General features: G+C 35.7%; 1 protein-coding gene and 1 non-coding gene across 2 annotated transcripts; both read left to right on the top strand.

Annotated features, from left to right (window-relative positions):
- Nucleotides 1-35,061: 35,061 nt before the first annotated feature.
- On the top strand, nt 35,062-60,983 carry dpp (decapentaplegic morphogen). Its single transcript, XM_017610693.1, has 3 exons — nt 35,062-35,150; nt 52,255-53,892; nt 58,869-60,983. Exons 2-3 carry the CDS (start codon nt 52,269-52,271, stop codon nt 59,744-59,746), a joined length of 2,502 nt encoding a protein of 833 aa, XP_017466182.1. The 5' UTR covers nt 35,062-35,150; nt 52,255-52,268; the 3' UTR covers nt 59,747-60,983.
- A 10,449-nt stretch (nt 60,984-71,432) lies between these two features.
- Nucleotides 71,433-71,559, top strand: TRNAY-GUA (transfer RNA tyrosine (anticodon GUA)). Its single transcript has 2 exons — nt 71,433-71,469; nt 71,524-71,559. It is a non-coding gene; the product is annotated as a tRNA-Tyr (tRNA).
- The last annotated feature ends 530 nt before the right edge of the window (nt 71,560-72,089 follow it).

Here is a 72,089-nt window from a genome sequence, read left to right as displayed (position 1 = left end):
TGATTGCCAGCAAAATGAACAAAACGAAAGACGTGAATGGATTTGTGTGCGCCCGTGACTGCCTCTTCGTTCTTCACATCATCTACCTACATATATATGTACATACGTATGTATGTTTGGGGCATTTTCTTAGTTTCTTTTTGGCTCTTTGGGCGCCGCCTTTTATGCTCTGCCTTGAATTTTTTTCAGTCGTTTCAAAGAATATTATTTTCTTTTTTGAAAGCCACTTACTAGGGTGATCGATTATTTGGCTATATTTTAGTTCTTATGGCGAATATTAGGCACATTTAATTCTCTATTCATTCCCTCGGTAGGCAATGGCAAACCTCCGAGTGTATTTCTGCCATAAAAATCAGCTTCTCGGCGTAAAACTGTAGGTGCCTCCTCTTTATGTGACAACATCAAGGCGCACGCTACAAATCGGAGGAGAAGCTCGGCCAAATACTAACATACATATGTGTAAGCGCCAATCTATTATTATTATTAAAGTCTCTATTTCGACCCATATAAGCTTGAGCCATAAGCTTGAGGTCAAAGCTGATATCGTTAGACTCATACACCGCATAATCAATGATAGAGTTGTCACTGCGGATTGGCGTGTTGCCACCGCCCAGCGCAGGATTAACAGGGGGACGCCCCAAGTTGGTGCCCGTTCGCCTCTTCTCTAGATCGTGGTCGTAAACGCCCTGCTAGAGGTGTTGGCCTATGTGGATGATGTGGCATTTTTGGCGAGGGGAAACTTTTTGGATACCCTCCATGGCTTAACTCAAGGATATATATTGGTTGAGGTATGCACTGCGTGAGTATTCAAGGATACTTAGACCTGCCCACAAGATGGTATGCAACTTGCTGTAAATGATAGTAAAACGGACCTCGTTTTGTTTGCTAGGATGTGCAAGGCGACCCACGTAATTCCTCTCTCGTTCGGGGGCATTCGGTTATCGCTTTATTGGGCTTGGCTCTCGATAGGAAGCCGTCGTAGAAGCCTAATATCGTGAAGATAGTGAATAAGGCTTCAGTGGCTCTTTATAGCTACAGAGAGGCTAGAGATGGGACCTTGCAAGGGCTACGTTAGTCAGTTTGCTCTGTACGGCTCTTAGAACCACTTCCACGTTATGCTTAAAATAGCACCTGTCGATATCGCAGGTAAAGCAGCTAAAACAAGGGTGACAGTCAGACAGAGGCAATGGTTGCCTGACTGAATCGGGGTATGGACACTCTAGTATTCTCGGGGCTTTGATTTCATCACAGATAACACGGATCGCTGCATGCCAAGCCTGACACTAGCTACATAGCTCGTTCAGAAAAAAATTAGCTAATTATATTTTTCTCAACACATTATTTGGTAACTATAACTAAATAATGTAATTATAACCAATTCATATTTTGAGAGAAACATACTTAGTTGACGTAACTAAACTCTTTTCTCAGTGTACCAAATTTGTTTGATTTGGATAAGCGGTTTATTTCTTATTAGGAAAGGACTTTTGTTTCGACCTTAAAAAATATTTGGCCAAGTTTAACGGTTAATGCTGGGCTAAAAAAAAATAAAGTCCTCACTTTTCATTTGTTATTGGTTTTTTTTCCGAAAAAGATGAAAGAATGCAGAATTCCTCTTTGACCTCGAATAACTTTTGGCCGAGTTGACTTATCGAAAATAACTTAGATCTTTTTGGTGGAGTTTTCAATTCTGTTCATAAATACTGCAAATACCTTTACAGTGCCACGTATCGTGAATCACCCTAAAGTACATACTAAAATAAATTCTTTGATATTTGCCACCTATATATTTCACCTTTTAATTTTTGTAAAATATTTTTTCTGAATCACCCTAATGTACATATTTAAATAAATTCTTTGATATTTGCCACCTATGTATTTCACCTTTTTATTTTTATAAAATCTTTTTTTTTCTGAATCACCCTAATGTACATATTAAAATATATTCTTTGCTATTTGCCGCCTATGTATTTCACCTTTTTCTTTTTTTAAAATATTTTTTTTTCTGAATCACACTAATGTACATATTTAAATAAATTCATTGATAATTGTCACCTATGTATTTCACCTTTTTATTTTTAACCGACTTCCAAAATAGGAGGAGGTTTTCAGTTCGTCGAAATATTTTTTTATTTATTTTTTAATTTTTTTATATTTTTTTTTATGTATGTTACCGCATAACTTTGGACCACGTTAACCGATAATTCTTTTTGCATCGGAAAGGTAGGGTATCAGAGGTGGTCCCCTACTAATCTGGTTAATATCCGATCAGTGGATCATGAGATATATATATATATATATATTTTTTTTTATATGAGAGTTGAAGTCGGTTTTTTTTTGCTTAAAATTACTTGTTATAAAATATTTTGTTTCGGAATCATCCTAAAGTACATACTAAAATCATATATGTAATACTTCTATATTGGCAGTATCTACAAGTGCAGGCAGCAAACATTACAGTACAGATATATAAAAAAAGAAACAGAAAACCGAGTAATCGCATTTAAGAAATGACACTTGAATTCAAAATAAATCGCAGAGGCGGAACGTTAAAAAAAATTACAGAAAATTTTGTGTTTTCATTAAATTTTAAGAATTTTTCAATAAGTTAAACTGCAAAAATGTCGCACAGCTGCTTTTTATGTGAAAAAAGAAGAGATAAATTAAATAATATAGCTTTACATGGGTGCGTTGCAAAAGTTTCTATCAAAAACATCTTTAACAGCTTTGTTTTATACAGATTTCCAAAAGACGTAACCGTTTGCAAACAATGGATACAGGCATGCGGCCTGATGCCCTTTAATTTTTGCACAAAGTTTGAAATAATGACCTCACTTTTATAAAAAAACATAAGCGAAAAAATTTTAAATGAAAAACAATGGGAATATTATATAAAGATTTACACAATTTTAAGTGTGAGTCACTATACTTATTTATTCCTTTTTACCTAAATAGTCAGTAAATTTGTACTCAGTGAGAGAATGGAAGTATGCATATGTTTGAATTATACATTCTAAAATAATAAATTGCTAATCATTAAAAAAAATTTCAAATCCTTTTTTTATTTCCAGGTAGCTTTAAAATAAAATCTTAATACTTCATCATAAAGTTTCAGTTTGCATAAGTAAACATCGTCAACAAAGGGGCATAACCACCCCACAGTAAAACGATCCCCTTCAAGTTTATTTTCTAACGCTACTGATGATACGTCAAATTTGCTTGAATGTATTTGTCACATATATTCACAGATACTAATACATGGAAAACTTGCGCATGCGCAAAACGTACATTTGTCTCAAATCTATCTCCCTTTGATTGCTGAATCCAAACACATTGCGCAGATAGGTTACTGCCAATATAGAAGTATTAAATATATGACTAAAATAAATTCTTTGATATTTTCCACCTTTTTATTTCAAAATTTTTTTTTTCTGAATCACCCTAATGTACATATTTAAATAAATTCTTTGATATCTGTCACCTATGTATTTCACCTTTTCACATCAGCTGCTGCTTGTCTGTCCGTGAACTCAACATATGCACAAATGACGCACGTTCTTCCGAGTTAAGCCAAACACTATCCGCTTAAGGCGGGATCTCAATTGCACGCCATAGGGCGCACTGTTGTGCCATTGTTACAACGATAGGACTCCTGCGAGTACCATTTGCTGTCCTCCTGCTGTGAACTCAAGTATCGACCCGTTGTGTTGGACATGGGACAATGGAAGAAATCGACTTCGAAAACTATTTGATAACAATTTACGAAATATTAAGTGTTTTTCGGGTGTTTCTTGTTGTTGCTTTCCGTTTTTTTTTTTTATACTCAATTTGCTGTACGTGTGTGCATTTATGGATTGGTTTTAATGTGATTTGGGTTGTGTGTGTGTTTGCAGCTTTATTGCAAGGGTCAAACGGAATTTTTCCATTTTAAGTGACTAGAAGAAAAATAAAATAAAATAAATAAATAAATTCACTTAGGCCTGACAGTGCGATTTTTTACTGCTTTCATTTGATAAATCATTACACACAGGTGATACTAATGTATGTTTTGCTACATTCTTGGATTTCGTCTTATTTTTTAGTTCACTTTTCCATTAGGAAATTGCGTTGAAAATGAAAATTGTACACAGCTGATAAGTGCGCAGAGATAAGCAAAGGAACGGAAAGCAAAGTAAGACGCTGTGTGTTCTCCAATCGGCGATATCAAATGGACGTCCGGTCCTCAACGAAATGGATTTAGAGTTGCGAAACGTATAAAATTAAGAAAAAAAAATTGAATACAAAAAATACCTGGTCGATTATTTTCTAGGAAACTTCAAAAATGGCTGCTTTTTTTTGTGTGGAATTTTTGCGTGTGTGTGGCGTGTTTTTTTTTTGTTTAGCGGCTTGCCCTTTGTGGCCAATGGTGTGGTCTTTCCGGTGCATTTCATCAATTTTAACAATTTAATTGCCGATCGATGGAGTCTTTTGCGTAGTGACGTAAAGGAATTCAAGCCGTGGAGTTGAAAAAAAAAAAAAATTAAAAAAAAGAAGCAAACGAAAAATGATAAAGTGAAGCAGGAGGAAAAAAATGGCAGAAGGTGAAAGTCATTAGGCGCTGCAGATAAAAATGAAGGAATTCCAAAGAATTCTGTGTTGTCAAGTTGGGCGGCCAGTACGACGAATGGCATTTTTTGGTTTCTGGACAGCGTTGGCGAGATAAATGGTCGACTAAATGGCAAAATATTTAGTTATACAAGCATACATAAATGTACAAGAAAACCAGTTTCACGGCTGCTACATATATACCTATGTCTTTCGAAAACTTGTAAATGTATTCGCTTGCATTTTGGGTGTCCTAATGTAAAATTCGGTATTCGTATATTAGTTAGACTCTGTTAAATAAAACGGCTATTTTTTTTCTTTCGGTTGCATATCAAAATTTCGTTGTCGATCGCACAAAAAAAAATATTTTCATTAAAAAACTTATTTTTGCCAACGCTTACTGAAAATTGGAGATAGAGGTCTGAAATTTAACGGAAATTATTTTCTTGTGCCCGACACCAAAATTTGCATATGTGACCTAAAGAAAGAAAACTTTCTTTGAATCAAAAAGTGAGGTCACACTCACTTCACACAAAAATCGCCTTGTACTTGCTAAAGCTGAGCGCAGTAGCAGAGAAAGTTTTCAATGATTGCAATTGCCGCCATAAAAGTATTTTAAAACTATTGAAAATTAGTAGATTAGATGACCAAAGGAACTTCAATAAATTAGAATTTAATTGTGGGTTTGTTTCATAAATCTTTTGTTTTTTTTTTTTGAAAATATGGGTTTTTGATGAAATAGCTGTATTCATTGTAAACTAAAAACACAAAATAGACTCTATAATAAATTTAAATATTTGTGCCACCCTGTGTCGGTGTTTTTAAGACTCCCACGATTTTAATGTTTAGTTATGGGCATTTCCAGGTGCAAGGCAAAAAATGTCTGGGGCCTTGCGACCTCTACTACAGCTGCCATGTAAAGGGACGCAAATTTGATTTTACCAGTTTCCATTTTTCGACTTAAATCGCCCAAATTACGCGCTGCGCGCCAGATGGAATGCATGCTAAGTATATTGGACGCATATATTCCGTTATCGTTATTGATTTGATTCTGAAACCTTTGTTCTGAGGACACCCCATCTTACTTTAGATTCGTAACTAGCGCACCCAAAAACGAAGTCCCATTAAAGTCGATCAATGGGTTTATATTTTCGCTACTTTTGATGAGCTGCTGGCCCATAGTGCAGTGACTTCATAGGCGTAACGACGTTGCTGTCTTCTTGCTATTAGTTACCATACCCTTATTTAAAACCCGTTACAGGGACGGCGCTTATATGATTTCTCCAGGCGCTCATGGAATTATTCTTCGGTTTCATAGTCCTTTTCGAGTAGAAAAACTGGGCTATTGCTGTTTAATATTGATGCGGCTCGGGACGCATCATTCGTGGGCACGAATCTGGTGACGAAATACCAGAGTTTGCGTCCAACCACAAATGCCGCAACAAACGTTATGAATTTATGAGATGTCGTGCGCTCAAAACCATCGTATTTGCTACACTACGGTGAGGTCAAATTTTTATTTTTTTTTTGTTCTCCAGTAGTACGATTGAGACACCTTCCGAGAGGGTCCTATCACATATCCATGTGTCGTTTGTGAGCGTCGTCAACTTCAAGGGTAAATAATTTTACTGACATATAAATAAACGATGTGGAGATGACTCTAATTGAGTATTTTTGACATAGCAGACTTAGAACTATTAATTGCCCTGCTCATGTTTGAATAAGACTGCTTAGTTAAAGAGAAGCGTCGGCACTCAGTAAAGCTTAAATTGTATAAGTACTAGGAAGTGGCAGTACATATGTACACATATGTATACCACAATTATATCACCACGCGAAAGCAATTCGCTTATCAAGTATTGTCTCGAAGAATCGCTATAGTCAGAATGTCTGGTCTGGCCGAAACGCGCGCATGTCTGTAAATAGACACTGAGGCAAAGGTAAGTGATACTCGTGCACACAAACATAAAGTAATGAAAGTACGGACATACATACATATGTACGTATTACTATGAATATCAAACCAAATGTCGATTGCTGGATGACAAAAGCCGTCAACGTTACAATTCGAGCATACATATTTGCTAAATGAATTTCATGAATATATGTATGTATGTACGAAGTGCGGGAAGAATACGAAACGATTTTTTTTATACATTTTAATGCATGGGAATATTTGTCTCTGGCACAAACTGCATAAATACATACATACATGGCACTCATATACATATGTATCTAGGTACAGTGGCGGTCAAAAATGTATGAATGCTGTATCGTTGTTAATATTTACAATGTTTTTCAAGCTAAAACTTTTTTGATATTTTTTTTTTTGTATAAAATTATGGTTCATGCTGTAACAGAAACCATATAAACTTCAAACTTTTTACAGAATTTAGTAAAATTCCACAAGTTTTTAGCTAAATTTTGAGTTTTTTAATCAGAATTTTCTTAAATTTATAAAAAAAATTTCAGCAAAATAAGCGCAAGTTTTGAGCGGCTAAAAAGTTGCATTGATTTTTAATATTTTTCTTTTTTGCTGACGGCCTTTTCGACTTTTTCATATAAAAAGCGAAATTTTGGAAAACTGGCGTTGACTTTCTTTATTTTTTTCGCTAAAGGTCTTGCGCATATGCTTCAACAAGAAACTCATGTTTATATGGAAAAAAGTTCAAAACGCCGTCAACAAAAAAAAAAAAAAACATATTAAAAATCAATGCGCTTTTTTAGCCGCTCAAAACTTGCACTAATTTTAATGAAATTTTATAGTTTTGTTAATTGCATACCCAAAGAATTAAAAAAAGTCTGGTTAAAAAGCTCGAAATTTAGATTAAAATTTGTGAATTTTTTCTATAAAGTTTGAAAGTGTGATTTATATGGTTTTTGTAAAAGCATGAGCCATATTTTTATAAAAAAAATATCAAAAAAATTATAGCTTGAAAAACACTGTAAATATTAAATACGAAACATCATTCATCCACTTTTGAACGCCACTGTATATCCCTCAAGCGATTCCGTCCTCAAGACGTAGCTACAGTAAGAAACATTTGTTCGAGTAAAACGATCCGTAAAGTGTGTTCACATAAACCAGCTGCAGCGCAATGCAAACTGAAAATATATACCCAAGTACATACCTACAAATACAAATAATAAAAAAAGCGAACAACCATAAAAAAATAAATACTGACTTACTTAAGAGGACTGAGCAGAAATAAGAAAAAGGCAAATACAACATTAAAATCACAACGAAATACAAAAATAAAAAAATACAAAAAAAAGAAGCGAACATATTGTCTGGTCAGTGGCTAAATAAATAAACGGCAGCATACAAACCAGAACAGGCAACCAAGAAATGGACAGCAATAACGACAGAAATCGAAGTAACAATAATAATAATCATAATAAAGTGAACATAAGAAAACAAACATGAAATGATGGACACGATTAAACATGCGAAGCGCTCGACTCCCCTCCCCCCATGGACCCGGAGGTGCGGACCATAGCGCAGTGATGTACGTCCAGCGATCTCACACAGAATTATTTGCTCCACACACATGCACTCACTCAGTCAACAACCATTCGGCTGGCTGAGTATGTGAAAGTTCTCCAAACATCTACACATACATATACATACACATACAAATTCACTAGTGCATAAATTGCACTCAAAAAAAAAAAGTAAAAAAAATTAAACGGCCATTTCGACGACTCCAAAGCCACTCGACTTGGCAACGCCAGCTTGGCTACAGCCACAGAGCCACTACGTCGACGCACATGGCAGACAAGATGCGCTGGTCAGACTTTTGGTCGTTCTTTGATCGCGCTTAATGTGAGCGCGTCCGCCATTTATTTATCGTTTATGTATACATATGTATGTATGTATGCATGTATGTACATAAGTATATATATATAGTATTGACTTGCATCAAATGCGCAGTCGTTCATTAAGACAGCCAGTCACACGAACGGTCAGCCGCGCATCTGGCGATTGTACCGTCCCGTCTCGTCCACGATAAATAGCCAACCAACCGACCAATCGTTCGACTAGACTAGTCCGCAGAACAAGTCATAATGGCTGCTGAAGTAATGATGTGGCAACATTCTCTATAGCGTTCATTAAAATTGAATATTTTTTGTTGCTTTTCTTGTTGTTGTTTTACTATTCTTTTACCTGTTAGCAATCGAAAAGACCAGACACCGCTGCTGCTGCTGCTGCTGCTGTTGCTGAATGATCGCAAATAACGAAATTCGTCAATACACAATGAGCATCAACTTCAAACTCCAGTTCAGCTCCACCTCCTGTTGCATTCTTGCCACATTACCACTACAACTACAAAAAAAAAAATGTACGTACATATCTACTTAGCGTTTATATATAAAAAGATGGGCCAAGAAAAAAATGTTTGTGCACAGTATAACGAGAAGGATAAAAATTAAGGTAATTTTTTCAAAAATACAGTGGCGGAGAAAATACCTTGAATACCTGAAATTTTTTATATCTTTAAAGGTCTTTGGAGGAAGTGGAATTGAACCGATACATTCCAGCTAGTCTATAAATTTCGATAATTTGATACATATGGATAATTCGATGATTTTCAAAAACACTAAAATCCTACAACTCAAAAAAATTCTAAAACTGTGACTAATTTCTATAATTTTCAAAAAACTTAGATAGCTGTGGATGTCGAGGGCTCGATCAATTTCGATAAGACAAAATGTTTAAAACTCGACATAAATCGATAACTCGATAAACTTTAGATACCTCTATAAATTTTGATAACTCAGTTGATTTTGTTACCTCCATATTTTTCGAAAGCTATGGAAAAATTTCGATAGCTCGTTACACTCTGGTAACACGATAAAATTCGGTAGGCAGTGATAACTGGATAAACTTACATAACCTTGAAATTTCGATAACTCGTTATATTTTGAAAATTCCAAGATAAATCGACAAATTTTTAATAAATCAATAATACGATAAATTGAAAGAACCCGATGCATTTCGCTAACTCTGTAAATAATGATCATTGAATAAATATCGATAACTTGAAAATTTTCATAAACTTGAAAAATTTCGATAATTCCATACGTTTTTATAATTCGATAACCATAAGTAAATTTCGTCAACTAAGTTTCTATGTCTATAAATTTCGACAACTCAATAAACATTGATCAATTTGAAGAATTCTATACTTTTCGATAACTCGATAAATTTCGATAACTATAAACTAACACTACTCGATAAATTCCGAAATTTAATAACTGCTGCGCGGTACCCTTCGTCATACCAGAGGTTTCTGTTCGGTGTCAGAGACTTTTGGTCTGCAGCGGTAAGAAGTGATTGGGATATGAAATCTTACTGCTCAATGTAAGTCCAGGCGGAGTAGGAGATAGCGAAACTAAGCTTTACGAGGGCCGCGTTGCCTGGCGCATGCGGATCGTAGCTGCAACAAGATATGGATTCGGGTCGATGTTTGGTCCTCGGACGGAGCACATGTCAAGAATGCTGCCAGCTTATCTGCCGTCTACCACAACTTAATCAATTTCGTTCTTCGTCCTTTTATCTGTCCCACGAGTGGCTTTGTGGATGTTCCGAATCTGGTGACTGGGACTACTACATATCTACCATGTTTCGTGCCGCGTCGTTTCCAAGCGCTTTTGTGGTTGCTACTCAGAGCGCGGAAGTTGTGAGCTGCTTCATCCGAATGAGAAAGAATCGTTTCTGGTGATTCAAATAGAATTAGGTTGAATCGGCTGCCTTCATCCAACGTGTTAGTGAGGACCACTTAGACCCAGCTGGCCCGTTTTGATACCAATTGGGTCTCAAATTCGAACCCGTCCGTTCACCCAGAAGTAGAACCAGTTGGTTAGGTTTAAAAAATATAATTTGTGAATGCCAGTTTCACTTAGGTCCGCTAGACAGACAAAGAAGTGGTGGTGAAATGAGCGTGTTCTCGCGCTCAACTTCGGCAGAAGTCATTGCTCGTCAAGCGCACGTCTTCCCATTGAGCAGTGGCCCGTAATAATATCGGTCAGCAGCCTTAGTAGAGGGCGTTAAAACCCAATGAGTGCGTCGGGTGCATTTCCTGTCGAGGTTGTGCCAGATTTGTCGAATAGTTCCACACGTGGGTTCATCCGACCATCTTTTATTTGCCTTCTCCACGAAGTATGTCTTAAGCAATGTGCTGCAAGTAGATAGCGGTATGTCCACCGCATGATGAGAGTTGACGTCAGACAGGGTGGTTCCCTTCCTCTCAAGCCTTTCCGGCGCACAATTACCTCGAATGTATCTTTGGCCTGGCACACCTACACAATGTGGGTAGTAGACTTTGAAGCTAAATCAGGCCACTTCTTGGTCAATGACAATCAGAAACTTTTCCCACAATACAACCCACTGTGCTTATCCCTTTGACGCCATCCATGTCGTCAATACGTCTTGCAGCAGCGCATGCGCAATACTTCTCGCCGATATTGCAGCTACACAAACGCTATGATGTCGATGATGTTGGGGATGGCGCTGGCGTGGCGCGACGATGAAACGAACAACAATACATTGTTGTTGAGAGCTAAGTAAGAATTCAGCAGAGCCACAACGACGACATTCGCGGCGCCACAAAATCGTGAGCCACCAAAAACTTCTTGCATGTATGCAAACATATTTACTTATGAATGTTGAACAAACACAAACACAATGACGAACAAAGCGCACACACAAGACTCGTAAGCGCTGCAAAGTATGTAAGTCACGACAGGTGCTTAAGCACTCAGCCAACAAAGCAGAAGAACCTTTCAAAAAGTGCGCTTGTATGTGTACGAATAGTTGGCTAAGTGACGGCAACGACGCAGACGCAGTGAAGGCCTGCTCTTGGGCTGCGTCACGCCTGCGCCGCTACAATGTCTCGCCCAAAGAACAAAGAATACAAAAAATGGAGAGAAAACAAAAAATGGAAGAAAATACATATATACATATGTATGCGCCTTACCTTCGCCCGGCTCATTCACTTTTTGGTGTTGCGCGGGCGCGGCAGGCAGCTCTGGTGTGCGAGGGTGTGCGCGCGCGCCCAAAAGCACTGCTGCGCACGCACACCAGCGCGTTGCCACTTTTCTTTGTGTGTGTGTGTGTGTCTGTGTGTGTGTGTAAGTACATAGCTGCGAATGGGAGCGAATGAATCAGCATGTCTGCTGCTTTCCCACTTCAGCTGCCCCAATTGTCTGCCGCACAGAGTGACTTCCTTTTAGCTGCGCCACAACGGCTGGCGGTTTTTAACCAATAAAAATTATCCTAATTCATGCTTTTGCCTTAAGCCCTCATTCTACTCATCGTCAATGTCTCGAGCGCGCTGATAGACACAATGCACCTCCCCACCTGAACGACGCGCGATGTTCACTAAAGAGAGTTGGCTTCTAAAAAAAAGGGGGATTAAATGAGTGTTTGTTGCTGTAGGTGCGCCTAAGTTAGTGTGTGTGTGTGTGTGTGTGTGTGTGTGTGTGTGTGTGTGTGCGCGTGTGTGTGTGTGTGTCTGCATGCGCTCAATCGCTCTAAGGTCACTCATTAAGGACCCCAAAAACCCAGCGGCCAGGCAGCTCCACAGCTCGATAGCTTTGGGATCGGTCGGCCACCCAGTCGGTCGGTCGTTCGGCATTCCACTGTCTGCTTCTGGAGCTATGGACATATCTAAGTATGTATGCATCTACATATGTATGTGGTTATGAGATTGTGCTTTTCGTCGTCGTCGTTCGTCGTTGGTGTGTGTGTGTTTTTGACTGGTGTTTACTTGTCTATACTGGCAGTTTGGCGTCTTCCACAGGCGCTCGATCTTCGAGACAGTTTGGTGCTGTTCTTAGTCTGTTGCATTATTTAGTTCATTAAACGACACGAACCAGATCTCTCGTCCAAAAACGTGCACCGCTCATGAGCACAATTGCTGTGCGCTACAACGCTGAGCATGAGCATAAACTCTGTTTAATTACCAACTTGGTAGTTGTTTAAACTAAATATTTGCTTGTACTCTTTTGTGTTTTCGAAATATGTCAACGTGTGTGTTTACATATAGTACTTAAAAGTGAGTGATAAAAAATTTGCTAAGGTTCGCGTGTTCCTTATAGTACTTAGTTGTGTCAGTTGTGTTGAAAACCCGTCGGAAAGAAAACAAAAAAGAATAGACATCAGCAAATTTAGGTGAGCTAAACAATGCACATTTGAAAAATTTTAAGTTATTTTTTTTTAATTTTCTAAAAAATTATAAAAGGTTTCGTGCAATGTTATACATATATGTGCAAATCGCATCTATGTGGAAAACTGATGTTAGGCTTGTAATAAGATGTATCCCTATATACCATTTTATATTGTCATATTAGCGGCCAAGAATGCTCATAATTATAAAATCAAATACTTATTATTATTATTATTGTACATAAGCTGCAAACCATTTTTTCATAGTATTCTGCATTATAGAGAACTTTCAAAGAATTCGTAAAGATTTCATCCGGTTTTTTTTTCCTAATTTTCTAAAATGAATTAAATTGTGCACACCTCGATTATTTTACGAAATTTCGGAAGAAAATCTGTAAAGCAATGAAAATAATGCTGCTATGTCAAGAATTTCTTGCAGAACTTTTTCGGAGTTTTCTCTACTTTTCGTATAGAAATTTCTTTGCGAGTTCGTGTCATTCTTTTCATATATGTAATTCTCCTTGAAGATGGGCAAAAAAAATATCGTTACAGAAATGACATACTCCTAGGGATTTCGTTAAGATTTCGGGAACTATGTACATGGGAATGTTAAGTTTATTTATGTATTGCGAGAAATAAATTTTTTTTTTTTTTTTTTGGAACCCCTTTTAAATTTTTTTTTTTTTTNTTGGAACCACTTCTAAATTTTTTTTTTTTTTGGAGTCACAATGTCACTTAGGTCATGGAATTTTTTATTAAAAATAAAAATTAAATTAAAAAAAAACACAAAAGACTTAATTTTATAACAAAAAAAAAATTACTCAAACGGCACCATGAAAATTTTATTATTAGTTCCGAATAAATCTGCGATTTTTTTAAAAGGCAAAACTGTGCTTGTACCAAAAATGCCACTTATTTTCTTCTTCTTGTTATGAGCCGCATTTGCCAGAAATCATGATGAATCTTAAAAGCTGTCAGTTGTTTCTGCATACTTGTATAAACTCAAAATAAAACGTATCTCAATATTTTATGAAAATTGTATAATGTATATATTTTTTGATTTATGAATGAATTTTTTTACAATAATTTTTAACCGTTATCTTGCAAACTGCGTTTCTATAACAGATTATGATCTAAAAAATGACGTCTGAAAAATAGGATTATTCTTGATCGATAAAATAAAAATCATAAAGTAACGGTAAAATTCAATCAGGAAAATATATGTCCAATTTTAACGGTTATATAATGATTTTTTTTGTAAAGATCATAACCTTTGTGGCTGCTCGAAAAACACCGAAAGATCCCGACAAAAAAAACTAAAGGTGCCAAAAAAAATCGAAAAGACACAAAAAAATGCAAAATAAAAAAAAAACAACGACTCCCTAAAAGTCCTGGAAAAATCGTGAACGCCATCGGAAAAATTCCGAGAAAATATCGGCAGCTCAAAACCAATCTGAAATATAAAATACGAAGCGTCCCGAAAAATCCGCACTGTATTGACAAAATCCCGAGAAAATATTGAAAAGTCCATTTTACTCGAGTAATTTTAAAGAGAACAAACTAAAATTTTAACCGAATTATTTTTTGTCGACCATGTATTCCATGAAAATTTTCACACGAAATCGCCCACCAAGTCAGATTTCCTTTTTTATTCATTCTTATCTATGTATATGCACTAGGGTGGTCAGAAAAAAAGTGAAGTCGGAATTTTAATGCTTCCACTGCTTCTACACTAAAAAAAAATATACCCCTGCTTTTTATTTTGAAATCAAAAAATAATTACAGGGTCCTTAAAGCGCTCACAATTTGCCACGTGTTTTATATGGGAAAACAATTTTTTTTCTTAGAAAAGGTATAGAATTTTTTAACGTCAATATTTTTCGATCAGAAAACTCTGTTTCTCTTCAGTAGAATTCTTGTAATAGTAACTAATTTGTTTAACCATTTTTTAATAGTAAAAATTAATTGGGGCCCATACGGAATCGCTAGTATAAAAAAATGTAAAAGTAAGGAACTGGGTATTATTATAGGAAGTCACCTTAAGCAAAACAGAGTTCTACGAAATTTTTTTTTTCATATAAAATATATATGGAAATCTTCGATCACTTTGATTTCAAAATAAAAAAAAACAAGGGTATATTTTTTTCATTGCCTTTGGCTAACTTAACTAACTTTGAAAGTGGGTACAAGTTTTTATCATCCATTTCGAATTAATTAGAGATTTTTTCTGAATATGTATATTTTTGCGAAATTTTTTTTCAGTGTTTTTAGTTTGTACATTTTAAATTTTAAATATTGTATACAACAGTTATGCCAAAAATCCCGAGAATTCCAAAAATATCTCGAATGATGCCAGAAAATAAAACATAAAAAAAAGATCGAAAAAATAATGACAAGCTCCGAAAATTCTGTTAAAGGTTATGTTTGCCTAGGCGCCAGTGCTCCGTGATGATTACAACAATTCTGACTGAACTAATTACTTAGTGAATTCAGTAATTTAGTTTGAGGTCAGTGGAAAGACAGTTGGCAGAATCGCCCGGCATATCCAAGGGTATTCATATGCCTCAAGGTGGTGTCTGCAAATGGAGCGGTAACCGCCCTCAAGCGCTTTAACTTGCTCGTGCGAACTCGCGCGTGGGCTTCCTAAAGGTATTGGCCCAATGCAGGCTTGCTTTGCTTGCCTCGCTTTGAGAACTGTCAAAAGTTATTTGGAATATACTAAAATGTATGAAGGCTGGCCAAATGGCAGCTTTGCTTCACTTGCTTTAAGCGCCTCAAAGTTTCAAATAGGCAAATGTTTTATTTGAAAGCGTTTCGTAGGCTTTTGACAAAAAGGTATGTTCCCGTTCTAAATCAATTCAAACAAACTGCTGCACACTTTTATGTACACAATTTTTTTTACGTAATTAAAAAAAATATATATAAGTTATTCAAAGTTTAATAAAAATTATTATATGTTTCCATATTTATATTTAACATATCGCTGGCTGAAAAGTTGCTAAGTACAAATTTTACAGGAACTTTGAATAGAACATTTTGCGTGTTTAAAGCAATGCAAAACTCCATACGAATCAAAAGGATTCGATCTTTATTAAAAGATTTCGTATTATTTTGGCCTTATCGGATTTTCGGAGCCTCTTCTGGACTTAGAAAATTTGCATTTCATTGAATATAAATAAGAAAAAATAAAACAAGTACATTAATCCTTAATTTCTCTTGCTAGCTAGCGATATTTATGATGTCAAATTACTGGTCAGTCGTCTCTTGAAGAATTGGATTTTTTTTTTGTTTTTAATAAATGTACCTATAGTTATATATGTATAATTATTATCATTCCTTTGAAATGCATTCAAATTCGCATCAATTTAAAAATAAATCTGAAAAGATTGTTTGTATTTTTTTTTAGTTTTCTGGAATTTTGTGGGAAAATTATTCATAGTGTAAGGGAACTGACCTTAATTTTTTAACTACACAGCTGGTAGCTTTGACAGCGTTCCAAGCCGTCATTTGGCCAAACGAGTTTTTGAAGTAAATCAAAGCAAATTAAAGTAAGTAAGGCGTGCAAAGCAAGCCTGTATTGGGCCAGCGCCTTAAGCCTCACTGGCCCTCGACTCACTTCAGTTGTACCGCATTGAGTTACCCTTTTATTGCAGCCCCACTACGATATACATACATATGTAACCTCACAGGGCTGGAGATCATAGCTTTAAGACTATACAAACACATATACTCCTGTCCTGGAAAACTTTTACCAATGCTTGAATCAAATGTGTGTTCGCTGTAAGCGGAAAGTTGTGGCTACAAGCCGTATCTCAAAGTTAGTTGCCTTGAAAATGGTATCTATTTTGAACTGCCAAGAAGTGGCTATCATCTAGCAATATTCGTATTCGTTGTTATAGTATTCATATTCGCCCAAAATCAATCAAAAAGTTATGATTTCCTTGTATTGTGCAACTCCGCGCTAGCCCGTAAAATAATATAAAATGTTCATAGTATAAAAACATGTGGATTTGATTTTCTTTAATCTAATCAATTATTTCTAACTTCGTAATGTAAAGCAAGCACGTAACTTATTGTCATTGAGTCGAATTTATTCGCTTAAATTAAGATATTTCATTTTAATTAAGTCATTCATTTGTGGTTTCGTTTTTGCTTCAGGTAAAAAAGTGCACAACTAACATAAATATGTACAGATGTATGTCCAATACTTCGTATGCATCGCCGATTGTGTGCTCTGCTGGCTTCTAACGAGCGCTTAGAAAATCAAATTCACCACACTTTTGTGGCTCAGAGAGTTTCAATTATTATCACAAAATATATGCGCTCCACATAATATAGACAAATAAGTATTATACAAGCTAATGAGTATCTAAAAAAAATTATGAGAGTGATTTGTGAGTGATCGTGGCTATTCTATGGACCCACTTAATCACTCACCCACTCAATAACTCACTCATTTGCTCACACACTCATTAAGTGTTAGTAGCTTGAGAAGCTAGCCAACTTCATAAGTGAGGCTTAAAAATGATAATTAATACAATGCTTGGCTTTGTTTAGTAATTTACAGAGCAATGATCGCGCTATTGGCATCGTGACGCATTGATCAATGAGTATGATTGTTAATTATGGATTGCTGATCGTTATCCTTACATACATTAGTAAGAAATTAGTCATCAATTTCAGAGATATTCTGCCGGCGATCTTAAAGCCGATCTTCGCGGTGATCATTTGAAAACGCTCTGTTCGCTCTATGTATTCGACTCGAATCATCTACGATTTATGTTCAAAAACCAATGAACTTAGGCTGAGTGTGACCTTCTCGTACCGGCTAATGTTGCCCAGCATATACCCTATGCACCTATTATAGCTTGCGTCTCCAGAAATGTCTCCGAATGTATACAACCAAAAGTTTCTCCATCACTTTGCGTGCTCAACCTATTTGAGTAATTCTACTTGCTGTTCACTCACGCGCCACTTCTCCTAGTGACTCACATAAGCAGTACGCAAGTATGTAGATACTCCTCGACAGCATGCGAACTTAATTTTCTGCCTTACCGACATCCAAATCTCTGAATGCGTTGATGATCATAGAGATTGTGGTGGTAGTGCTGGTGGTGGACGACGGCACCAATAATGGTTGCTTGTTGTTGGTGTGGTCGAGTTGATGTTGTTGGCACTGCTGCTACGCTTGTTGGCTGTTGGCTAAAGGCGCTGATTTCTGCTTGTTATTGTTATTGTTTTATTTTTGTTTTATTCTATACAATCGTATATGCGATCGGTTGTCTGATCGGTAGATCGGTTGATTTTGTGGCACAGGTAGACAGTAAGGCGTTAGTCGTTCTACAGCGCTGAGCGAGTTTAAATCCATTTTACGGTATAAAGCAAAAATCGTGCGATCGATACAAAATAATGATCGGCAACGCGTCGCTTTTTTAATCACATATAGAATTTGAACAATTTTTATGTACTTGATTTTCTAATGAATTTTTTGGTGTATAGAGTTATGTAGTTTGAAGAAGGGTGCGAGTGCAATGTGTAATGTATATGTGTCGGCGCTGAGACTTAAGCAGATAAAGAAGAAGAAGCATAAGTATATTTAAATAACAAGTACGTGTGTTGCCTACTAGTTGTAGTATATAATTGCAATAAACAAAAACGTATTCGAGGCATTCTTGTGCAGTTTTTTGGTGGCAAATGCGGTTGAGAAATTTTGTGCAGATTTGAAACCTCCTTCTGAGGGGTATTAGAAATATTTAGTAAAAATTAAAATATAAACATTATCGAAATGATAGTAGCGTTGTGTGGCATAAGAACTGCTTATTTTGCTTATGTGATTTGAAAACCAATGCATTGTATATATTTTTTTTTAAGTTTAATTTAGAACTTTTAATTTTGTTAACTGCGGCGCAAAATTAAAATATTTAATTTTTGGTTTTACCACATTGCATTTTCTTATCAAACGCACTGTATTTTTTTTTTTTTTAACGAAGAAGCCTAAAATTTTATGAAGTCCCAAAAGTTTAATCACTCTGTTTTAAAAAAGTTTTGATAAACCAATGCAAATATGAACTGAAAATGAAATTTTGCTAAACTTGAACATAGTAAATATGCATGGAAATATATGTATTTCTGCAAAAAAAAAACACAAACAAACATTGAGTACTAAAAAAATATGTGGTATTGAAAACAAAAACTACAAAAACTTTGGTCTCACCTGCTGTGAAACAAATAAAGATTCCTTGGAACTCTTAAGCTAATACAAACAAACAAACAACAAAACTTAATGATTTCGTAGAAACTCGTTGTAAATATTAAGCAAAAAGCTTAAAATGTTTACACATACATATGCACATTAGGGTGGTCCAAAAATGCATGTGAAAATTAATGTCGGAATTTGTATGCTCTCACCCCCAAGCATTGTTCTATACCGAAACAATATACCCCATTTTTTTTTTTTGAAATCAAAAAATTTATAGGGGTCGCTCAAAGCGCTCAAAGTTTTCCATGTATTTTTTTTTTGGTAGAAATGGTATATTATTCTTGAAAATCAATACTTTTCGATCGGAAACCTCTGCTTCTCTGCAAGAGATTACCAATAATAGTACCAAATTATTTACTTAAAAATTTTTTCATAGTAACTATTTTTTATAGGTAAAACCCCCAGAAAGTGCCAGAAAATGCAATAGGGGGATAAATAAAAAATCTTTAGCATAAAAAAATGGTAAAATAAACTATTCGGTATTGTTATTGGAAGTCTCCTGTAGAGAACCAGAGTTTTTCGATCGAAAAATATTGATTTGCAAGAACTCCATACCATTTCTACCAAAAGTTGTTTTTTTTCCCCATAAAAAAAAACATGAAAAAATTTGAGCGCTTTGAGCGACTTCTAAATATTTTTGATGTAAAACAATCCTAGGAGGTGAGTGCTTTAAAATTCCGACTTTAATTATTTCGGACCACCCTAATGTAAATACATACATGCCAAAAAATATAAGTGTCAGTATTGGAATGAGAAATATATATACATTCCTTAAATTGTATAACGATCGGAGAGTGAATAAAATTTTTTGGCAAGACGATTAATGAATAGTTTGTGGTCGATAACTAAGTGTATGTACTATATATAGACGGTGACCATTCATACCGATTTTGGCGGGACAGTACCGATTTGGAGAAAATTGTTTCGCTGAATATTTTTTTTTAAAGTCCGGGCGTACATATAAGTGTCCCGATATTTTATATTTGTACCGATTATGTCCCGATTTTCAGTGTTTTCTTTATTAATGGCAAAGACATAAATAGGGAAGAAGCATTTTAACATTGTTTGACTATTATCCTTTCCACTATTTAATGTTTATTATTTTTTATGAACGTGTTGCTCGTTATTTAACAAAGATCATGCAAGTTAAAATTTCAAACGTTTTACAAAATTGGCTAAGTTCGACAAAGTTTCATCAAAATTATGAGCTTTTAAACTAAATTTCTTAGAAACATTCCGGGTATGCAGGCTTGTAGCCCATTCAATTCAAAGTGCAAATTTTAAGTTGCTTGGACTTACCGTTGATTTGTTGTATTTTACAACGCTTTTATCAACTTGCAATGTTGTGTTCCAGAAACTTTCAATGTTGTGGATCCCGAAACTTTCAATGTAGTGTTCCGACACCAAAGCAAAGCTTTGAAAAGCTCCTTTAAAAAAGTGTAGTGAATAGGGCGAGGTAGATGACATCTAGATGTCGCCCTATGTACTACGTTTGCTACAGCGGAAATAGACGACACCCCCTTTCTTTAAATAAAATTAATTGGTGCTCGTTTGTATGTACATACATATGTAAATGCATGTGTGTGCACCTTTCTATTAATATCGTTGAATTATTTTAATATCTATTGCAAAATTTTATTCAGACAGGACTAAAAAGTAGAAAATAAATAATATAAAAAAAACTTTTTAATATACAACGCTTTTATAAATGGACTAAAAAGTAGAAAATAATATTTCTCAGTCCCATAGAATTTGTTTTGATAACTTTTGATTTTGAAATTTTAGCAAAAGTCATTATAAACAATCTATGAAATTGAAAATGAAAAGCGTGGGGCGCATGTAATACACTTGAATTGATATGAAAAGTAATATATGTATGTATGTATGTGGGTATATGAATAACGACCGCTTAAAATCGATTTCAAAGTTCTACTTTCGCTGTAGAAATTTTAGGTCTACGTTATGTAGTTTGACTATTGTCAATTAAATCGAATGCTTTGTATTGCATGCGCTCCACGTTTTTCATTTTCAATTTCATAGATTGTTTATAATGACTTTTGCTAAAATTTCAAAATCAAAAGTTATCAAAACAAATTCTATGGGACTGAGAAATATTATTTTCTACTTTTTAGTCCATTTATAAAAGCGATGTATATTAAAAAGTTTTTTTTATATTATTTATTTTTATATTTATTTTCTCCATAAAAAAATTGTCGAACATACTTTCTGCGGTAGAAAACGTGCGAACAAAAAAATTGCCAAAAATCAACGGTAAGTTCAAGCTACGTCAAAGTTGCACCTTGAATTGCATGGACAATTCTAAAAAACCTGTTTAAAATTTTTATCCGCATTTCTTTTGAACTTTTGTTTTACATAGTTTTTAAGATGGCTATATTTTTATAAAAAATAGTAAAATAAATAAATTTTAACAAAGAAAAGTAGCCAAAACTTGCCAAAATGTTTCTTCCCCATTGACAATCTCGCCACCGTATATATTTTGTGTATAAGTTTTTGCGATAATTTTTCATGTTTTTTTCTCTTTGTTTTGTTTTAAGGGATATTATTTATGTCCATTTATTCTAAAAACAAAATTGTATGTTCGGAGTTTAGCTTAAGAAATGTTTTTCCAAAAAAAAAAAATTGTAAATTTAATTTTCTTGAAAGCATCAGATCTTATCGTCATGTTTCCATTAAGGCAGTTCAACAGAACGCAGAAGGCTTATGGCTCCGTGGTCATTTTAAAGAAAATCAGTGCAAATCAGTATTTTTTTCCTGAAAATATGTGTAACTTGCATATATCCCTGCGAAAATGGTTGGACCAGGTGGGCTATTTGTGCCATGAGATAGTTATTCCATGGAGTAATCCCTTAGAGTATGTGGCCCTAGGACATCGCAATGTTAATTGGACCGAATTTTTTAAATGCATTGTGGTTAATTTTGGAGTACTTCTTGACCCTTCGGTAGTACTCTTTACATGCGTGCATGGAGTAATCGCGAATTTTGCAGGGATTCGCTTCATGTAAAGGATTTTTTTTTTTAAGTATTAGCTCTTATCTATGAATTTCAATTTTTTTCCACAAAAATGCAACTAAAAATATTTCTTTACAAACCATCTTTGATAGTTTCATATTTATGTCCTCTGTTTGAGAAATTTGTAGAATCACGAAATGGCTCATGTTTTCCCGGCTCTTTGACAAAAACCTAAAATTTTTAAAACACATGAAACATTCACGAAACTATGGGCCAGATATAGTGAAACTGCGTTTTTAGTCTTTCCGAAATTATTTAAAGGGATTTTCAAATTTCAAAAAAATGATTAATTCAAAAAAATATTTAAAAAAATCAGTGCATGTAGAATGGTAATATGGATATCAAATGAAAGAGAAAATTCTTTAGAATTTGAGAAAAGTTAATTATTTTGGTTCACAAGGACGAATTTTATTTCCTAAGCGAATAAAGTTAGAAGGTCGAAAATCCCATTTTTTTAAATATATTTTGCAAATTTTCAAACATAAAATAAAAAAGGACTTTTTCAGCACCAATTCGTCCTTATGAACCAGAAAATTTAAACTTTTTTAATTTTATAGAATTTTCTCTTTTGAGTTTTTGTAATAAATATATCTTTAAAATTTCAAAGTCGTTTTAAGAAAAATTCTGACGCCAGAGTTAAAATCCTAAGACGTAGTTTTACTATGTTAGGCCCCTTGTTTCACGAATACATTGATTTTCTTGTGGTATTTTTACAATATTTGAGTAACTATTCGTGCGTAAAGTTTTTAACTGAATTACTAAATCAGTAAAAAATATCAAAAACCAGTGTATTTGCATACAGATTTAGGAAATTCAGTACTGTACTGATGAAATCAGTACGGCTGGCAATAATAGGAAGACCTCTCTTCATGGGAAGATATCTGAATAACCAACATTTCCAGCTACGGGTTTGTATTCCTGTAGCTCAGTTCTGTAACTCTTCTCTACCGATTATTCCTCTACTGGTAGATAATAAAACTCATTAGCAGTAGAAAACAATATTTATATGAATTCGCTTTGGTAGAGATTGTTACAGAAACGAGCTACTGGTTTGTAAATTTTTACTCCCGCAATCAATTGCATAGCATTCCAAAGAACGCTATAACTTCTGAACAGCATTCAATGTAGCCTTGTGGTCAGCTGATTAAGTCAGTCGTGACATTTTGTCTAGTTTTGGCTACTTTTCTTTTGTTTATTTAATGTTTATAGCACTTATCTAGCCAGCGCCACACAAATCCACATTTCAAACTTCGTACGAAAATTATGAAAATTCAACAAACTTTAACATTTGCACCCAAAATAATAGGGGAATAAGAATCTAAAATTTTCTACGCCCAAGTTTGATAGGCATTTTATTGTATTACACTATACGGCAAAATCAACCTTGGACCAAACTAATTTTCTTCCAAAAAATTGAGTCATAAGTAAAAAAGTAATTTCTCCGTTTTTCGAAGTTAGCCTTCGAAATCGAGATATGGGCCTTCGAAGTTCGAAATAGGACCTTTGGTAAAAAATTATTTTTAAGAACTGTATGTAAATAACTAAAAGGAAAAAGTTTAGAATTAGTCCGCCTTTTGCTCTCATTTAAACCGTATATAACTTTTTTTGTGCAAACTTATATTACAGGTGTTTTAAGGGATAGTTAAAAATCAGTTCAAAATTGTTTAAAATATATATTTTTTTTCGCGAAGATCTGACCCTTGACTACTTATAGCACCTCTAATATAAGTTTGAACAAAAAAACCACGCCTTTTTTTACCAAAGGTCCAATTTCGAACTTCGGAGGCCCCTATCTCGATTTCGGAGGCTAACTTCGAAAAACGGAGAAATGGCTTTTTTAATTATAACTCAAACTCTCTTGAAAAAAGTTGGTTTGGTCCAGTACCCAGCCAAGTGCTGTACAGTGTTATATTATATATTGTTTATAAATGCACAGTGTGTTTTTTGAACACTCCATGCGAATTAAAATTCGACAAAAGCAACATTTTCATATGAAACAAAATGGTTTTGAAAGCTAATGTAATTGCCTTTTATGGAAAAATATTGTCATTGAGCCACAGTTACTCCTTAAAAAAAATTTGTCAAAAATAGTGTTCTTCGTACCGTCTGAAATTAACGCTGTGCCCACTGACTATATCCAGTCGAAGATCTGGGTTCACCATAAACCCCGCACGAAATTCCCAAGCCGCACTGATTGGAATCAGGAAAATTCCGGATTCTTGCAGGGCTTAACTGTCTTTACGGATGGGTCAAAGATGGAATGCGGATTTGGTGCTGGGGTTTTTAATTGAGCAATATAACCTAAAATTATCCTTCCGCCTACCAGACTAGGCAAGCGTTTTCCAGGCCGAATCGTTTGCTATTAAGGTACATCAAAGACGAAGTTACTTCAGTGTGCACATGGCACTCACTGGCCCGTTTGGTTGCATGCCGAAAGGATAGGACTTCAATAGGTTCTGCCGCAGCTGCGATGACCCGGGCTCCTAAGAGACAGTCGAGCATTTGCTGTGCGAGCGTCCAGCCGTCGCTAGGCTGAGGCAAAAGACACTTGGCAAACCATTTCTGCAGAATATTTCAGAGTGCAGCTGTCTCGCTCTGTATGACGTACTGATAGTTATTAAAGCCGCCAAATGGCTGTAGAAGTAGACTCACAATACCAAGAATGTAATTGAAATTGTTAACCAAACTAGCATTTCTCGACCAATTTATGTACACATTTTGCAAACGCTTAAAAATTTTTCCAGTGCACGAAAACTTCAACATCTACGACAAAATGTTGCCTTAAAATATATACATACATACTTATGTAAGAAAAAAATTTAATTCGCTTCACTTCAATTCAAATCAATCAAAAATCTTTTCAACCATAAAGAAATCAAAATTTCATACAAAAGCAGGCGAAAAATCACACTACCAATGCGATAAATCGAATAAACAATTGTTCCCAAAATAAATCACAGCCGTCTTGATGGCCGAGATTTATTTGTCTGCCTCTACATACATTTGTATGTGTGTATGTATGTATTTATACACATTCGAATATAATATGAAAAAGCATACATATTTCTACATACATACATACATAAATAATTTCGAAAGAAATCGCATAATTTCTAGACTCATAAAATGCAATTCGATACTTTTCTCAAGAAAATCAATCAAAAAATTTCAATATCAAATGAGGCAAGTATGTATGTGCAGCATATGTTTCCATAATTATGCCATCCAAACAGTCAAAACTAATGTTATAAAAACGTCAAACACTGTTGAGGTAAAATCTTTAATTTTGACAAAAAGAAAAAGAAATAGGAAAAGCTAAATTCACAATAAAGGGAACGAGTATAAAGCTACAAAACGCTCTTACGAACAATGAAATTATGCAAAAAATTCCAAAAATGTACATGCATACATAAATAAATAAAAATAAACCACAAAAGTGACAATAATTTAAATAAAAACGTCAAATAAAAAGCACCAAAACAACAACGGAAAAAATTGATTTCATTGGAATGTCAACTGACAAGTTGTAAAGAAAACCCCAACTGGAGGACGTTGCAGCCAGAAAACTTGTTGGTTGGTTGCTGGTTGCCGTCGCTATCCGTTACAGCTGTTGGTTGCTGCTGTTATTGTTGCTCTTGTTACTATTGCTGCTTTCAGCTGTTGTTGTTGTTGTTTTTAAACGGAAGAAGAAGAAGAAGAAGAAGAAGCGGAGGCTGAGCCACTAACCGAAGAGGAAGCATAAGCGCGCAAGTAGGCGTGTAAGAGGAAGAGGAAGGCGGTTAGCGGCTAGCGGCTAGTGGCTAGTGGCTGACGGCCGCCGGCTTACTGTATGCAACGCTTATAGTACATATGCACATTAGGGTTGTCCGAAATTATTTTTTCCCACAGCCACCCCACAGAATTGCAGTGCATAGAAAATAAGGTGAAATGCATTTTATTTTGAAATCGAAGTTTTTTGAAATTTGAACTTTTCCATATATTTTTATTTTGCATAGAAACTAGGCAATTGTTTTCTCTTAAAATTTTTTACCTTTCACTTAAATTTACTTGAACAAATTAACATTTTTCTGTGATTTTTTTTTTTTGATATGGCTGAAACCTACACTTGTTTTCAACTAGTTTTTATTATGTAACATTTATTAACTGGAAGAAGAGAATGGCCTTTTTTTCAAAATTTACTCTCCTAAAAAAATAATCAAGTTGTTTTAAAAATGAAGGATCTAGTGAATTATGAACAATAAATTCCTGTTTTGAGCCACTGTGCTTTGGCACGGTTAGATAAATATTAACTTATTTCAAAATAAAAAAATTGGGGGTTCCTTATTTTCCATAGCTTTGAGAGAAATGAAATTTCCACAATGTTGATTTTCCTGTTCCTTTTAGGGACCACCCTAATGCACACGCAAATGAATATAAATTCATACACAAACATGTGTACATATGCACGTTACGTTGAGCACAGCTGAACATGAGGTGTGAATTTTAATTAAAATAAAATCAAAAGTGTGTAAATAAGGTAAATAAAAAATCAGATATCGAATGTTAAAAAAAAGCGACTTAAACACGGACAAACATACTTGCAGACACACACGCACACACACCTATGTAAGTCATGCAAACAGTAAGCCAACGATATACATATCTAAATTGTCACTTCCAAAGTTATTTGGATCACTGTGTCAGCAGAAAGAGTGAAATATTCGTATGCATTTGTAGTACACTGGTGGCAGAAATTTTACTTCATTTCTTTTGTTTCTATAATGTTTTATATTTTTTTTTTATAAAAGTCTAGCGCATTATATGTAGATATAAGGCGCATTTCAGCCTCTGTACAAAAATTTAAAAAAATTGCACAAATTTTTATTAAAATTTCAAACTTTTACAGAAAATACAGATACACAGATACAGATTTACAGAAAATTTTAGGTATGTAGTTTTATCGCCCATTAAATTTTAGTAGGATAAAGTGCAACATTAAACCGTAGAATTTTGATCATTTTCTAGCTGACGCTGTTATGCATTTCCTTCCATGTTAAGTATGTCCGAAACATGAATTTTTTATGGAATAAAATGCGCATGAACTTTCGCAAAAATGTCAAAGAATCAACGGCAATTTGTAAAAATTGCACTTTTTATATAAAATAAGATCGAAAGAGCCGTCAGCACAAAAAAATATCAAAATCTGCCCAACAAACAATCTGCATAAACAAACAAAAGAAATGTAGTCACAACTGTTAAAACAAAAAAACTAAAGTTTCTATTATTTCTGCCACCAGTATATGTATGTACTTTAAGGTGTTCCAAAAAAAAGTAAAGTCGGAATTTTAATGCTCTTACTCCCTCGGATTGTTCTATACCGAAAAAATATACCCCAGTTTTTTTATTTGGAATCAAAAAATATTTAGCAGCCTCTTAAAGCACCCAAAGTTTTCCAAGTCATATTTTATATAAGGAAAAAGGGAAAAAAAAATCGTAGAAATGGTATCAATAGAATTCTTGAAAATCAATACTTTTCGGTCGAAAAAGTCTGTTTCTCCTCAGGATGCTTTAGTCAAATTAACTAAAGTCAATTGTTTAAAAAGATGGCAGCCCCGCCAAAACCATTTTTATACTTAAATCTCTTTCCTCTAACATTGACACTCAAATTTCAAGCTGAATTTTGCTTTCTCAAATACGTGGCAACTTTTCTAAATATACATAGCTCAGAAATAAAACCTTTACAAACCCATTTCGATTGATACCCATCTTTTAACATTTCAATTAACTTATTAAATAATTTGACTTCAATTTTTTAAACAACCGCAAACACCTCAACAGTATTCTAAATTTTCAAACCAAAAATTTCTTCACACTCTTTAGTTTAATATTTCATATAACTTGTTTACAATGTAATTTAATTCGACTTTTTAAACAGGTAGCCATCCTCTTAAAGATATTTTCAGACTCAAACCTTTTTAAATCTTTTTCGTCTGACACCAAAATTGTAGCACATACAACAATTACCTAAATGCCTTTGTTTGATTGGAAATTGATTTTTAAACCGGTGGCAACCCTCCTATGTAAATATACATAGCTCAGAAATAAAGCCTTTCCAAACCCATTTCGAGTGCTAGCCATCCCTAAGTAATTGATTTAACTTATTAAATGAATTTAAATTAACTTTTTAAACAGGTGGCAACCCTCTTCAGACAGCTCGAAAATTTTACAAATGTTCAAAGAGAATATTTTATGCACCCTTATATTTGATATAAATGGTTTATAATTTAATTTAATTCGACTTTTTACCTAGGTGGCAACCCTGTTCAAAATATTTTCAAATGAAAATCTCTCGTCTAGCTCCCAAATTGTGACACATATCTCAATGGGCTCATTGCCCTAATTTAAATTGAATTTTATGTTTTAAACAGGTGGCAACACTCCTATATGTAGTTAAAAAATAAAACATTTGATTGATACTCATACTGTAATAATTTATTCAACTTGTTTAATTAATCGAATCTAATTGTTTAACAAGTGGCAACTCTTTCGACAAAAAAAAAACCTACAGGCCAATCCCTTAAGTTTGACAGCTTGCTTTTTAAAATAGAACGAACGGTGCAGATTTGACAATATTCACAAAAAATGCCTTCGCGTATAAAATATATACATTTTTCTTCATAATATCACTTAAAAAATGTACATATGTATGTACATAATTATCCTCCGAAAATAAAAAGCAGCATGCAAGGGTGCTAAAAACAGCTGATAAATAGTAAAAAAAAAACAAAATGCACTACTGACTTAAATATTCCGTAACATTTCGAACATAACACAGAATCAAGAAACCATTAATTTCATCGAACATTACGGCTATCAGCCAACGGCAGCGCACAAAAGTAAGTAAGTAACAGCAACAATAACAACATCATTACAAGTGATAGCAAACAACAATCGATAAATCGTACGAATGCAAAACATGATAGCGCACAGCAACTCAGCTGCAATCGCAGAAGCTAACGTTGGGAAGGCAATAAAAAAAAAAAAACAAAAACAAAAAAATTAAAAATAAATCAATATCCAAAAAGGTAAATCAAAAGCCAAATCATTGCAGCAGCCAGTAACCGGAAAATTGTTAGTCAAAGTGACACGCAAACAAACAAGCAAGCATTCGGACATAACTATGGCTTTATTGCTTTGGAGTAGCGCTAGAAAATCGAGCTGACGAGCAGTCAGCCGGCCAAGCGGAAAGCCAGTTAGTTGGCTGAACATTTCGGCTGTCAAACAGTTAGTTAGTCAGCGCGGTAGGCAGGCAGCCGCCAGCCGCAAGCCGCAAGCCGCAAGCCACTAGCCAGCAGGCTAGCAGCCATCAGCGAGCCACCTGTGTGCATATCGAGTTTTATTTTAATATTAATACGCTGTCAATGTATTAACAACGACTCAAGTAATAACGACAACGACAACAATACAAAACAAACAAACAAAAAATTAATAAATATAACAAGCCACGCAACAGCTAAAATACGCATAAAGAAAAGAAAATATATACAATTTTTGTGTATTTATGTTTCTTATTGAATTTTTTTTCAATATTCAATTTAAATTGACTTAAAACTGGATTTATGCTTTATTCGCGCATTTTATTTTATTTCGATTATTTATTTACTTTTCATACATATTTATTTTTAGTATTGTTTAAAACATTTTTTTTTTGATTTCGCCACCAACACTGCACTCGCGCTTTGCCGTCAGCTGTAGTAACATAAAGTGCGAAAGTATAAACAACAGCAAAAACTAGGGAAGAAATCAAAATATTTAAATAAATATATGTATGTACATACATATGCGTAAATATTTATGTACATACATACGTCCTAGCATAAACAAAATAATGTTTTTCTTGTAATGGTAATTTAATGTAAGCGAGCGTCCAAGTGTGCACTACTCGAAACGTACAGCAAAACAACAACAAGAATAAGTCGCAAAAAATCGCCAACACTTTATTTTTGTTATTTTTTCCTTTCGTACTTTTTTTTTTTGCTTTTAATTGTTGCCTATACGTTTGCAATGTGCTTTGTACAGCTCGCGCGGCACACTTCGGTGCCACAGTGCGTATACGCAAAGTTTCACATTTCATTTGGGTTGGAAGTGGTGTTGCTGCTGGCGGCAACACTCAAAAACAAGAAAATATATGTAAATAAAATACATATATTCTTACATACACACAATTTGCATGCTTGGATACATACACACACATATATATATATATATACAGTCAGCATCAAAAATATGAATACCCTGACGTTTTGATGATTTTCTTTAGTTATATTTACCGCACCTTTTTTTTTTAATTTTTTTTATAAAAATAAAGTTCATTCAACAGCAAACACCAGCAGAATCAAATTTTTAAATTTCACATAGAACTCGGGAAACTTAAAAAAAACAACAAAAAATGAACATTTTTTAGTATTTCTTAAATTTTTCCGAGTTCTATATGGAAAGAAAAAATTGATTCTGCTGGTTTTCATTGTTGAATGAACTACACTTGTATAAAAAAAAGTAAGCGCGCCTGGGCCAAACTGGAGAAGTGAAACTTACGTTACATATCTATTTTATCTCATAACCAACATACATACATACATATGTACATACATAATACATACATCTGCTTTGTTTAAGGCTATATTTTTTGTCTTTTTTCTATCTAGATCCCTACCCCTACCCCTGTTCGTTCTAATTACATTTATGTAATTTTGTACTCGATAATAATATTAAAAAAAAAATCGATAACAAAACCGATACATATGTATATCGATAACAAATTTCGATAGCGAAATTGATAATATTATTGGTAGCAAAATTGATAACAATATTGGTAGCAAAATCGATTAGAAAATCGATAAAAATATCGATAACAAGATCGATAAAGATAACAATAACAAAATCGTTAAAAAGATCGATAAAAAAATCGATAGCTAATCGTAAACCAAATCGACACCAAACATCGATTAGAAAATCGATAAAAATATCGATAACAAAGTCGATAAATAATCAGTAACAAAATCGCTAAATAATCGATAAGAAAATCGAAAAATAACCGATGACAAAATCAATAAAATATCGATGACAAATTCGATAAAAAATATCGATTATTCACCTTTGTTTTTGTTTTTGTTTTTATTTTTACCTTTGCCTTTATCCTTTTCTTTATCTATGTATGTATGTACTTTTACTTTCATTCCTGTATTGGTCTTTTTCTAAGTGTTATTCTTTAACCTTTTATTAGTAAGTTTTTGTTAAATTAATATCATATCTACATTCAAGAAGCACTTGCTCCCAACCATTTCCGTTACACCATTTCCGTGTGCAATTTCCGTTGAATTTGCCAATTTACTGCCAACCAACCAACCGCCGCTAAAGAAGTTTCACTTCAATAAAAATTGGTGTGGAAAATAAATAAATAAAGAAACGTCAGGGTATTCATATTTTTGACGCTGACTGTATAAATGGTAATAATAAAATACCGTATGAAATAAAATAATAATAAAAGTTTAAGAGTGTGTAGTACCGCACGCCGCCTGAATTGAGTAACTGGAAAAAATTACGTTTTCAACCCTGAACGCGTGCCAGTGCGTGTGCACTTCGTAAGCGTATACTATTTATGGTACTCATATACTGGTTTACATAAATATTTATTTACACATTTTGTTTATTTGTAGTTAGTAGCTTTGTATAAGCCAACATGCGGAGCATTACAACAAGCAACAATACAATGCGAAGTGATAAACAATAAGCGCAAAAATTGCGCGTACGGAAAATAAATTGTGAAGAGAATATCGTTTATATTTGTATACATCAATATTTAGCGAATATGTATTAAAAATATGTTTTTTTTTTTTTTTTTAAATAGCAAATACAGGGTGCCATTAAAGGGAACTTCTTATGCCGTCTATGAAAGTGTGCTATTAAATTGGAGATAATAGAAGATTGGAGAATTTTTTTTGTCCCTACGATATGGCTTATCCCAGTGCTGACAACTTCTCTATTTCAAACTCATCACACCTTTTCAAAGCTCGCCGCAGTTGATCCTTTCACACTTAAATTCACCACAACTGAACTCATTCTCACCGCTCTTCACCTAAACTCACCACTCCTCAACCCACCTCAATTTGGGAACTATTTCGTGATTTTAGAGACTTTCGGGATTCTCGTGAGTAGGTGAGAATTTGGAAGAATATTTCGGAATTTTTGGGATTATATGGGGATTCTCGGGACACTTTCCGGATTTTCGAGACTACTTCCGACTTCCGGGGCTATTTCAGAATGTATTACTTATGTTTCATGATCTTGATCGATTTTGTAATCGTTATATTTATCGATATTTTATGTTCATCGATCTTGTTATAAATATTGTTATCTGATTGTACGACCAATACTGACCTATCGGGCGGTAGCTGGGTATCCATGACTACTTTAGCAAACGGCAAGTCCTTTACAGTTATATTACGGCTTCCAGCGGCCACTAGTGCTGTTGCCCTGAGGTGTGATGCACAGAGTAGGAGGCATCCTCGAAAGAAAGGAACACGTCCAGACGAGCACTCTGCAGTTGTACACAGATTGCTCTAAGACCTCTGAGGGTATTGGAGCAGGCGCATATGGCCCTGGACTAAAGCTGGCAGCATCCTTGTGGAAAAAACATCCCAAATATCTTCCAAGCGGTAGTGTGTGTCATCAGTTTATGCGCAGAGATAAACCTTCGTAGGAAATATCGAAGTGAAAGGATACTCAGACGGTACTTATGGCTCTCTTATCCTTCGAGGTCAAATCCTTATTGATCTTGTAGTGCATCGAGAAGCTTTATACTCTTGCTGAACACAATATGTGTAGCAGGGCACATGGGAGTCGAAGGAAATGAAGAAGACGATCAGCTAGCCAAACTGGCTGCTGCCTCGACCCACCCCGGTAGGAGCCTCCGCTCCCTTCCTTGCGATAGGTTACAGTACGATGAAGGAGGCACTCACAAAGGAAACTTAGGGTACTGCAATGGCGTAACATTACGGAACTTAGTCCAGCCAAAAGCTGAAAGGATACAGGCTACTTTTAAACCTCTTCAAAGAGAGGCTAAAAATCATTACAGGTATTTTGACGGGTCATTGCATTCTCAGGAGCCACTGGTATAACTTGGGTGTATGGTAAAGCGATCTACGTCGATTTTATGACTCCGCTAAAGAAACACATTGCATCTTCGCGCGAAGTGCAAGGCCGTTTCACGAAGAAGAGAGAGGTGGTTAGGAAATATATGGCCAAGAGAAGAGCACATACTAAAATTCATAGAGTCTCTGGGACTAGATTCAGTGTTGTGATAGTGACTATCCATATATCTATATATATCTATATCTGATTGCGGACTAAGGAATACCTGGTCTTAGCTCCCTCCCGACCGGTCTCATAAGCAGATCCATTATGTTTTCCCGCCAAATTTAGCCGATGCTTGTTTTTCCGATCTAGGTTGGCAGTAACTTTACAGACAACTGAACCTGTAGCTGCATTTTACTGACTTTATAGAAATTTTAAGTCTCGCTCAGCTAAAGTTATTGTGTGAATAATGCCAATTTAAAGTCGGCCGGTTTTTTGTGCTAGTTTCAGCCAACCCACAAACGCATACTAAGCATGTTCTCATCCCCAGGTCAGAACAGATGTTTTTTGTGCCTTTGTACTTAATATCGCTTTCAACGAAAATGCAAAAAACTTTCCTAAATTGGCTGCTGAAACTCGAAACAAATTTTTTTCACAAGCTACCAAATTATGCCAAATTCTATGTCAATTCAATAGTCCGCAAAAAAAAAAACGCTGCCCCCAAAAAAGGCATTACCATTGAAATGACATTTGATATGTTGAGAAAGAAATAAATACTATTGCAAATTTATATTAATTTCCATTTTCTTTAAAAAATTCCAGATTGCAACATAAACAACAACAACAACAAAAACGCAAAACATAAACTAAAAAGTTCACGTCAAACAAATTCTTCAGCGCAGCAAATACAATTGAACTGTGTGAAAAAAATTTGCAATGACATAAAAAGTAAGCTGACCTGCATGCACCGCCAGTGACTTCAGAAAAACAAAAAACGAAAAACATTTTTGTCAAATTGCATGCAACTTGTTGTAAGCGACACCAAAGCGGCTTAGGTTACCTGAACAAAGCAAACTTGCTTAACCGAAAAAAAAAACAAACGACAGCAACAACAAAAAAAATTAAAACGCTAACAGTGACAGCCACAAAGGTGCCGAAAATTCTAGAACAAGCAACAACAACAACCACACAAAAAAAACCACACCCATTGCCATATATATGTATGTATAAATAACTGTAAAGCGAGCAGCAGAACTAATTTCAGTGCCATCGTCAGCAATTGTTTGTTGCCTTTTGCATCATCATACGCCATCGAATTGAAAAAAAAAATTGACCAATGAGCCAATGGGCCAAAGCCGCCATTTGAGCTGCCAACACCAACACCAACACCAACGCCAACACCATCAACGCCACCACCACCACAACCACATTTTTAGCTATTTCTCAACAGTAATCGCTGTGTTGCCACAAGCGCCAAGAAGTTAAAGAACAACAACAACCTATTAAAGTCACATATTGAATAGCGCTCCAAGTAGTGTTTAGAAAGAACTCTTTTTGCACATTTCTCTCCATTCTCCCAACACCATTTTGAACAGTCTAAATGTTGTTGCCGTCACTGCCAGCGTTACAAGCAGCACATTTGCCAACAGTTGAGCGTTTAACGCCAGAAACGTCAGCCACGGCACAATTGTCAGCCACAGTCAGTAGACGAGCCAACAGCAGCAAAGTGTGGAAGATATCTAAGGAAGTAGAAGAAGAAGAAGAAAGGGTCAAAAAAGCGTTGATTTTACGACCACTGAAGGACGATTATCCGCGTAAGCAAAAAGTGAGGAAACATCAACAGCAACAGCGGCAGCAGCAGCAGCAGCAGCAGCAGCAGCAGCATCCCTGCAATACACAGCGTTATCTCACCTGTTCCCACAATACCACTTTCGTTTTGTGCAAGTAGTAAGGCAAACTAAGCAACCACTTTGGGCAACAAACAAAAGTTAAAAGGTAAATTTAAATATTTATTATACAAAACATTTTTTTTTTATGCGTGCGAGTAGTACTGCCTAAATTTTTTGATAGTGAAACCAATAGTCATATATGGAGCGGTGGCTTGAGTCTCGAGGACCACCCTAGCCAGGGTAAAGCAATTCCTTACCAAGCTTCAACGTCTGGTATGTGTATGTATTACGGGTGTATGCGCATTTCAGATGTCCGACGACAGCGCTAGAGGTGACAGGGACAAGATAGTTGTCCCCCCCCCCCAGAGATGATAAGCCCAAATGGGTAGTCTTTGAGAGAAAGTTCAAGGTTGTGCTATGCAGTAGAGGGACATATACAGGCTAGCTCGTTGCAATAGTATACAGACGGCACCAAAATCCTTCATGGCATAGGTGTAGGCATCTACGGACCAAGGCAGAAGTTCTCGTTGCCCATGGGAACATATACCCGAACATTTTTCAGGCGCAGCTCTATGCCACTAGTCAGTAGTCAAGCTGTGTGCAGAGATTGACCTACATAGGAATTACCGTAGTGAGAGAATCCTAATATTAAGTGATAGCTGTAGACCTTCTCATCATTTGAGGTCGTTGAGTAAAACCGTAAACTTAGGGCCCTTGCGGAACATAACATCATCCTAACGTTTTATGATCCATGGTTGCCAACATTATCTCTAAGATATTTACTTTTAAAAAAAATTAAAAAAAATTTAGTACACTTCAAATAAATATAGTATTTTATTTAAAAGAAAAGGTAAAAACTATTTTTAAATGATGAACAATTTCTTCCCGTGTATGCCAAAGTTGTTGGAATAGAGAGTAGAAATGAAATAATTTTAAGTAATTTTGGTTACTATTTCTCAGTTATGTTACCTTTTTTGATTATAAACTCACATTGACCTTTTACTTTAAAGAATATTTTATTTTATACTGTTATTCCAGAATAAAGGCCACCCATTTTCATACAAATTTTTGCGTGCAAATTACTGAAATATATTTATATTTATAATTGAAGAAATATAGTATTTTTGCGTATTTTTCCAACAGTATATAGTACGCCGATCGGAAAAATAGTACAATACTATATATTATAGTACGGTTGGCAACCCTAGATCTATTCCTTACTTATCTCACATCAACACAACTCAAATCAACTCAACTCAACTCAACTCAAATGAATTAAATCACCTGGACTCACCACACCTTAACTCACCTCATCACAGCTCTGCTAATTTCATATCCAAAAATTTCTAAATTCACGGAAATCCCGAATATACTACTATATCGACACCTGAATGGAAGGTCGCCCTATATTGGCAGCCAGTTAAAAAACGGCCTATCTCAGAAAACTTATCAAGAACGCCCCGTTTCAAAATTTTATTGAAGAACACCCTTTTTCAGAATTTCGTCGAAGAACCAATGAATAAATGTAACATAATAAAAATTAGTTGAAAACAATTGTAGGGTGCCCCAAAACGAAAAAAATGGAACAGTCCAGCGCCTTCGTCTTGGTCTGCAGGGTGTATCGGAGACACAGCCGCTAAATTTAAACGTAGAATAGGTGGCATGGTTAAGAGCACATCCAAGTAAAAAAAGAAAGCACACACTAAGAAAAAAATATCAATAACAAAAGTGATAATAATATCGATAGCAAAATCGATAACAAAATCGATAACAAAATCGATAAAAGTATCGATAACAAAATCGATAAAAATAACAAGTTCGGGGTTTCCCTGCTGGGTTTGTAAATACATACAAACATACATATATGCTAATTGTGTTTTCTCGAAATTACTTTGTACCAGACAACAGGTGATAGAAAGCCATTGCAACAGCTGGCTGCAATTACTTATGTAGAATTTGTTTTGTTGTTATGCGTGGCGTCACTACTTCGATTCGCGAGTATTTGCGTAGTTTCCTCATAAAAATAAATCTATATTTAAATACTTCGCAGATTTGTTGCGTTCATTTAAAACAAAAAAATAGCTCTATTTAAATGTAACAGCTTGTCGTTTGCGTAGGTGTGGCACGTCAGCGCTAATATGTAGATACAAAAAAGTTATGAAAATTTTTAATAAAGCACAGCTATGCTGCCAGTTGTTGTTTACAATAAAAATGTGTTGCAGCTATTTTTGAGCGAGTGGCTGGAAGTAAAGAAAGGAGCAGTGGCTGTTGAAGCAGCCGAAAAAATGATGAATTACCTGCCGATTCGATGAAGTGTTTACGCGTATGCGAAGATAGACAATTTACACTTTTTTCATAAGCGCTGCTGCATACGGTGGCATTTGCAAATCTGTGTATGAATGTATATGTACTAGGGTGTTCGACTTTTTTGAAAAAACCCGGTGTCCGAGTTATTAAAAAGGCAATTTGAAAAAACCGGTTCTTAAATTCAGAAAAAACTGGTAGATAGACTGAAGACAATTAAATAAAATATATTCGAAGTCAATTGGATTTATAGTAAAGCAAACACTGTAATGAATATTTAAAAGTTTTGGGATCAACTGATTTCTCAGTAATTTTTTGCAGAAATATCTCAGGGTTTCGCATACTTTTTATTAAATCTCTTCGCGAATCAAATCCCCACTGGCACCTGATGTGATAAAATAAATATAAATAAATATTTTGGCTGACTACCTTTTTTTAAGATGCAGATATATAACTAGTGTTCGCCCAGCGGTTGAGTTGGAGTGAGTTGAGCAGAGTTGAGTTCAGTTCAGTTGACTTAAGGTACTGTGAATTGAGAACAGCTGAGGTGAGTTTAGATAAGGGATGAATTAGGGCGAGTTGAGCTGAGCTGAGGTGAGGTGAGAAAAGGTGAGTTAAGGTGATATAACATTAGTTGGGGTGAATTGAATTGAGGTGAGATGAGCTGAGGTGAGATAAGGTGAGATAAGGTGAGATAAGGTGAGTTCAGGTGAGGCGAAATAATATTACTTGGGGTGAGTTGAAGTGAGTGGGGAGAATTGGGTTGTAATGAGTTTAAATGAGGTGATTTGGGGTGCGGTGAGCTAAGATGGTTTTAAGCGAAATGGGTGGAGTTGATGTGAGTTTAGTTTCGGTGAGATGAGAGGAGTTGAGGTTATTTGAAGTAAGCTGTGGTGAGTTGAGGTTAAATGCGTTGAACAACATAGCATAACATAACATAACATGAGACAACATAACATAACATGGTACAACATAACATAACATAACATAGTACAACACAACATACCATAGCATAATATAACACAACATATCATAACATGAGTATAACAACATTGCACAGCACAACATAACATAACGTAGCATAACGTTATGGGCCATAGTATAACATAACATAGCATACAAAAGCATACTATAACATAACATATCGCATTATTCAGTTGCATTTTTATCTCTATAAATTTCTCAATCTTTGTCTATAGTTTAGGAGGCATTTCCTCCTGATGAACATAAGTGCATAAGTGGGATTTGTATTACTGACAGTTTTGAATTAATTTTTCGCTCTCTTTCAAAATAATTTGAAATTCTAGTAATTTCTGCACTTCAGCTTCAAAATACCTTTCTAATCATATATTCTTTATATCTTAGAAGTACCATTTTGCTGTAAAAGGGGTATTAAGAAAAAATGCTCGCATGTTTACAACATGTACGGTATTCAAGATGAAAAATTCGGCTAAAAAAGAAAAATGCCGAAAAATTTCGAAAAACCCGGCTAAACGCAGTTTGTAAAAAAACTAGTCGATCACCCTAATATGTACTGCTTTTATTGTTGCGCAAATGCAATACTGGAGCAATTAAATAAAACTGGGAGAGCTGCATACATACATACATACATACATAGCGATCTATATAGGCCCAAATGTAAATTGCTTTCACTTTTTATTATAATTGTTTTATGTACTTTCATATTATTGATGCTTTTGAATACATATAACACTTTATACCTTCCCATCTTACACCGCGTGGCAGTTGTGGCTGCACCTGCATCGAGCCGAAATGAGCTGAATTGTGAACTCAATTCTGTTCTTTATTTATTTGTTTATTAATCATTGCAGTGCAATCAATCCGTTTAAATGCTCCTCTGCTGCACACAGGCGCTTGTAAAAATAATTAAATACATACATATATATATCATACGGAAAGCTGCAAAAGATGTTGCTTACAAATCCATCAAGGATATATTGTATATTTTCACGTATGCAACCACATTCACGAATGTAAATATTTATGACATTCGATAGATATAGAATGTATATTTGGGGCTTAATAGGTAATAGCTGTAATATGTATGAATATTGGCCAGCGCATAATCGGCTAGCGTTGCTAGATGTCTTTATAAATACATATTTACTTTCGCCGGCAACTCAGCTCGAAATATTTTTGGATAAAAACTATTTTACCGACAGCTGCGGCACCAGTTCATTCCGGTGTCACGTATCCTTGGCTATTGATGGCCCTTCAACCAGCCCAAATTGGGGAGTTCCAAGCGATAAAGAAACAAAACGCGTCCTTATCCAACCTGGCCTAGCTGTGTCTAGTTACTCGACTGCTTGGTTTTTCATCACATTTAATATATTTGGCAATTCAATTGAGGGATTCACAACGGTGTTGTAAGTGTTGTTTCTGATTAAAAAAGAATTTGTTGTAGCGGCCCATAATTTTGCTTTATTTAAAGAATGTTTGACAAAAGGAGAACCTTACAGGATTCGCTAAGTTTTGCTTATTTTTACATGTACTCTGAAGTCTCTTCTGTTTTTGTCATGTCCGTCATGTCCTACTTTTCATCGATTTTCTCGACGTCAGTGTTCCAAGCGCACCTAATTTTTTTGTCAACCAAAGGACGGTATAAAAGCTACACAACGGCATTTTTTTACAAGTTCCTTCAGGTTTCGTATGGTTTATTTAATTCTAAAGTTGTACGAATGTCGCATCCGTAAACCAGGATATGCCCATATGTAAGCGCCAATCTATTGTTATTATACTGGTACATTTCAGATTTGGTACATTTTTGAAACGAAAAAATTAGATAATTATTTAATTTGCTATAAACCTCGTAAATGTGCATATTTAAAGGCCAGGTCCTTATGTAAAGGCGACTAAGGCATAGCAGTATAAGAAGACCATAGAAAGAAGCATGTGCCACAAAAAACGGCCTGCAACTGCGCCGTACTTAAATTTTTCATTAACTAATCAGCCCTTATCTTTTAACTCTTAGAGGAAACATCAATTAACCGATTTAACGATCATTAGTTAGGTGTCTGTTGGAGCTAATTTAATGAATGTTTCTGAGTGCGGCTGTTAATGCATTTTTCGGCTCCTGCCACCATGGAAATCAACAGCTTGACTTAAAGACAACAAGAGCATGTGTTCACTGTTTTCAGTCCAAAAATGTAAATATATTGAATAATTTTAATTAATTTATTTAATTTTCTTTTTTAACAAAACTACTCTTTCTGAATTCTCTATCTCAAGGTCTATAAAATGATGTTAAACTTCTTTCACTAGCTCTTCCTTTTCTCGGGATTTTTGTCAATTTTGTCACGACAAAAGTTCAATTTCCACACGTGAGCATATTCAACATGCTTTTTCAGCAAATTATTTGACTGAGGAGGCTCCACGCTCTGAATTTGTAATCCGGTATTTAAGGATGTACTGGAGTATTGCAGAGTCCAAGCTCCAGAAGCGGTGAGATGACTGCAATTAGAGATGGGCACGGACCCGACTTTTGGCAGGGACACAGAGGTTAAAGTCAGATTACCCTATGAAGACGCCTTAACCGACTCCAATCGAGACCAAAATGTATATGCGATATCTTCGACTATACATAGTAGCATCGATTTTGGTTGATAAATGAAAACAAAAAATAATATTTTTAATTTTTTGAGTCCATAGAGGCACCTGCCCTTTGACCCCTTTGCGAAACGCCTTAACCGACTCCAATCAGGACCAAAATTTATATGTGATATCTGTAACCATGGTATTACCGATTAAGGGGGTGAAACTAAAAAAAATTGTTCATCTAATTTTTTTTTTAAAGGATCGCTCTAATGTACTTGCATACATATGTACGTGCATTATATTTACTCTTACTCGCTTCTTCTGTATTTTTGTTTGAAATTTGAAAATTTTACAAAATTGCAACAGCTGTTGCCTTTCGCTTTCCTCCGAACGATTATTTTTCTAATAGTTTATGCTAACAATACCCATTTTCTTCCGCGTACTACACAAATTGAGTGATGTTTCAACGTAAGACTACGTCAGAGCGGCTCCCCAAAATCGCGCGCTCGCTGGAAATTTGGATCCTCGGACATATGTATGTGTTTACATACACACATATATTTAGCTAAGTACCACAAATGTAATTTGATGAAATACATAACAACAACAAAAAATAAAAATTTCAAATCATTTTCTCGTGTAAGCACACACTTTCACGTATAGACTTCGCACTCATTCCCCCCGTCGCAATCGTCTTCATCGCGATCGCCACTGTTATTCCAAACACTTTTGGCCTAGACACTCTTTCAACAGGTTTGTTCTATTTAAAATTTGTTGCCTTAGCTAGTGTTTTTTTTTCGGGCAGCAGCACTTCTTTTTTCGCGCTCACGCGTTCGCTTGTTAACGTCATCATTATCTAAATATGTATACCGCTTGCTGCTCCCAATCACCTTTTGCACCCTTTTGCCACTTTGCCACTTTTTATTAGGAAAAATCAAATTTTGATACATTGCAAACATTTTCGCTGGAATCGCACTACCCGAAGTAAGTAAGTAACTACAACGCGTGCATAGAGTTATTCATGGCCATGCGAAAATGCTTAACTTTTTGGGGGNTATAAAATTCTTGCTTAATCGCCGTTCGGCTCACAGTTTGCTGCTGTGCGCTCGTGCAGTTGGAAGTGTTTGTGATTTTGTAGTAACCTGTATTCAAAAAGCAGCTGATTAGCCGGCCGGTTTTTTTTTCGGTGTTATTTGTAGCGGAAAGTTGTTGTGAAAGTGAAAAGCGCGTGGTTTTATTGGGCAATATTTTAGCACGTAAATATATGGAATTTAATTGTTTTTTTTTTTACTGTAACTGCATTTAAAAATAATTTCGAAAAATTTTAAGATTTTTATTACTTTTTCCAATGATTTCGCTTTTCCAAATATTTTTGTTTCACGATTTCTGCAAGTAATGGGTAATTGTGCAGCTAATATCAGCAATTAATTGTATAAACTAACTGCTTACTTACTTGTGCTGTGTGAAGACTATTAGGTCGAGGCCACGCAAGGATCCGCAAAGCGGCGGGCGGCTGAGCGGTGCCATACAAAAACGCCGCTCAGCCTCTCAGAAATGCCGCTCAGTGCGTGGCCCCTTCAATAGTATTTCATACGTTTTAATTTTAGGCCGCTCAGCCGCTAATTTCGTGGCCTCAGCCTAAGGCACTAAAGACTTATTACTTTTTTCATAGGGTAAGTTAGGTAAGCTGCATCTTCCGGATTATGGACAGATCGAATTCCTATTTAATCGCTTGGACGGAAATCGGCACCTCCTCTAGCAGCATGATTTCCGACAAAGCACCCTCTTTGGCAAGCCAGTCGACCGTCTCGTTGGTCGCGACGTCGATGTGCCTCGGAACAAAGTAGCGCCTTTACCGCAGCCCGACTATCAATATAAAGATTCACCTGCTTGTTTGCTAGATTGCTGTTTAGTAGCTCCGTTGTCCTCCTTTTGGCCAATACCTCCGCCTGGAGACACCGTACCAGCACTTCTCATGCCATCACGCCAGCCTTTGACCTATATAGCTGCTTCGAAGTTCGTTCCGAAATGCAGATCCCGTATCACATAGTCAATCCGTCCGAGTGAATTCGACGATATACTGCTGTGACCGTCAGACCTGCACACAAACTGACCGGTAGCATAAAGCCTGGAAGCAGTTTTTGACGCTATATCCTTGCCGTTGCTCTAGTTCTAAGTTCCCCTGTAATGCCGATCATTGATAGCCTATAGATCCTTTCTATTCTCCATTGCTGTCCACCAAACCAATACCCTAGTGCACAGTTTCGGCCTGACTATCACCGTGATGATCCAGTGAGAAAGTAAATGCAATAAGCCCCCGTTCAGCCCAGTATCCTTTTGCAAGCATAGATTGCCACGAAGGCCTTCTTCGCCCTCTCCTCCATACTGAGGCGCCATGACAACGTACTATAGCAGAAATATCATCCGTATATGCAGTCAGCTCGGCACGTCCTCCCTTCATACGGGATGAACCCCTATCGCCGTCAATCCAGGAAGAGCGCCAACACGAATACTCCGTTCTCCAGAGCTGCTTCTATTCACCTAACAACACTGTGTAGGACGGTATCTGCCGATCTTCCTTTCGTGTAGGCATGTTGTGCCTTTGAGAGCATGTGTCTCGATACGTTTTCTTTGATGTATATGTGTATTTTGACCTCTCTAAGGCGTTTCGAAGAAATTATGTTAGGCTCTTGGGCTTGTCATTCTGTAGGTATTTGGCAGAAAGACTACCCTCGCATTCCTCCAAGACGTTGGAACGCAGGTCAGCTTTAAACAACCTTCGAATATGTTGCATAGCCAACCCCTATTCTTCTCACCCGCCTTCTGCAACATCGCAGGAAAGATGCCGTCTAGACCTGGTGACTTATGCTGCTAAAATGAGCCCAAGGTCTACTCCAGTCTGGACGGCATCACCAGTTCTCGTGCAAGGCTACGCCGTCCTGCGATGAATACAGCAACGTCTGGTAGACACCTGGAACCCTGACCGCTGAAAGGTGATATCGTAATAATCAACTTAGAAATTCCTCGCCACATTAATTCCGCTCGTTTTCATCCTTTTCAATTAGCCCCAGGATTGCAAACTCTTGAGCAGGACCTTCCTCAGCGTTGCTGTTTAGCTGGTACTTCTTCCTTAACTATACGGAAATGTTTATTTAGATCAGGACCTTAATCATCATCAGAATTATATCGAGATCCCACTTTTAAGTTCAAGTAGAGGCACTAAACATAGGAACCCAAAAAGTCTTTCTCTCGTCGTCAAAGGCAGGCCTTTGTCTGGATGCAGAACGAACTAGATCTTATCTGTCGAATTTAGAACTAGTTCTTAACTATCGAAAAAGGGATGCATCTGTCAAGTCAGCTACAGCCAATGGTATTGAAACGTGCATTACTTACAATCATTAAAACAAATTTAGTTTCAAATTGAAAACACATTCCTTTGAAAATATTTTAAAATCGCACACGGAAGAACGGAAAAGTTTATTAAATAATTTTTTGTTTGGTTTGGAACTATAGAATATAGGACCAGTTCGGAACTATCGTGGCAATTTACACTTCCAAAGAGATTTATCGCATACCAGTACCGGGTCTAAATGTACTAGAAGCGCAACAGTTCAGAACTAGAGATTTTCCCCACAGGGCTGTTTCGGAATTTAATTGAAGAATGCCCTATTTTAGACTTTTATTGAAAACCAACCTATCTTAGAATTTGTTTAAGAACGCCCTTTCTCAGAATTCAGTTCAAAAGCGTCATATCACAACTGAAAAAAAATGGAAGGGTGCCGAGATAGGAATTTTTTTGAATCGGCAGCTGAGATAGGGCATTTTTGAACCGAATTCTGGGATAGGGCGTTTTTGACAAGTTTTCTAAGGGCGTTTTCGAGCTGGCTGCATAGAAAGGTCGATCGTTCACTCAGGTGTCGATATGTAACTGCTCATCGCTCATGCTCTTGTGGTAAGGACAAGGATACGATTTTTTCAACATTTGATCATTGTACTCTGAATAGACCCGCGGTATTTTACGATGACGTTCGAACTAGAAACTGTTTGAGTAATTACATACAATCGCAATTACAAGTAGCAATCGAAATTAGTCTAACGCAGGCAGCATACATAGAAATTGAGCAACTTTCTCAAAAATTTTAGCAAGAGATAAACTCTGTTTGTAAGTATGCTATAAAAACTATCAAAGGGGATAAATATAAGTAGCTAGCTGTTAATCACGATTGTTGCTGAGGCATGAGACTCACCTAACCGTAATCTGCTTAGATGAACTTACATAAACAGCAAACTTAAGCATAAATATCTACATATGTACATACATACATGCAAGTATTGAAATTAGCTTATCTTCTTCACAGATACATAGCTTAATTTGCATACGAGTTGTCAAAACTATAAGCCAAATCTAATTAAGTAGACTAAATAATTGCGCCTAAGCGAACAAGTTTTGAGATAATTTGTAAATTTATAAACAAAATTCAGCGCGCTAAATGCTAATTTGTTGATTACTAATATCGTACGGAATATAAATTGTATATTAATACAGGTGTGCTTTAGCATAATGCGACCGATTTCTTGTTTCCACCGCTAGCTATCTACATATTTATGTAGACATACATACATACATACATGCATACACTTGTACCTACATACATAGTAATATAATAAAAGTGACAACGACCAAATTAGCAATTCTGGTTTACTATACTAACCGCAATACGCTAATACTCTATTTTTACCGCTAACTGCCAAGCGAGCAATTAAGTGACTAAGTGACTGAGTTTTGGTTCTGTGTCGCCCCTTTCAAGCGTCGATGGAAATTCCCACCCGCAATTCATTCATAGCCAACTTCAAATTCCCCAAAAACTATGCGATAATATGTACATACTAATGTGTGTACGTACATATGTATGTATGTATGTATATGTATACATGCTTATATGCTTGAGGATGTTATACAGGTAGATACCTCGAGATCGAGGCGTTGCACTAGCATTATTGTAAAGGAAGAGTTATTCGCCACACATATGGATACCTCATACATATGTACATACATAGAAATATGTAGTAGATATTTATGTATTTAAAGGATTTGTTGTTTGATTTAAATATAAGCATGAAGTAGGTATTAGAAGTTGTGTTTAGAATTCGACTGATTTGATAGCGAACACATTTTTCAGGACTTTCATTTGACATTTTATTCTTTCTTTTTCCTTTGGTTGCTCACTCACTCCTAAATATATACTTTCAAAGGCCGCGAAAGGACTCGATGAAGCGGATATCCTCTGAATGCATTTAATTAGTTCCTTGCTGAGGAGGCGAATTACTGTTTGATGACTGCTAAAATCAATTGTTATTGATTTCATTTTATCTTGGCTTGCTTTTCTCTTTTGGCGGAATACAATTTTAATCTGCAGCGAGAGTAAAAGCGCAGTAAAAATTCGTACGGACGCTGCTGTTTTATATGAGTAATACAGTATCTACATGAGGCGATTTTACTCGAAACTTTTAGTTGAAAGCAACAATCGCCTGGTGTTAACGCTCTTTCAACTAAGCGCTTCCCATGAATTTGGAGGGCAATCAACTTTTGATTCAACTAATCGCCTCTAAAATTTCCTGTAAAATAGCCTCATGTAAACACTGTATAAAGGAAGGCGAATACAAATTAGAAACCCGCGGAAACGATAAAAAAATTAGTTGATATCAAATCAATCATTTGTAGGTGCTATCGATTAAAATGTCGATCAGGATTTCGCAAAATATATTGATATCGAAAAATATATTAGTAAATAAATAAATTGTTATAAAATCGATCATAGTATCGATTAAAACCTCGATCATGATTTCGATAAATATATCGATATCGAACATATATTTTAACGAATAAATAAATTAATTGATATAAAATCGATCATAATATCGATGAAAATATTCATCATGATTTCGCTAAATATATCGATATCGAAAAATATATAGCAAATATTTATATCAAAAGTAAAGTGCGAAAAATATTATAACCAAAAAATTGATCAAATATTATCGAAAAACAACACTAGCGATTTTATTATAAAATGACAACCATTATTAGCGCTGCAAAAACTATATCCATAAAATGTATTGTGGAACGATTTTTCGTCAGCGCTTTTCAAATTTGGTTTGTAGGCAAGCCGGTTTCGGCGTTGTGCCATCTTTAGTGCTCAGAACGAAATCGCTACCCTCTCGGAAACACCAACAACGAAAATGATATCATCCATAAAATATTTGTATATCATTATGAATATACCGATACTCATATTTATCAATGAAAATATCGATAATTATACCAGTTAATTTTCAAAAAAAAATGTGATTCGCTAAGTTGAACATCGCTTATAGATTCCATATGCGTATTTATCGAAAAAAATATCAAATATCGATATCGATTATTTATCGATTATCGAAAATTATTTTTTGGTATACATGTTTTATCGATGAATTTAACCACAAACAATAAAAATATCGAACGCAAATAGAATTTATTTTCAGTATTTTCTTAAACTGTACAACACTCCATCTATTCTTTTCAAAGGCAATCACTTCCAATCAAAGACGCTATTTCCTCTCTTTCTTCTTCTTCTTCTTCATCTACTGTCATTGATCTCACTCATAATTGCATGTCTAATTTTCTTGCTTGCATTCTATGTGGACATATTCACACATACATACCTGCACACACACACTTACAAAATATACATATGAATACTACAGTAAAATTACTTTTGCTGTTATCAGTGCTTCAAGATCTTGGGTTACATATATTCGTGTGGGCCCATACCTCATCCGTGCCAAGGAATTAAACTCAATTACCCCCTGGCGTGTGCTAAAGAATATTTTCGAAATTCTTCATGATTTCCATCAATTTGTTTCTGCTCTCATACTACTCAGGTATTTACTTGCATGATTACCTCTCTACTTGGATTCGATTTCGTCTGCATATTTAATGCGATAAGATTCTAATCTACAAACAAAATTTAGGTGCACCAAAACTAAGCATTCGGGCATAAATTTTTTTTGTTTTTTTTTTTGTTAAATCTTTCATTTTGTATAATTGTTTTTGTTGCAATGCAGTTATAGAAACATTAGTGTTGTGCACACGTACAAAAAGACATAAATTTAAGTGCAACTATGTTGGAATACATATGTACGTATGTATGTATGTATGTATTTCATGCGGGTTCCTTTCTTCCTCTATCAAATCTTTCGTTAGCTCTTAGCTGCTTGTTAGTGTAACTCTTGATTATGAATTGTTGTTATTATAAATTCTCCAAAATATTTTATTTAGCGTAATTCGAAATTATCAACACAAATGCTCGTGTCGTTACCGAGTTTAATGTGTTGTTCTCAAACACGTTTCATGTTTTTTTTTTTTTTTGTAAATTTTGTGTTCCTCATTTTTTCTCTAGTTTATAATTCGTAAGATAATCTCTCCAAATTCAAGCGACACCGACATCACTTGCTGTAGATTAAAATCTCGACAGAAGATACTTAAAAACAATTCAATATTTTCATATTTCTTTCAATGAACGAATCTGAAGTTTTTTATCTATGTACATTAGGGCGGGTCAGACATCGTTCCAAACAGATGCGGATTCTGTAAAAAATAAGTTCAGTAGAGCATAGCTCTAAAGTTTCTAAATTTCATGGCTGAAATATTTTAAAAGCAGCTGTCTTTATTCAACACAAAGCTAATATGCAGATTAATATTTATTAAAGTGCCGCGAATGTTTTAGAAGTCTTGTTATCGATATTGGTTTAGATATACTTATCGCTATTGCAATCGATATGTTTATAGATATTTTTATCGATATAATAATCGATACTTGTGTTGATATTTTTATCGATATTAAAACGATCTTGTTATTGATATATTTATGATCATATTTATCGATAATGTTATCGATATAATAATCGATTTTGTTATAGATATGTTATCGATTTGGTTATCGATATTTTATTGATTTTGTTATCGATTTTTTTATCAATAATTTATCAATTTTGTTATCGATATTAGAACGAAAAGGGTAGAGGTAGGGATAAAGATAGAAAAAAGATAAAATATTTATAACCTGAAGCTTATAAGATTATATTAACTAGCCTGTCGTATTATTCAAAATTTTAAACCATGGAATACATACATATATACATAGTACTATATAGGTTTTGAGACAAACTAGACACGTAACGTTAGTACCACTTCTCCAGTGTGGCCCATGCGCTCTTACTTTTTTTAATAAAAACTTGTACTTCGCAGTTTTTTGGTACAAAAACTCTATCTTCAAATACTGTCCATTCTCTAACAAATCCGCTATAAACCCAAATGCATAAGGGCATAAAATGCTACCATGCTCTAATGGATTTTTTTTTCTCAGAGGTTTAACAGAATTCGAATCTACCAGGAACGATGTGGAAAAAATCGTTCCATACAAATTGACCCGCCCTAATGCACATATAAATATCTAGAAAATGCACATAAAAATATTGCCTCAGAAGTGCCGATGCTTTGGTTCTCTTCAATTCATTTCAAGCATTCCATAGCAATAAACATTCGGTTATTATTATGTTTTTTTTTTTTTAATTGGGATGGCACTTTGCACAGCTAGGGAGTACATATGTATGTATATCTATATGGGAAGTGCATGGGAATTCAAGAATGGTGCCCGAACTAGCCAGTGACTCCGTGTGAATTAAATGTTGTCTGTGCTGTGCAAAATTCATAAATTTGAATTTAAAATAAAGTTGAAACTAAATGCAACATACCAACACTAGGGTGTTCGATTTTTCAACTTTTTTCCAAAACCGGTTTTGCAGTTATTCGAGAAATGTAACTTGCAAATCCGGCTCCCGATTTTGAAATTTATAAAATCTCGGATAAATGAACAGGTTTTATTTTACATACAGTGAAAATGCTTATTAACCGACTTCAAAAAAAAGGAGGAGCTCGGAATATTATTATATATATATTTTTTTATGCATGTTACCGCATAACTTTTTATTTTTGCATCAGACCCTCAAGGGTGGTCCCATACTAACTTTGTTTAGATCCGCTCGTGAAGAAATTAAGTTTTTGTATGAGAATTGATGTCGGTTTTGGTTTTAACCGACTTCAAAAAAAGGATGAGGTTATCAATTCGTCGATTTTTTTTTATATATATTACCGCATAACTTTGGACCACGTCTACCGATTTCGAAAATTTTTTTTGCATCGGAAAGTTGGTGTGTCAGAGGTGAAAAAGCAGACTTCCAAGCTAAAAACGGGGCAGACGCACATTATCAAGAAAGACCTCAATAAGTGGGCAATATCCTGCACTGCTAGCCATGGGGTTAAGTTAGAAGGACAACATCACTCAAAGAAATTCCTTTCCGATTTCAGTCAGCGCTCATGCTAAGTTGGAAAAACACTTGCACTAACAGGCTATACGTGCAACAAACACAAGCTTAGGCTTGGCCTCTGTAGTACAGACGATTTCTGGTTATTTGATGAAGAAGAGGAATTAATGGAATACCTCAGTACCACCTGCCCAACATGTGAGTTGATCTTTTGGACTGAGTGCCACATTAACATAACCTAACTATGCCTCTTCCAGTCGAAGATTATTGAAATGTTTGGCGTCCTTCTTTCTTTTGATGTGAGATAGTTAGTATGTTGCATGTGCCTCCCTCCTTACCTTCATAGTTGACATTCTCAATGAACGAATATTACTTCAAGTAAAGGAGAAGAAGAATTCTCTTCTTCTTCAAGTATACGCCCACTTATTCCTGCTCAGCCATTCATCAAAGTCTGGGAAATTTTTTTCCCGCAAATTATATTATTTGCACATCCCATAATCGCGCACATACTAAGTAAGCTCTACCGAAATGAATAGATATGTATAAATAATACATGGTCCTTTTTCCTGCTACAAAAAACGATAGCATACGCGCGAAAGTCAATCACCCTGAGTTTTCTCAAGAAAAAGCCAGTAGTGTCCATCAAAACTCAACTGCATGCACTATACATACATATGTATGTAAATAGCATGCATTGAGTAGTTGTTCTAGCGGATTCACAGAATTTCAATTGTTTTATGACCGCGAATAGAAAAATGGTGTATTTCCTTTTTTTCACAAAAAAATATAAATTCATTTATGGCACTTACGCCCCAAAAAAAAATAATGTGTGCGTATGAGTGTGTTCTCCCTAATGTATACCTGTGCAAAGTACGCACATACAAAGTATGTACATATGTATTGCGAGCAATGTTATTCAAACAAAAAAATCGTAAAGGATATTTGCCTGTACGCAAAATATCATTCAGCTAACTACTTAATACGCGTAAATAACCAAAGACTTGAAGGAGCTGCTGCTCTTTGTGTAAGATTAGTTGTACCTGTTTTTAGTATATTTGTATGTATGTAGTTGCTGCACTTGTATGGGTAAATACGCAGCTGCGCAAGTGCAACGTTGCAGCAGGTACCATATTGTGGCACACATCAACAGCAGCAGCGATCAAAAAAAGGGACTTACAAGCTTGTTAGTATTGCATGGATAGACAGACGTTAGTGCAAGCAGCATGTGAGTGAGCGAAAGAGAGGGCGCAAACTTATGAGAGAGTAAGCGATTTAGTTCTTAATATAGCTGATAGAAGAGCGCGCAGTGAATTTGGAATTTATGAGGCGCTGGATATTTTTCCATTTTTTTATTAGAACTTTCAACTCATTTGCGCAATTTAAAATATATGTTTTCTCCAGCGAATGAAGCCGGAATGTATGCCTAAAATTTGACTCTTGAGTGTGAGTTGAGTTCATATTTCAAGTTGAGTTGAGCGCAATTTTGGTGCAGCTAGCTGCATGCCTCTAACACACAGCTGGCGCGCGCATGCATTTGCCACTCAAGGTAAAGCGCGCGCTCGCACGCGCTCTTCAACTGCCTATGCTATGCGCTCATTCACTACACCACCACACACAATAAAAATCGGTTTAGCCACCACTATCACTGGCAGCATCATCATCATCATCATCATTATTGTGTCTTCAACGCATAGTAGTCACTCATTCTTATACTCGCTACTCATGCTCACACTCTCTGATGCACATTCGCTCACTTGCTTGCTGGCCTCTGTTCATTGTATATATTCGATATCTGCTTTTATATACTTAAGTTAGCTAATGGCAAGCACTTGGCATTTGCCACTCAACAGTTTAGTTGGCTTGTTGTACATTCGCTCGCTTTTTAGTTATTCGCCGTTCGATTGATTCGTTTTGTATTCGGTTGTGTTTTGTTGTTAACCCTTTGACTAACGCTGAGCAATTTCCATGGTTTTGTATCGTTTCAGAGTTGCAAGCGACCATGCGCGCATGGCTTCTACTCCTCGCAGTGCTGGCGACTTTTCAACCGATCGTTCAAGTTGCTAGCACCGAGGATATAACTTCGAGATTTATTCAAGCGATATCCTCGCCGTCGATAAACCAACAAAAGCAGCGGCAGCAAACAAATTTTGAGTACGTTGAGAATAAGCGCGACGCGCGAAATAGTTTTAATACTCAACAATTAACAGTAAGCGAAGAAGAAGAAGAGAAATCCAGTCACGTGACGGCAGTAAGCCCAGTCATCGATATAACTGCGTTATCAGTGACAAAATCAGCCGCGTCGATAGGCGCGCGCTCAAATCAAAAATCAACCGCCACCACCACCAGCACCACATCGATCGCTACGATCTTCAGCAGCAGTGATAGTGATAATAGTAAAAATAACAACAAAAATAATTTAAATTATAAATTTAGTGCAAAAAAGGATAATAGCGCAAGCAAAAGCGGGAATACAAGTGACGCTGCGAAAGCAAACGAAATTGTCGAACTTAGTGAAGTGAAGCAAAAGTATAAACAAATCAAACATCAAAATCACAACGAAGTGAACGAAAAAAGTGCGAAAAATACTTTGGTAGATCCAACTAAAAGAAATAGCGCAGTAACTACGCAAGCGAACAAAGTGCCACAGCAACAATTAGAAAATACTGAAGAAAGTAGTGCAGTGATTAGTGACGAAGAAGAAGTAGAAGTAGAAAAAGCAAACGAACAAGAAAAAGAGTTGCAAGATCTTAGTGTAATGGCGTTTGAAGAAAACACAATTGCGACGGCGCAAGAAGCGCACGAAGAACACAGCAGCAGCAGCAGCAGCAGCAAACCACACAGACATCATAAAAAATACCACCAAAACCACCAACAGCAAGAACATAATCAGCACCATCACCACCACCACCAACAACACCACCACCATCATCATCATCATCGGCAGCATCAGGATACGCAACAACAGCACCTCCAAAACCATCATAAAACAACGCACGCTGAAGTGAAAAATGTGACAGAAAAAATTTCATCAGCGACGGAAGAACGTCTAGCGGCGGAAGAGCGCCTAGCGTTGAAAGCATCCGAAACGCCAAAGGAGCGTTTCGCATTGCCAGCGGTGGAAGCCGCTTCCTCAACTACACACAAAGCAGCCGCTGAAAAGTTAGCGCTCGACTCAGCGCGATCATCAGTTGATGGTAGTAGCACAGAGTTCTCTAAACCCGCATCGCACACAGCAACTGCTGCTTCCATCACATCCACAGCGTCTATGTCCTCTAGCGACACAGCAGCGATGGACGCCAGTAGTGATAGTGTTGATAGTAATGAAAGTGATAGCGATAGCGATAACGATAACGACAATGAACCCGCCACCTACAGTAATAAGGAGATCATCGGTGAGAAACTCAAACCCGATCCATCGACTCTAGTCCAAATTGAGAATAGTCTATTGTCGCTATTCAATATGAAGAGGCCACCAAAAATCGATCGTTCCAAAATTATTATACCCGAAGCGATGAAGCAATTGTACGCACAAATTATGGGTTATGAATGGGATTCGGTGATGATACCACGGCCGGGTATATTGACCAAATCAGCGAATACGGTGCGAAGTTTTACACATATAGGTGAGTGAAAAACACTTCTTATACTATGAGCTTATGTTTTGAAATTTCTAATTAATCTGTGGGGGATTTGCTAATGGGAAAGCCGCGAAACTGAAAAAAAAAAATCCAGTGCTTCCAATTTTTCTTTTTCCAACTACCGATTTGAGCCTAATGAATGTCATTGTTTAGATAATGAAACAACCTTCTCTCCTTTCGTTAAAATTTTCAGATATTTTTTGAATCCCATATCCTTTTTAATCCAGTAAAAAAACGAAGGAATGATTCATTTTTGTCACCTTCATTAGGTGGTTGGATTGCAAAATTTTCATGTTAATAAAGAATGAATTTTCAATACACGAAGAAAAATTTCAATTTCGTAACTCTGTGCAACATTAAGGCCTTTTAGATATACATATGTGACCTGGTCTACGGAAAGGGGGCTTAGGTGTCAAAAAATCAAATTTCACTTTTTGGTTGATTCGGATGGAAGATGAGATGCTTTTTCACGTGGTGAAAAGCAGAAAATCCTAACTTGCTTAGAAGTTTACTAAAAATGTAGAGAAAGAAGAGTAAAAACGAGTAAACGAAACGAGTTGCTTACTTTTAACAGCTTTTTCACAGAAAACTAGTTTTCGCACGTAAGCTCCCTTTTCGTAGACCAGGTCACATATACTTAAGAGTGTTCGATTTTTGGGCTTCTTAATTCTCCATTCTCTCTGCAAGTTGATGCGCTTATGTACCCAAATATATTAATCTGGAAAAAATTGCATTTACTTTTTTGTTTTTACTGTAGTTTTTTTTTTTAATGAAAAATTTCAAAAAGATATGCAAGCTTCGCAAGCCAAAAGAAAATTAAAAAAAAAAACTGAGGATATATTTGAAAATAGTCCCAACATGCTACCGTGCTTCTCTTTTCTCAACCAACCAGCGGATTCCGCAAGGTGCACAATTAGGACTCCTTTCCTAGGGAGGCTCCGAAAAGAGCAACAATGAAGCATATCCGCCGGAGAAAAGGGATTTATCAATATACATATAGGAAAAGGAAGGGGTGCTTTTAGGCGTGCTCAAATGAGATAATCCGCAAAGAATCCGTACGGACTACCCTGTTCGCCTGCGATTTTTTTTTTTAAGTATTTCATAAATCATTCGAAGATAACGTATACGGAATGTTTTGGGAGTGCTCAACAATTTGAGTTACAATTGATAAGTACTCGACTTTTTCTTCATCACTTCTTTTTATAGGAAAAACGTCCAATTAAAGAAAATGATTTAACATATTATTCCGAACAAATTAAAACAGAATCATATGCCGTATAAAGGTCAGACCTGCTTAGCGTTGTGTTGAAAAATCAAACGTAATAGATATGTGCCTACGGTTATGGTTACGTCTACGGTGTTATGGTATGACACCAATAATCATCAGAACAGATAATTTCTATGGTTATGGAAACAAGAATTACTTAATTTTACGAGTGTTATTTATTTGGCGGTGTTTACATGAGGCGATTTTACAGGCAACTTTAGAAGCGATTAGTTGAAACAAAGGTGGTGCAGCCTGCCAACTTAATTGGAAGCGCTTAGTTGAAAGGCCGTTCACATCAGGTGAGTGTTGCTTTCAACTAAAGTTTGCCTTTAAATAGCTACATGTAAACACCGAGTTAATTTTGATGGCTGATGTTGAAGTGGGCAATCGCAATATTCAGCAGGTAGAATGGACGAAGGATGATACATTTTCCAATCATTTCTCCATTTTAACAAAACTTTTATAGGTTAAATTATGATTTTTCAAAAGCATACCGTCACGTAACTGTAGGTGCTATCGAACGTAATCAGAGAGTTTTTTATGAATACTAGCGGACCTGGCAAACTTCGTGCCGCCCAAAATTGATTTTGTTATTGAAATCTTTTTGATCCGTTGGTTTTGAATTTGGGTCCCAATCATTGAATTTCATGGCACATTAAGTGAGATATCGTGTGGTAGGTAACACACCTTTGAATCATTTTCCGATTGGTATGTTTACTTATTTGAAATATTTTACATTCCTACACAACACAACATAACCAACACAGTTATTGATAACAAATTTTCCCCATAATCCCGAAAATAGACCCAGTTTATTAAAATCAAAAATTGTGGCTACACTTACTACATACATATAAAGCATTAATTAGTATGTATTCACATGCTGTCTAATGAATTCGAAAGATTCGATGGCTACACCGCAGAGGTCTCTATAACTGAGATTTTTATGAAGGCTACAGTCTTCGAACACCTGTAACTGAATTGTTTTACACAAAATGACCTTGAAATTCATTCTGCAGTATCTCGTTAAGTACAACAATTCATACACACATACATGCATGCATACTTACATACTTACATATGTACGTATAAGGCCATAGAAATAACACTAAAATCAGACAATGCACTTGTTCTCTGGCACAATCACACAACAACAATAAATAATAAAAATAACAATTATTACAAAGCATATTTGCCAGCGAACAGGGACGCTATTTCCACAGCATCTCTCAGCTCAACAACGCTTACAAAGAAAGAGAAAAAGTAAGCAAAACACAAAATCTGCAGTAAGAACTATAAACTGCTGCAACCGACGATAGATATACATATGTACATATGTATGTATTTAAGTATGCAAGTAAGTAGTATGTAGGTGGCTAAATGCACGCACACACTATATACATATACATATACATGTCGCGATCTGCTAAAATGGCTCGAGGCACACACCACATTCAGCCTGCTTGACCGTTAGATTCTATAAAAATGTTACTTTTACCTGTAGCCGCTGCGAAAAGATGTATGTTAAGTGCAAGATGACAACAAAAACAGAAACACGAACAACAACTGCAATAAAACAGAAAAAGGTTCCTTTCATTTGCCGCTTAACGCAAAATCCCTAAAATCCTACTGTGCATTCGAGTGTTTGACCATTGTACGGGCACTTGAGAGTTTGAAAAGGTGATTGCAACAAATACCAGCAGCGTTGTTACCTATAGCGGATTCCCGCTTACTTTTCAAGTACTGCGAATAATTTGTTATTGTTCATACATCTACATATGTATATGTATGTAGGTGGCAGCGCGGCGGCAGCGGGTTGCCATTGCAGTGCATTGGGTAAATAGTACTGCGTGGAGTATGTACTGTGGGAATGTTTATATCTGTGGATAGGTACATACATATATAAACATATTCGCACTATATATAGGTATGTACGTATGTGTGTAAGACTATTTAGTGTCACTTTGATTTGAGTGTGCCGCAAAGTGCTCAGCGTTGCTGTATGTCCAGTAATGTCACATAAATAGTGACCTATGAGCGTTTCTTAGAAATAACGGATTGCTCACTTTTAGATATATTTTCTTAATTCTTCTCAAAACAGGACCAATTTCAAATCTATGGAAGAAATTCTGTCCATAAATATGTCGCTTCAAGATTGGCATGGGCCATTATAGCGACTCGTGGTAAAATCACTTGGTGTCATACCACTTAGGTTAGGTTAACTTGAGGCCACTTCTGAGCTTAGAAGGCCACTAAACCTAGGCCCGATGTAGGGCACATTATTATCCTACAGTGAACCAAAACCGCTTTTACTTTTTAAACCAGTTTTTGCATTCTACGAACCAACTGGAGTGTTCTAAACATTGTAGTTGGGTTGCCCCTGTCCCAACAAACGTTTGTCTTCTCCGGCAGAGTAAAGAGAATACAAAGAGTAAGGGCCTGATTTTATTTACAGGGAAATTCTGGCAACTGTCTTTCAACTAAACAAAGTCTTAAGAAATGTCAATTGTGGCAACTGTCTAGAAATCTCTTTACTGTCTTCCAAATGACAAATTGAAAGATCTGCTAACGAGGAGGTCTTAGAGTTCGCCTTTTATCAATAAGTTTTTTAAAGAATATATCTATCGTCGTTCAAAGTACAAAACAACGTATCAGCAAAATGCAAAACCGCGTATGTGAAGTTGTAGAAATTATTTTCTAGAGAGTAAAAACACTCATATTTCAAAATGGTTCTCTTTTTAATAAAACAGTCGCATTTCTGGCTAGTATATTTCAGGACGAATGGATAAGGATTGAGCCAAGAGTTTGTGTGAGCAAATCCAGTTTTTGGCAGCCAATGTCAGTTACGCGGTTTTGCAGAATGACGATACGCGGTTTTGTACTTTAGACGACGATATATGTATATATAAAGTTGGTTTTAGAAATTTCAAAATTGGCAAATAAAAGAAAGCTAAATAAATTAATAAAATGAAAATAAAGAAAAAATAAAAAGAAATATTTTTAAAAATTAAATGAAATTAAACAGTATTTTTTCCCCTTTTTAAAACAATTAAATCTAAAAATTAAGAAATCTAAAAAAAAATTAAATCATAAAAGTAGAAAATAGTAGTTAAAAATTAATAAATGAAATCACCAAATATAAAAAAAAAATCTTCAAATGAAAAGAAATTCAAATTAAAAAGAGACAACAAATATATAAAAAATACGATCCAACTAATTGAATGAAATAAAAAAGATATATATTTTTTTAACAACGAAATCTAAAAACCCAAAAGCAAATTAAATTGCAACAATAAAAAAAAGTTATGAAAAAAAAATATTAATTGAAAAAAATACGTTTGTAAACAGTTAATTTAACTAAAAAAAAATTTCCTTTTCAAGGGATTGTTGTTAGTATCAATTTTGAGTAAATTAGCGTCCATAAATTTCGAAATATCGAAGTTTCAAGCGTTTCTGAAATTTACCGTTATATGAAAAGTGGCGCCACAATTTTAGTCCGATTTCAACAATTCTCAGAGGCTGGAATCTATTTATTAGAATTGATTGCTTTGCATTACTTCTCAACAATGTTTATTGATAGAATTTCGGCATTTAATTTGCATATTGTATTCTACTCTCAAGATACTATTTACATGTGCCGCTTGAAGACACATATCTAAAGCAACATTTTCTTCTCTTCTCCCTTTTTTTTCAGAAAGTAAAATCGACGATCGATTTCCGCATCATCATCGGTTTCGTTTGTACTTCGACGTAAAGAGCATACCCAAGGAGGAGAAGCTAAGGGCTGCCGAGCTGCACCTGTCGCGTGACGCCATCAGCGATGCGGTATTCAACGAGCGTCTTGCAAATCGCACGCGCTATCAGGTGCTCGCCTATGACATCACACGAGTAGGTGTGCGCGGCAAGCGGGAGCCAAGCTATCTGCTGCTGGACAATAAGGCGGTGCATCTGAATAGCACCGAAACAGTGAGTCTCGACGTACAACCGGCGGTCGATCGGTGGCTGGCGACACCGAAAAAGAACTACGGCCTGCTGATTGAAGTGCGAACATCACCTTCACTCAAACCTGCACCTCATCATCATGTGCGACTGCGACGCAGCGTGGATGAGCCAAACGAAAGTTGGCAACACAAACAGCCAGTGCTCTATACATACACTGACGACGGCAAGCACAAGTCGCGTTCGATACGCGATACCAGCTCGCGCTCGAAGCGTGCCGGCCATCATAGGCGGGCGCATCGTAGGAAAAATAGTGATGAAATATGTCGGCGACATTCGTTGTATGTAGACTTTGCGGATGTCGGTTGGAGCGATTGGATTGTGGCGCCACCTGGCTATGATGCATTCTACTGTCAGGGCAAGTGTCCATTTCCGCTTGCGGAGCATATGAACTCAACAAATCATGCGGTCGTGCAAACCTTAGTCAATAATCTCAATCCTGGAAAGGTACCAAAGGCCTGCTGTGTACCCACACAATTGGAGGGCATCTCTATGCTCTATCTAAACGATCAGAATACCGTTGTGCTTAAGAATTATCAGGACATGACAGTGGTCGGCTGTGGCTGTCGGTAATAGGATGTAGGATAGCGATGCGAGGAGAGCAACAGGCAGAATGCCACAACAACAATTGTTGATATTCGCAACAACGAAATAAACGAATGCAAGCAGACACAACGTAAACCAGAAGCCAAACCAATGTCGTCGGGCGAGTATTACGAATACTGGGACCGAATAAAAATCTGTACGATGTGTGCGTGTGCAACGGCCTAAGTAAAGACTCGCGCGCTTCACGCCTGCAGTGCGTAATTCCAGTGCGAAGCATAGCTAACGACTCTGTTGTGGAACAGTGAGAGAGAAGAGAGAACGAGATAGCGAATGTGATTGAATTGGTTGTGGATGCCAATTGGTTACCGAACGACACGAGTAGCGGATGTTATTGTAAGAGAATGCGAGTAGCCGCAGCCGCCAACCTCTTGCCAAAGTATGAAAGGTCAGAGTTCATATGCGCCCACACACGTAGGCATAGAGCACACGCACCATTGGGAGCGCAGACGAGAGAGCATTAAATGCTGGGTTTCAAGCCGCTTCACGCTTTAATAAGTTTAAATTTTATTAAACGAAATGCAAACAAAATGGACTGAATATATGAATTTTAAGTATAAATATTAGACTTTATTTTGTAAAATAGAGCAGAGTTGATAAGTGAAATGAAAGCATAACACCACGGCGCCTTCGAACAGAGCAGAGAGTTGCATTGCAAGAGTCGAAAGAGAGCTCACTATTGTCACTATTGACAGCCAGGCTGCCAAAAGGTTTGACAGTTGAGGAATTTGGGGTAGAGAAGAGAAAGAAAGCAGTGCCCTGCAGCAGACAGCAGAATCATCATAGTCACTGACCGCATGCGACAGCACGAAATGCCGAAAGTAATGCGATAGAAAGGCAGCGAATGGGAGAGCGACAGAGAAAAGCTGACAACAGCGATTGAGCATAAGAGCGCTTGCCACCATTTCACCAACGAAGTCAGAATCATCGCCAGTAACAACGCCATAGCCAACCGCCGCTTGAGTTCCTTCACGGCGTTGTTAGACATACATACGTGTCAGCCGCGCACTGCTGCCGTTGGTGTTGCCGCGTTGCCAACTATCTTGCCGTGCGCTGTTTGTTGATGAGCGCGCCTAGTTCTGCGCAGACGCGACTGTGACTGCGTCTGATTGTGAGCTGTACTTACGTATAGCTGAAGTGTAAAGAACAAATTGTATAGTAGGCTTAGTGAAATGAATTGAAAAGTTTATTATTAATTTTAAATAAATTAATTAATAAATGTTTTGTTAATATCTTTTAGCTTATAGAATTGTATGTAATTTTTGTAACAATATGTATGTATGTATGTGTAAAGCGCAATAATAGCATTTGTTTTATATTTTTATAATTTTTAATTTCAATTATTATTTTTTTTTTGTTTTTTTTTTTTTACAATCGAATTGTGTCATTCGTAGTCACTGTATGTAATTTACGATTGAATAAGCCAAGAATGAAAAACAAAATGAATAAAATTATTCAAAATAAAATTTTAAATAAAAATCGATTTTATTGAAATTTATTTGAAAACGAAAAAAAGGTTAGCTTCAGTTTTTTTTCGCCGCGAAGAAAGTATTGAAGTACCTCTTTCAGCAACACTCGACTACTTAGCGCGCTCGTAACGAATGTGGCACCAGCGCCAGGCTTACAGCTGTCTGTATGTATGTACATACCTATTAATTAATACATTTAAGTAAAAGCAAATTATAGTTACATAAATGTTTTTAGTTTTTATTTTTTATTTTTAAATTAGAGTGTGACGTTTATATGGATACTATTCTATAATTAAAAATAATAGATATATATATATTAGCGCGTAAAGTACTACTTTTCTACAATTACATATGTACATGTGTTGCTACGTGCGTGTGTATGTTTTCCTAAATAATTTCGCAATCATAAAAAACTTATAAAAAAATATATATATATATAAATTTTCTTATATATACAAGAGTTTTTACTTAGTATACGTTGTACGTTATATGTATGTATGTAGTTTTAATTATATTTTAAGCTGAAAAAAATTTATTGCGAAATTAAAATGAAAAGCAAGAAATGATGTTATAAACAAAACTCTCACACACACACACACACCAACAATCATACAAACAAAAAAGAATGAACACACACATTTTTATTTATTTATAAATATATTTCAGAAGAAAAAAGAAATCTACGAAAAAAATTACAAAAAAAAATATATAAAACAAAATTTTTATAGAAAAAATAAGCGCATTTGTTTAATTTTATGTTAATGACGATAAACAATGTGAGATGAGAAAGAAATTAGTGGGAAAGAGGGAAGCAAACTGACAGTCACTTCTTACACTGAGAAAAGAGTTTAGTTACGTCAACTAAATATGTTTCTATCAACACATGATTTGGTTATAGTTACATTATTTGTTTACAGTTACCAAATCATGTGTTGAGAGGAATATATTTGGCTGACTTTTTTCTGAGTGTAAACAATTTACTAGGAGTTCAGATAAATTATAGACGTCCACACTGAGAAAATGGTTTAGTTGCGTCAACTAAAAAAGCCAACCGAGCCAGCTGGTCCCCGATTGTAACTTATGCCACCATAGTCTGGTGGCCAAAAATGTTGCAATGTGGTTTCACGTCTGAACAAACTCCAAAGGATGGCTCTTCTCTCGGTGACAGGAGAAATGACCGCGGCCTTAGAGTTGGTTGGAAAATCTGCTTTGGTAGGAGATTCCAGGTCAAAACTCCAAATCGAGGTGTCTGGTGAAATGGTTTACCAGAACTAGACCCCAGATAAGTACCTACAGTGGTACCCAGACGGACCAAAGATGGAGAGTTGAGCAGGAGCGGCGGTCTTGGGACCTGGCACTAAACTTTCTATTGCAATAGGTACTTGGTCTACGGTTTTGTAGGTCGAGGTACTAGCCATCTCACTCTATGCGAAACCGAACCTTATGAAGGGTTTAAAATACGCGTTTCTAGTTTTATTTTCAGATGGCCAGATGGCTTTGACACTATCCAACTCTTGGCATCAAGTAACAAGGTATTTCAATCCTTTTGCCAGGGCACTGCGGGATCGTAGATAACGAGGACGCCGACGAATTGGCAAAGAAGGCTCATCGTCGTCGCCATTTTGTGGACGCAGCTCGTCCTCTTCAAGGCTCATAATCGAAGCGTGGGTAAACTGAGAAGACAGATCAGGGCTCGAGTCGTCACATACGATATTGTATTACTCGTTACGTAAAAACACATTTTTCGGATTATGACATACGTGAACGTACTCTTTATCCCATTCAGCTTTTACGTATTACGTAATTTTCTTTCGTTTGGGTTTCGATCCATGAACGGATGTTACGGTTCGAGCCCAGACTTTTTGATTATCCTTCCGCTAGGAAATATATATGTACATCTTTTGAACAGAGAGTTTTCTACTAAATACAGCGGCTCTGCTGGCTTGGCCATGTCATTCGAATGAGCAACGTGCCTCCAGCTCTGAAAGTATTCAACTTCGAACCCGCTGGTTGTTGGAAAGAGAGTTTTCAAATTTTCTTCAAATGCAATGTTTTTTTCACCGTCTTTTTGGACCTATTTTTCTTCAACAAACACCAATTCTACCAAAGTTTGAGAATATTTTGTATTAAGTAATTTTTTTTTGTGTGGTAGCGATGCCCAATTCGGAATATAAAAGAATAATTTCATGGACAATGCTAGCTGCACCCTCTTTAATGTTTTGTTTTTTGATGTTACGGTACAACCCAAACAAAGTGATGACTTGACTTTTGGACCAGACACATATTTATTATGAAAAAAGGAGCACGTACAAAAAATTTCTTTTGGTCGCTTTAATCATTTTTAACTAACCGCTGCTGTTCTCTTTTTTAGTTTTTTTTTTTATTTCAATGTGATCGTCCCATCTGGGTTGCTTTGTGTTATTCCCTTCAGTGCTTCATATTACAGTGTTAGCCGTTCTTAAACGTAAATTTGACAGATTTAAACCCTCCCACATAGTCCCAAAAGTTAAAAAAAAGTGGTTCAACTCTAACAAATTATGAGTGCGTATGTTTTTGTTGTTATATTATAGTTTCTGAAGGTGTGCTGAAGGTTCTTCTCAATTTTCAGCTCAAAAAGTTATTCGGATCATTAGTTATCAACCAACTAATTTTCGCTAGTTAATCATTAGTTATGTATTAACGTGAACATTTTTTTTAACACAATTTTACAATATTCGATTTTTAATATTCGATTGTTAAGGTAATTCATCGGAAGGAGAGACACACCAAAAAACAATCCCAAAATATAGCAGCAAACAAGGTTAAGCCGATCACCCCAATCGATCACTAATATCAACTTCTCCTCGCCGAGAGCTGACTACTCTTAGCCCGTCCGCCTCTAATGAGAGAGCAAATTTCCGTCAATGCATGTTATTGAAAGGTACCCCCCAGACCCCAGAGGAATAATGGCCATCGCAAATCGGTCGGCTGACGGCGGCAGTGTCACACGATTGGGAATTTGTCCAAAAATTTTTGCAAATTGTATCCCAATCGTATAAATGCACAAACATTTTTTATTATCCCAATCACGAAAAACAATTTGTCAAAATTTTTCTATAGAAGTTAGCTGTATTGTACCAATCGTGTGACTACAAAAAAAAATTGTGGTCCCCATTTTTTTATTTTGTACCAATAGCCCAATATAAAAAATGTACAAATCGGTACAAATGTACCAAACGTGTGGCACTGCCTTTACACAGCAGTATCTAGGATGTTGCTAATCCAAGGGGCGAAAGGCGCTTTTTACTGCTTTTAATTCGACGTCCTCTCCTTTTTTTATTTTTTGAATATTTTTCCTTTTTTTGTATCTACTGCACCTTGCGTCCAGCTCTCACTGTTCGCTCACTAATTCTACAGCCTTTTAACTCATCAATATTGTAATTCCCATTTTGAATTGGAATTTCCTTGACCCCACTTCCGGCTCAAAATATTTTCAAAACAAAAACCTACGCCACGTCATGCTGACGAATGTCTGAAACGCCAAAAAGGACAAAGGAAAAGAAATTACATGCACACTTCCATTAACAAATTACAAGACAATAATGTAAGATCAAATAATTATTACTTAGTTACAAGAAGATAAAGAATTCAAAAAAATAATGGTAAGCTAAAAAGCAAAAAAAAAAAAACAAAAAAAGAAGAAGTAAAAAGGAACCCACACTTCACTTGCCCACTTAAGTAAGTATTGATATTCACAATACACTCCAAAAGATCAATTGCGATTGCGAACAAAGGAGCAGAAGAATGAAAAGTGCAACCGTTTTAGGCGATGAAACAACTCACCGGCAACTGATGCTGACACAAGCAGCCGCCGAGTAGTCCAAACAGCAGCAGGAGCATAAGGCAGAAGCGATGGCAGCGCCCATTCATATTCATTCAACAAAATTACTCAAAAATCTTAAGAAGATGACTTGCGATATGCCATAAAAGATATGCAAAAGATATGAGATACACAAGAGAAACAAGCACAGATACAAAGATATCGATAAAATATGGATAAAAGGATGATCTTCAAAGAGTGCTGGTTATGATATAGAACAAAAAATCGATCAGCAACAAAACTGACAGTAATGAAGCGCAACTGAATGGCTAAATGAGTAGTGGAAACGATGAGGCGCACTAAGATGAAATGCGAATGGGGCAATGTATTTTGTACTTGCGACATATTAATTGGTGTACCAAAAAAAAAAAAAAACAGCGGACGATGAGTACATTACTATATATAGGTTAGGGTGATTCATAAAAATAAAAAAATTCCCTCGGAACCATACTCAATACTGCCGGTTAGACGACAAAATGAGTCTCAGAAAATATGAGCCCCCTTAATATTAATATAAAGAATGTCCGCATCGCACTTCTCGATTTCCTATAAGAATAACACAGGAAAATTGTTTTTTTTTTTACTTCCAATTTTTATATATAACGAACGATTGAACATTCTTAATATTAAGCGCTCATATTTTCTGAGACTTATTTTGGCATCTAGACGAAACTTTTGAGCATGGTTCCTAGGGAAAAAATTTTGTTTTTCTGATCCACCCTAATGTAGGTATACATATACATTAGACCGGACCGGAAGGAAAAGTGCGCCGTATACATTCGAATCTTAACTACTTTTACAAGGCGATTTCGGAAATTTTCTTGCCGAAAGTAGGGATAGTTTTTTTTTTTAATTTCTCGTCGTATTTTTGGTATTTACAGTCAGATCTTAAAATTTAATATATTGATGCTTTTGTCACGAGGATACAACTTTCTTATTCCAAAGTTCATTGATCTCAAGTACCGCTTTCTACCACCAAATCTCAGTTTTAATCACCCTAAACTGCTATTATAATATTTGCGATTATTTCAGTAGAACTTTTTAAAAATATTTGCTTTTATTGCCCAATGTATGTATGAAGGTGTCACCGAAAAATTTAAAAAGGCGACTTCTAAGTTCAGCTACGAAAAATTTCAAAATTGCCTTGCAAAAATACTTCGAAGGTTCGAAGTTGTGCGGCGAACTTTTTTTTACCTGTGAGGTGGTACGGTCTAATGTACAAATGTTTATGTAGAATTTCTTTTCAACATCTTGTTGAGTTATTCTTAGAGTCCTTTTGTCTGTTGCGAGTTCGCTTCCTTATGGCTTCGCCATAACAGCAGTAGCAACAGATGGATAAACTACCGGTCAAGCAACAGTTGCTGCCAGAATAATATTTGATAGCTCGCATTAATGTCTTTTTTTTTGGTAAACTTAAGCACTAAGGATCTCATTTGTAAGCAGCAGATGGAATATATATATGTACAGTAGCGCAAATATAAATAAAGGAGCGATATTGTAACGAGTTTTGGCTATTTTTGTTTTGCTTACTTAATTCGCCAAAGTTTCATTAAAATTTCGAGTCTTTTTATTTTCTTAGAAATTAGGGTAGTCACATTGGGGTTTTCAGCCCGAAATTCAGGCATTTCTGATCGAATCTCAAGGCCCAGGGTTTGCCACAAAAATCTCAGGGTTTGGTAAAACTTTTTGTTGTATATACATTTGTGTTTTTTATGTAACAATTTCATTTTTACTTCAAAGCAATGTTGCCATATACTCAGTTTTAACTGTATATTACAGTTTTTAGACATGCTTAGAGTTTCTTTTTAATAACCTCATAATACAAATTAAAGTTTTGTCAAAATATTGATTTTGATTTTTTTTTTTTTATAAAATTTGTAAATGAAAAAGAAGCGATGGAGCTGCCGGTAACCGTTCTAACAAATTTTCCCAAGCTCGGTATAATTTTTGCACTTGATTCAAAAAAGTAAGATGTTGAAAATATTTGGAATCAGAACTACGCCCACTTTTCATATAACGATAAATTTTAGAAATACGGAAACTTCAATATTTCGAAATTTAAGGACGCTAATTTACTCACAGTTGATATTCAGAACCATCTCTTAAAAAAAAAAATAAGTTTACCGCAATAAGTCTACTTGAACATATTATCGCAAATATTTGAAATGCGGGTAAAACCATCCCTGCTTATCATTTAATGGTATATTTCAGAAAGTTGGAACAAACTACATTTAAAATGTGTGCCGGGTATTTAGTGTTCGACTTGGCACTAACTTAGACTTCTTTACTTGTTTGAAAATAAAATCTGTCAACACTTTAATCCTTTGACAACCATTACTGATCCGTTGGGGAATTCAAAGATATGACAGCTGATTCGAGTTCAGCGACCCCATCACACTGAACAAAACTCTCGCAAAAAAAAATAAAAATTGTGCAAGGGTATAAAAAAATGTGGAACCTATATGACCCATCGGTCATCAATGGTAAAAATCTATGAAACGTTTTTTTCTATCCCTAGCAGTCTTTAGATAAAAAAAAACTTGTTTGCACGATTGCTTATCGGAGAATCATCGATTACATAGGTTTACAAAAAAAAGTTTCTGAAAATTGAACCAAACCTCTATATCCCTATGTTATTCGACGCGCTTAATGCAAAGCTAAGGTCTGTTAACCTCCATCACGTCAGGTTCGAGGTCATTTGAAGGTCAAGTCGGGAAAAATTCATTAAATAAACCTGAAAATTCATATATATGGGGTTTTCGACTCGCTGAACCCGAATCCGAGGTCAGTTAACCTCCATAATGTCAGGTTCGGCTTCATTTCCCAATAAAAATAAAGGCTTCGTAAATTAAAAATGCTATAAATAATGAAGTTGGAAGAAATTGAAAAAATTAAACAGAAAATTGGTCCTGACGAATTGGTAATAACTCACAAATCTAACAAGATGCACACGAAGTTTAGCCACAAATATAGTATGTGTACATATGTACATACCTACATACATGCCTGTCTACATCCATACATAAAATTAAAAGTACACACACAACACTCAAAATTATCCGCAACGAATTTTAGTGCTCTAATGAAAATCAAGAATTTTCCACTAAATGTAACTTTTTACCAAAAATGTTAGCGCCACCAATCAAGCGTGTAAAGTAAACAAAAATAAAAAAGAAAAGAAACGGAAATCGGCACAAAAAAAAATATGAGGTAGATGAGAAGTGCTCTCTGTTGGTATTTGGTAAGTCAATATTAAGTGCATGCGGACATAAATAAATAGCAATTGTGCATAAGTATGTATGAGTGAATAAGCGCCATGTCGGCTAAGAACGCTAACTGAGCTGAGGTACATACATATTTATGTAAAGTCAAAAGAACTCGAACCGTAGAAGTTATTGTGAAAAAGATGAACGGACTTGGGATCACGCATAAGATGCGTTCTTTATGTATACGCATGCGCACGATTTTTTATTTTCTATTTTTTATTTTATGATATCAAGTAATTATCCCAAAGCTGTCAGTTTTTTCAGCTACACTACTTGTAGGATATGCGCTGGCGCTTGGCTTATTGCCGCGCCGTTCATGTAAGAGCATTTCGATTCACAAAGATGATTGCACTAACAGCATTTGTGGAAGTTTGTGTAAGCGAGTACCTTTTCTCACTGAAATAAATAAATGTTTGTTAATCATTGTTGTAATTGTTGTTTCGCTGTTTTTTTTTTTAAGTAGTTGCTTATGAATTACTTTTTTTGTTTTTGAATTTCCTAAAGTGCCCACATCTCCCTTGGCGGCAGTTGTTGCACGAATTTTTTTCGTTGTTTTTTGGTTTTTTTTCTGAGCATTCTAATTGGTGTGTTAAATAGTTGTTGGTTTTTTTTTTATTTTTACGTGGCGCTTCACCAAAGATGTGTTATGTATATGAAAAATAACGCAACCATAAAATGATCGTAGTACGTAAAGTCAACATGTACGAGGCATCAACTGTTGTAAGCAAACGCTTACTGGTTGATACTCTGTAGGAAAATTAATTTTGAAGAACATATTTCGTTACATCATGTTTACATTTGGTGCTGAACGAGTATAATTCGAAGTATTTCCTGTCATCAAAAATATCGAACCCAACTTAATTCACCAATTAATTGCAATTTTTATCCCAATGTCAGACGCGATATATTTAAGTTTAAAAATATTTTTGAGAAGGGTTGCCACCTGTTTCACAATATATGTATGTATGTATCTGATATATTTAAATATGAGTGTTTTATAAAAGCTTTTCTTTGACCATACATTTGATTAGGGCTACCATCTTTTCGAAAAATCATATCCATCTACATAAGTCAGAATATCGAGGGCTGCGGCACGATCGTTGGGCTCTAATTTCCAATGAAACGAAAACGCGACAGAAGAAGGGAAAAGTTGGCGGGGGAAGTTTGGCGCATGATTAAGTTTAAGATTTATATAAAGATTAAGATTAAGATTGAGATTAGTATTAAGATGAAGATTTATTTTAAGATTCCGATTTGAAACTGGGATTTAAATTAGATTTTACTTCAGGTGCACGCGTGGGATCCACACACGAAATGGACTGTCCTACCTAGAAGTCTTCCGAATAGATAAAGTCTCCGATTTCTCTCTTCAAATTCAAGCCAAGCTGTTGATAGCAAAACCATGATTTCACTTTAATGGGCAGCTCGATTTTTAGTAAAGCCATCAAGCTGGCTCCGTTACAGGCTTGACTTTGTTACAGGCTTGACTTTGAGAAATTAGGAAATTAACAAATTTATCAATAGAGAAAAGAGAAATAGATTAGTTCCCTGTCTTTAAAATCCAACTGAGCGTAAGTAATGGCAGCCAAGCGATCTTGATGTCTTCCTTTTCTCTACAAATTTCATGGATCGAAGATCCGAGCGCCTGCCTTAATTGCTAATTGTGTGGAGATGATTACTACTATTCAGTATACCCTAGGTTCGCGAACCTGTTGAGGATATAGAAAATTGGTAGTTAAAGGACAACATATGGTACTTACATATGTATATCTGCCGCGCCATGAATAACCCTTCCATGAAAAACTATTTTTTATTAAAAGGCGGAATGTTGAAATTGTAAGAGAGCTGAGAAGAGAAGAGACAACATACATTTTTTGTAGGCAAAAACCTAATGAACAACTGTCTAAAACAGTACTCAGACTACATACCTTTGAAATACCAAGTAATCGGTTAAATTATTAAGTGCCGACAATACAAAGAAGATTTTCTTGATTGTCTTCATGAGGTGAAGTAGCGAAAAATTCGAAAACAAAGTGCTACTGTCTGAATCTTGTTTTATAGCTTCTAGTTGTGTGGCATTTTTCCTACAAGGCTCATGTACAGCTACATACAAAAGATCATACCTTAGGTTATATACAAACATATGTAAATATGTAGCACGAATTTAAGTAAATAATTTAATTTTTCCATGTTGGCGGTCGGCTTCCTGCCTTCAGCCTTCTTCGTCACTCACAAATGCCATATCAGCGGTTTCTTCCGCCATTGCTCACTTTTCTTTTGGCTTATCTATGATCGCATCACTAAGCTGCTAAATGCATTTATGCATTTATTTGATTTGTGCTCGATGTATACGAAAATTTTTTTTCGGCTGAACCTTGGCTTTATTTTTATATTTTTCTGCTACGCCTAGATTTGGCAACACAATTTTATTTTTAAAAGCTCAACTGGAATAATCAAAATACTTCTTTAGCAAAAGTTTAATACTTTTTGGTGAGCTATAATTTACGGACATTAGTGTGGCACGTTAAGGTGTTAAGAAATGAGAACTGGTGAGTAAATTCTAGAATGGAGTGTTGGGGTCAATGAACTTAGGAACAAAAAATTGCCACTTTGAGGCAAGAAAATCGATAATATCATACTTTAAGATCCGACTGTAAATGCCAAAATTATGACGAAAAACGTAAAAAGTTACCCCTAGGTTTGGTCAAAATAACCAAAATTTTTTTTCGAAATTGCCTTGCAAAATTTTTTTTTACACTCAGGGGTGTACGGCGAACTATTTTTTCGGTTCGGTCTAATGTACATATGTATGTATTTGCACACATACGTATGTGTAGTGGCGCTAACAAAGCTGATGCCGCACAATGCCAACATTTAACTGATAAGGCTCAGTTTGCTTTTATTTTTGATTTTTTTGTTTTCTTTTCTTCTTTCAAAGCAGTGTCTATTGGCCTGCCATCACTGACCGCCATCACTTTTGTCTGCTGACTCACAATTAAATAAAATCACTTCAGCTGAGAAATAATAAATTGTATTGGCCATTTGTATACTAAAACGCAGCGCCTTCGATAGCTCAGTTGGTAGAGCGGTGGACTGTAGTTGAATATCAGTGCGACTGCAAGCGATGCAAGCGCATCTGCGCAGCGAGCAGAAATCCATAGGTCGCTGGTTCAAATCCGGCTCGAAGGAATTCAGTTAAATTTTTTTTATTTTTACATGTGAATAAAAAGTTAAAACATACTAACATGTATGCATATGTATACTTAGTTATGTACAGAGTTAGTAAGGTGTACTTTTTTGCCTTTTAACAAATTTCCTTCACATTCGAAATTCGGCTGATTTGAAAGTGCGATCCCTCCGCTATATGTAATTAGTGGAGGTATTTTAATTTACTTATCAGATGTATATGGTAGGACCTCAGAAGATTTGCTCAAAGTATGATATCTTTTGCAAAACTTACTAATATTATAAATGTGAAAGTTTGCGACTAAGTAAGTGTGTGACTATGTTTGTTGCTCTTTCACGCTTTTAAAGAAATGTGTGCCATAGCTATCGCCATACGCGAGAGCCGAGTTCGAGTCCCCGAGCAGCGGTATTTCAGTTAATTTTAAGGAATTTAATTTTTTTTTCTTTTTTAACTAATTTTATTTCAATTTACCTTTCTCTTGATTTTTATATGTTATTGCTTTAAAAAGAAAAATATATTTGTTTTTTTTTCA

Source organism: Rhagoletis zephyria, unplaced genomic scaffold (genome assembly GCF_001687245.7).
Source record: "Rhagoletis zephyria isolate East Lansing unplaced genomic scaffold, Rhagoletis_zephyria_1.1 Rzeph_scaffold_00332, whole genome shotgun sequence".
Classification (NCBI taxonomy): domain Eukaryota; kingdom Metazoa; phylum Arthropoda; class Insecta; order Diptera; family Tephritidae; genus Rhagoletis; species Rhagoletis zephyria.
Note: the sequence above shows the minus strand (reverse complement) of the source record. Positions and strands in the feature narration are given on the sequence as shown.

Coding starts and splice junctions, on each gene's coding strand:
- dpp (XM_017610693.1), top strand. CDS start 52,269: ATGCGCGCATGGCTTCTACTCCTCGCAGTGCTGGCGACTTTTCAACCG. Junction 53,893..58,868: donor GCGAAGTTTTACACATATAG/GTGAGTGAAAAA, acceptor CTTTTTTTTCAG/AAAGTAAAATCGACGATCGA.